The 71,597-nt window shown below is 47.3% G+C and overlaps 1 protein-coding gene across 3 annotated transcripts; it reads right to left on the bottom strand.

The window, feature by feature from the left end:
* Positions 1 to 12,467: 12,467 nt before the first annotated feature.
* On the bottom strand, positions 12,468 to 59,770 carry PKP1 (plakophilin 1). 3 transcript variants are annotated; one of them, XM_072844947.1, is made up of 14 exons: positions 59,405 to 59,770; positions 52,089 to 52,189; positions 42,044 to 42,468; positions 33,101 to 33,245; positions 31,160 to 31,367; positions 30,227 to 30,404; positions 27,974 to 28,088; positions 26,592 to 26,747; positions 26,312 to 26,488; positions 24,080 to 24,233; positions 23,380 to 23,566; positions 18,399 to 18,483; positions 17,016 to 17,116; positions 12,468 to 15,948 (listed from the first exon to the last, which is right to left on the bottom strand). In XM_072844947.1, exons 1-13 carry the CDS (start codon positions 59,604 to 59,606, stop codon positions 17,045 to 17,047), a joined length of 2,205 nt encoding a protein of 734 aa, XP_072701048.1. In that variant the 5' UTR covers positions 59,607 to 59,770; the 3' UTR covers positions 12,468 to 15,948; positions 17,016 to 17,044. The 3 variants fall into 3 exon arrangements, with proteins under 3 accessions (XP_072701048.1, XP_072701049.1, XP_072701050.1); XM_072844948.1 differs by having other exon boundaries at positions 12,468 to 15,282; XM_072844949.1 differs by lacking the exons at positions 12,468 to 15,948; positions 17,016 to 17,116 and having other exon boundaries at positions 18,363 to 18,483; positions 23,380 to 23,558.
* Between the last annotated feature and the right edge of the window lie 11,827 nt (positions 59,771 to 71,597).

Raw genomic sequence — 71,597 nt, 5'->3', positions numbered from 1 at the left:
CTGCTCGGCTTGATATGAGTATGGCTTTGAGCTCTGGTTTTTAACCCCAGCTGAGCTGCAGCATTCAGTACTCTCTTTATATGACGCTGGTTTATAATTCCTGTAGAGCTACACACTACAACTGATGTGTTAGATTGTGGCACGGTGCAATATTGAAATTACTTTATTGACGGTGCTCCAGCCAGGGCTCAACTTGCTGCTCCTCCAGCTGCACGGAGTAAATCAGGCACTGTAGGTCCAGATTCATCCCAGCTCACAGCAATGCTTAGCAGACATACACATGGCCTGATTTCAATTCCAGGTCTCTCCCGGCAGTGGTCAGAGATAAATATCTCCAGAGGGTGATTCAGTGTTGTGTGACCTGGCAGGGCAAAGCCAGGAGGATGGGGTCCTGGCTAGAAAGAGCACACTGTGGCAGGATGGGAACCAGCTCCTGGTTATTTCTCAATGGGGCAATTAGTCCTGTAAGTTCCTGAGCCCTGTGATTAACTGCAGACATCCAAACATTGTCATTGCGAAGGAAGAGTAGCTAAAGGATTCTGGAAATTGTTGGCATTTCTTGGCGGCTGCAGAAAAATCCCAATTGCAGCTTGCAGGCCCTTGGGCTAAGGGCAGGACAACCTACCAGCACGCAAACTGATAAACAACTCGGAAAGAAGCGCTTCTCTTTCAGGAAGAAGGAAAAATTATACAAAAATCCCCAAAGCTTCTGCCCTCGCATCAGGCGAGGAACCGAGGGGGAGCAATCGCTGCTGCTACAAGTCCCAGCCGCAGGTGGCTCCATGCGGATGGGGTACAGCATAAATAGCAATTGTGAACATTTCACAAAGATGTGGGCTCTCCTGGGGACAAAACCCCTCCACGGATTTTTTCCGGACGCCAGTGTGCTGAGACAGAGATTTTGGAAATCTGGCCCTGTGCTCTATGGAAAAGCATTGGGCCCATAACACCTTCCTCACGATGTGAGGGTTACAGCTACACAAAGAGGTTGCTTCAAGGCACCTGAATCCTTTGGTGGAAGTTGCAGTTTTGAATCGGGCTTTCTATTGTCTTAGACAAAACAGAGGGGCAGCAAGTGCCTCATCCCAGGGTCCTCAGCAGCCTGCACGCAGGGGGATGGATGCCTACGCTACAGCAGGGAGGTTGTACATTGATATTCCAGCATCCCTGGGACTGAGGTGTTGTGAGGTGGGGGCTGGCATCCCTGAAGTGTATCCTGGGATTCGGTGTCTCCCTTGGAAAGGCACCTACTGTTTAGCAAGCCCCACAGTTGCATTTCCTCCCCAGCAGCCCCCTACAATCTTTGGGCTGAAATTTGCTGAGGATCTGGGGAAACTGGGTTTAATTTGGTCCATCATTTAGAGATGCTGCTTCAGAGGCAGACCAGGGATGTTTCCTGGTGGAAATATACGCAGCTAGGGAGGAGTTTCCAAGACAAAATTCTTGGCCTGAAATGTCTAAATTCTTTCATAGGGCTGGGTCTTGGAGTTCATTTACCCATAGAAAAAAATGACGTTCTCATCTCTATTTAGCTCAAGTAAATGTGACCCACATTCCCCAAAAACCAAGGACCTGCAAGAGAAGTCACATTCTTGCGGCAGCTTAATAATTTGCCCAAAGCAAGGAGTAAGAGAGCTGAGACTTCAACACAGCTCCTCAAGCTGGAGACACAGCTCCAAGGCCAGGTTGACAGCACCCAATGTTACGTTAAGGAAAGCTAATTCTCCACTAACAGACCCTGGTACGATGTGTTCTTTCTGAATTAATGGTCTTGCAAAAAGGCTGTTTGCAAATAAAGTCTTCCCAAGCAGAGTGGGAAACCTTGTTTTGCGGAAGTTTGCAGAGGAACTGTTAGCTCAGCAGTTTCAACTCGCGCCGAATGCGCGTGCAAATTAAAAGGAGGAAGCCACACAGTTGGTTTTGGGGCATTCCTGTCAAGGTGTTGCTCTTTTGAAGTCGGTGGGGCTTCTCCCGGGCTGGGTCCATCCGCGCCGCTCACACCCCTGGAATGTGGCTGAGGATTGGTGTGACCAGTCAGGCCAGTAAACAGACCTTCCTCCAAAATGAGTTTTTACTGAAATCTGCAAAGAGCTGTTGCAAGCGGGTTGACTCACATGGTTTCTCAGCTCTTAGTCATGAGCTTTTTCTCTGGACAGTTAATTAGTTTGTTCTTGTGGAGTGCTTTGAAGATGCAAAGCAGTCTGGGAAAGTGAAGTGTTATTAGCTCATTATCTGCAATCTTTTTTTTGTGACAGAGCGATGAAGTCCAGGCTCAGCCTAACAAGCTTAACAGCACTAAAAAATGAATTGTCCACACGCCCAGTTCTGTCCTTATTTCAGTACACCTCTTTGCCAAAGCTCAGTGCCTCTTTAGACTAAAGCTCCTTAGCACCAGCCAGGCAGAATAGGATGGCTTAGCATCACTACACAGGTAATTGGCAGACTCTAAGATTTAGCCTTACCCTGACAGAATACCTGAAAATTTGGAATTTGGACCATTAATTTCAATCTGCTTCCTACTAGTTTCCACTTGGATGTGAAAGGGGAGAATGAGGCCAGTGGATTTTTTATAATTTATTCCCTGATATGGGTGTATTAGGGGTCAAGTTCAGCATCTGCAAACCTGAAATCTTCATAGAGAGGGTAAAATTAAATAGCCTGGAAGGTTATGAATGAGATGAATTAACATCCGTCTGCGGAAAGCAGCTCATGTGTGCCTGGTTACTTTCAAAGAGAAGAAGTAATATTAAAAGTATTATTTTTATGTCTGCGAAGGACATGCTGGTCAGACAGCTGCCATGCCTTGTGGACTACAGTGCATATAACAGCTCTGTCTACATAGCTGGTCACTAGTTGTGCATCTGGCAATTTGGGGATCTTGCCGGAGGCATTTCAAAAGCTGGTGTGTGTGCAGTGATGTGGCCTGCTGCAAGGAAATGTGCCTTCATAATTGGGTGCTTGAACTCTTTTGGCCCCGTGGCCCATTGCAATGGCCTCACATGCAAAGCTGAGCCTCTTATTGAATTCAAGACCATCCCTGAGCATAAATATCCATCTGTTTCTTAGGGAAAGATTGCATGTGGGCTGCCCTGATCGCCCCGCAGACCTCCAGCCTAAGTCTCCACCTTGACCTGAACATGCTCCAGCGACACCGCAAGCTCCAAGTCTGTGGGAAAAAGCCAGGCTGAGCAATGAGCCTCATCCCTCTGACACGTGCGTGTGCCTGCACACACACACATGCACATGTGAGAGAAGATCTTCCATGACACAAATGTAAATTAAATACCTAACTGCTTTCACCAGGCACTCACTTCCTAACTTCAGGTTTCACCTGATAGCATCTCCCCTTGCTGAGCAACCAGACTCCAAGCACTCACCTTTGCAAAAGTCCATGATACAACTCTTGTTTCCTTGTGTTGCTGGACACAAATGATGAATTCATTATATCCCTGTTTGGGGAGTAAGATGTCTTATTTTCATTGCTTTTGCAGGCTACTGGTACCAGTTACACAATTTCCAACCCTCATTTCACTGTTGGGTCAGAGCACCACCAGAAAAGGCAAGGCTGGACAATCAGAGGAAGCTTTCTGTGCCACCCAGCCTTTCTTTGCATTGCTTTATGTCCAACCAGACACAGTGAAAGCAGCCACAAATTGCAAAGGAAATCCAGTTAGAAGGGTTTCCATCCAAGGGAGCAAAATGAACCAAGCTATGGACATGAGTCATAGAGCCAACTATTTACGGTGAAGTCCTCTTAATCCGAACCATAAAGATGCATTACCCTCCAGCACATGGGCAGTGCTGAGCATGTCAAGCTCTTCTCTGCAGACTTTTGCTTGGAAATAAAGGCAAATGAACATCGTAGATAGCTCAATGACTCCAGGAGGTGGGTTTTTCAGAGGAACAGAAATGGTGTGAGTGGTGATGGCAAGACACAAATTGGGAACACCCCCATGGTGGGTACCCCACGGGCGCAGCACAAAATTTCAGGAGCATTGCAAAGCTTCTGCCTGGTTTCACCCTCTTCGTTGGTCTGACACTGGTTTCATGCTCATGTCAGAAAGACACAAGAAACGTGTTGTTTACCATCCCACCCTGCCAGGGTAGAGCTAGTCAGACATCTAGAAAGAAGATTGTCACTTTGCAACATAGTATTAGAGTGGATGTTTTTGTGTATGTGCACTGACAAAAGATAAAGGGTGAGGTTCAGGCCACCTAGCTATGTCTGAGAGTCACCTTAATCTGGACTTCCTTAATCAGCAGTGGAAATAGAAAATTATTAATTTGCCCCTCCTTCCACCTCTGTCTGACGATGGGGTGAACCACATGCTGGGCAGAATATTTCTCTCCACTAGCTATGAAGGGAACCCAGAGCAACTATCTCACACTTCAGTGTCTAATTTTAAGCTGCCCAAGGTGAGGGTGGATTGATCCTAAGAGATTTCTCCTAACAGGGAAGGAGCAATAAAGGCCAGAGTGGTAGGCAGAGTTTTTTAGATGTGGTTATTTAGCTCAGTTTATGGAGAGCTGGTGTTTGGCAGCTTAAAAAAAAGATGCAAGCAAGCTGTGCTGCAAGCCCTGCAAAGCCCTGTGACTGAGAAGGCAGGCAGTTGTGGGCAAATGACAGCTGCCCATGGCTAGAGAAGAGGGGAGGCGATGGTAGATCCTCTCCTTCCACACTGCCGGCAGTCTGGCTCAGGGTACCCGCCGCAGTACCACCACTGCTGTCACTGCTGGCAAATTAGTGCTGAACAAATTATGCTTGGAGACCCCCATGATGACTTTAAAAACATGTCAGCATCTGAATCCTCTGAATTCACTCATCCCTTTTGAAAATCCCAGGGTCCCGTTAAAGCATTTCAGGTTTGCTCCTTGAGGACAGAGGACGATGCAAGATCTCCACTGACTTTGGACAGCCCTTCCCTGGCGAGTGAAATTTAAGGCCCTGAACGTATAGTCTGGTTTTAGTTGGTGCCAAGGTCGGTCTGAAGCCAATAGCCTGGTTGCTCTGCAGTATGCTAAAAGCAAGAGTCTGGGTTCAGACACGAAGAGTCAGATTTTGGGCTCTCTCCCAGGGACACAGCACGAGCTCTGGGCTGGAGGCAGATTCCTGTCAGTGATGTGCATCCTGGGTGCTGAGCCTTTCTAGCAGCCAGCAGGTATCTGGGGGTATCTCAGAGCACCTGAGGTTATGTGAGGAGTTTTGTGCAGGATTTCTGGGAAGGAAGAGGCACGGCAAGCTCCCCAGGACTCCTGCTCTACCACGCCTGCAGGGTGTTGTGAAGCCAGCTCAGCACCGAAGCAGGCACCACATGTTAGTGGCCTGGGACCCTCTCAAAAACTGTCAGAACAGACACCCAAGGGCCAAAATATGCATCTGTAAACAAGATAAACTCACTCCTAGCTGGGCCTAAGATGTTAAAAGAGAAAGTGAGGAGCTACACATCCCACCCAGGACAGAGCCTTAGAGAGAGACTGTCACGGTGCCAGCATTGGTGTCTCTGCTTCTACCGAGCTCCTCTGCTTTCTGTGATCCCAAAGGAGGATGACAGGGTGGTGACAACAGTCTGGGCAGGGAATCCTCATGTTCCTGGTCATTCTGGGAAGGACAAGCAGCCCAGTGGCACATCCATAAGCATGGATAGAAAAAGCCACAGCGCTCTCACATGGGGATTGCCCCTGCAGCATCTTGCCAAATGAAACCTGAAGACACCAGCTGTTTTGGCCTGGCTCCTCCTCAGGCTTTGGCCTCAGGTTGTGCCATGCTGGTGCTCCTGTGGTGAGCAGTCTGGCTTTGCACTGGAGGGCATGGAGGTGCTGTCCTTGAACCACTCCCAGGAGGCTGCATTCCCCTTCGGATAGTTTATGGAAAGTGCCTGCAGCTCCACTGCTGCCGGATCATGCTCACAACCCTGTCCTTAGCACAGCCATGGGGCTGCATGACATTGCACATGTTGGCCCCCACCGTGGCTCACTCCTGTCCCCCTACTCAGGATGGAGGTGAAGATGGTCCATTCCTCTGCCAAACACCAGGAGATGTGTGGAGCAAAGCCCCTGCCATGGTTTCTGGGGATTGCAGAGCCCATTTGTGCTGGCACTTCCTCCTGCGGGGATGTGGTCCATGGCAGGAGGGTGGTGGCAAGGACACAGCTTAGAAGAGAGTCATTGAGAAGATATTCGCACATACCATGGTCTCAGCTCTTTCAGCACTGGGCTCTGTTTGACCCTTCCCAGGGCAAAGCTGAGCAGTTAGCTACCTGCCCATGAGTAATGGTGACTTCTCATCCCATTCCCTTCCTGCCTGCTGGAGACCTGCCAGTCACTGTCAGTCTTTCCCTGGTATGCTCCGATTGCTGGAGGAAAAACTCCTCCATTTGTTCTCATTATCCCACCAGCTGCCATGCTGGCTAATTCGGCACATGGCTTCATCCCTGTTTTAACTGGAGCTTTGCAGGCTGCAGCACCCATGAGTGGAGATAGGTTCCTGAGGGGCCCCCATGGGTATGAACCACCCTCTCGTGCTCTGCCTTTTCTCGGGTGTCTCTCCGTGGGCTCTGCTTCCTCCTGTTCAAAGCAAGGTGGGGCTCTGACTCACCTGCATCTGGGTCTCGCCGCGCGGCAGGACTTGCCGTGGCTCCACTGACTTTCCCACGGTGGCTGAGCCCTGCAGTGATGTTGCTGCTTCACCCAGGAGCTTGCGGCGGGCAGGCTCCAGGGGCAGAAAGGCAATGGGTGTGGATTTTGCTCCGTGTACCAAGGAGTCATCACTTTGAATAGCATAAACACTGGCCTGAACCATCTCCTCCCTCTCCCCTTCCCCCTGGCTCTTTAACCCTCTGCTTCTCCACATCCTGCAGGAAATAATTTCTACGTTGCTTGTGGGTTACCCTTGAAAAAAAAATATTTGGGATAGGCACAGCCAGTTTCTCATTGCACAGCCAAAAATGACAGGAGCCATTTAGGAGATGTGCTGCTGCCTGGGAAATCCAGAGTCTTGCTGTGATCCTGACAATGTCCCTGCTGTGATACTAAAGCAGCGCCTTCCCCCTCCTGGCTATTTCTCCTTCCCTGAAAGGAAACAACAATCAGTTTTCATGGGTAAAATGTGCTAAAGAAAAGCTCAGGGTGGAACTCAAAGGCATTCAGATAATCTCCAATTTTTTTCCTTTACATTTTTGAGCGTTTCTTTCAGCCCTGCTGATGAGAGACCAATTTTCCTGTTCTTCCAGGAGAGATCCTTGTTGATTGAAGCAGGAGTTCCCTGTACTGTGAGATAAAGAGGCTTCCTGGGAAAAGAATAGAAAACATAAGGAAGAAAGCAGTAAGATGCACAAAATAAATCTCTGCTTCATTGTACAGCACCCAGTCTGGGTCATCTCTCAGACTGAAACTTGGCCTTGGGACCCAAAAGCAGTTACAGTTATTGCCTGAGCTCAAATCTGTTAGGTAAGATCCTTCAGTGCACTTGTAAGGCTTTTTACAGAGACAAGCACCAGAGAAAGGAGGGAGGAACTCTGGTTCTCTGGGAAAGTATTTGGCTTTTGCAGTGCCAGGAACTTCCAACAGCGTTATAACTTTTGAAAATTTCTACTTGCTTTTTTTCCCATTGCGTTACCTGGGGAAGCCAGGCACGCCTGGGCAATGAGGGGTTATTCACTGCCGCACCGGCTGGGGGTATTTCAGCTGTGCAGCATAGGGGCGATTTGCTGCTGCACCAGATGGGGGTATTGTAACTGCTTCACTCCTCATTTGCAGAAATGCAGGCAACTCCACAGGCAGAAGGTCAAGAGAGAAACCAGGCTCAGGAAGGTCTCCTGCAAGCTCTGTGCATGGGTATGACAGTGTCAAGCTCTGGAGCCACTGCAGAAACAGTGCTCAAACCTGGCCATCTCTCAGCTTTGGGACATCTGAGATGTCATCCGAGACCCGGAATATTGACCAAAGTGTTAATCAGGACCAGATCTGCTACCTAAAAATTCCTGCCAGCAATTCCACCTACCCAATGCAATCCCCTTGTACCCTGCAAAGATTCCTGCAGTGCTCTTCCTTGTGCTGAAATGCTCTCTGGCTCGTCATCAGCTGCTGGGTTGGGGAGGCTGAGAGCACCAATGGTCTCATTTCTGCCACCAAGCACAGCACATTCAGCACAGAATGAGTGTGCAGGGGGGGTGGTAGCAGGAAGATAATTACCCTCTCATCAAAGCCTTTCCTGCATGAGATTATCAGGTTGCAGAGCGCTGTAATGGGAGCCAGAACTTTAAAAGCATTGTTGGGGCTCAGCCGGATGGAGGATGCTCGGTGTGAGCATCCAGGAGTGGATGCCAGATCCTGACAAACTGCACAGAGTTTCCTAAATCTGGGAAACATTGCTCCGGATGTCACTATTCCACCCACCCTGATGGAGAAGAAGATGCTATAAAGGCTCAAGTAAAGCTGCAATGTTTTCCTGCATCCCAGCAGTTTCCTGCACTTCCAGCAGTGCAAAGGAGAGATCTCCTGGTGTTAGATGAGGACATGGGACATGTCCATGGGGATGGACATGGCCATGTGTTTGGGATGTCTCATGGGAATCCCTCAAAAGACAAGCTTAGAAACTCAAAAGGGTCAAATGCAACCTTAGAAAATGCCAAGAAAGGGGCCAAGTACAATCTCGGGTAGGTAACAACTTCCATGCTCGGCAAGATTAAATCTACAAGGACACATAACTGTGGGAAAGATACAAATGAGGGATATACGATAGAGGAGCACAAAGTCATGCACGTTATGGGGATGGTAACTAGGGAATGAGTCACTGTGCTTCACACAGGACTCGTGCTTTCTCCTGACCCAGGCCCCTGGCTCCTGCGGTGGAGATGCCCTGGGCTGTGGGTACGTGAGCGCTGTGGGGGCTATGGGCTGTGGGTGCCATGCATATGCTGAAGCTCTTCTGCATATCCCTTGCTTTTATGGGGCAGGGCTTTCTGGTACGGGCTGCCACATGTCCTCCAGCAGTGTTCTGTGTGGGACCGTGGCACTCCTAAGGCATCTGGCCGTGGGGCCAGGATGCCACGACAGTGCCTCTGCTTGGGGTGATCTTACCCAGCATGTGGGAAACCGAGACAGAGGAACTTTGTTGAGCAAGTGTGTCCCAGCAGGAGATGTTGGTACTGTGGGGTCATCGGTGCTGTTGCGGTGTGTGGCTTGGGCTTGGTGTTTCCTAGGGATGCCCTGTGCAGTGCGATGTGGTCTCTGTGCCGTGAACTTGGGAACTGCTCCTGACTGGGAAGTCATGATCCTCTGGGTCGTGGCCTGGGGAAGTCGGGTATTTCTGGGCATGCCTGGGATCTGTGGAGAAAGTATCTCATGGGCCTGAAAATGGAGGGTGGGGTCTACTCTGAAAGCATCATGGACAGTGATAAGGGACTCAAAGTTGCACTGTGGGATGGGAGAGGGGGCTATATTGGGGGCTGCTTTGCTGGTGGGATAAGGCTTTTCTGGCAGAGTCCCATGCATTATTTGAGATTCCATGAGCTGTAAGGTCTCCAAGGACTTAGGACTTGCTCTGTTTTGGAGAAGGAGTGCTCTGTGGGTACTCTGCACCCTGCAGCACCCATTTTCTTTCCCTTGAATCCTGCTGCAATACCAATGCGTTGGAGTTGAATCAGTGCATCCATCACTGTCTGCCCCCACAGAAGTCTCTGGCTTCTGACCCAGCCTCTAGAGGGGATGCATGTTTCATTGCATTTAAATCATACAAGGAGCACCTCGGTTGTCTTTTTCTTGCAAACTGCCCTGTGGTCTTTGTGTGTCTACAGACTGCCCTGTCCAAAAATGGGCTTTTCTTATGGGTTCATACAAAGGATACAGGTCCCAAAATAAAAAGACATACTAGTTTCTTGGTATTAGTTTTACATGCTGCAAATGGATAGAGAGAGATCCAAGCACGTAGTCGTGCTTCAGATCCATTGCTGAGCAACTCTTAATTTCCAAACTGGAGACATGTGCTGAGAGCTACGATGACATGTCGTGCCCTTCTTCAGTGTCCAGAGAGCCTGCTCAAGAATATAGAGGTAGGACTCATCTGCATTAATTTTAGACACTGTATCTGTGCTAGACTTGGTAGAAGACAATTTGCTCTCCTAGCCTATAATTTATATGACCTTTCTGAGATGTGCCTTCAGATGTGATTTACGCCTGAAGAAGCTGCAGAATGGACATCACCAGTACGTACACAATATCAATATTTAATCCTCCCAAGGAGTTCTGGATACACTGCTCCTTAATGGACTTTTATAAGACAATTACTTAGGTACTACATTCAAAACCAATTGCAAAAATGCCTGCTGCACTGTGGCCTAGAAGCAGCTTAAGTAAGGAATGATGACAGTTGCCAATGCAATTTAGGTTTTGAAGTGCTGCTGTATAAGGTCCACCCAAAACTGGTTAAGAAGTTTGGGTACTTTGCCTTTGTCCTTAATCCTTTAGTGCTTGCCCACCCTTCAAAAATCTCAGCAGAGCAGCAGAGGATGCTCCTGGAAAGGAGCTCTGAGCAACATGGCATGGAGTGATGCCTGTCCCTTTTCCCATGCAGAGATTCACAGGCTGTGCCAAGCCTGTCTGATTGATAGGCTGTGAATCCTCTTTTCATAAGATACTTGTCAGTAGTAAGGTTTATTCCTCAGCCTTGCCTAGAGTAAATGAACTAAACACACCTCGTAGCTGAGATCACATTCCCCTTTGCCAGGTTTCTTCTTTGAAGAGCCGTCTTCTTAAGGAGATCAAGAGGATGCTGCTTCCTTATTTCTTTTGTAAGGCTGCCTGCCAGTGTTTATACACTACAGTGTTCCCCAGTACTGGAAGTACAAAGTCTTTTGAGCATCCTGCACTTCAGCTATCCTTGTGTAGACTGGGCTTAAGTTACTGCAGGATGTGATGCAGAGACCAAATTCTTAGATGCTGTTGACAGCAATTTCATGGAGCAGGCTGGGAAGTCCCCAGAGCAGATGCAGCCTTAATTAGGTCCTGATTAGCATGAAAAGTCTGGCCTCAAATCTTACATTTATGGAGCTGCCCCATAACATCAACATCTGTATCAATAAAAGCCTAAATATCCACCACTGTGTACTCATCTTCCAAAAGGGGAACTTAAAAGGATGATGCTTGTTAAGGGGAAACGAAAAGGGAGAATTAAACTTTACAGGCAGTGTGGCCTGTGCTTATCACATTGAAGCACAGTCCCAGTACATCCCAGCAGTTATGAAATCCTTGAGGAAGGGCAGAAGGGAGCTGGCCTGGTTAAGCAGCAGGAGAAGGAGGTTATCAGAAGGTGCCTTTCAAATAGCTGAAGACAAAAATAGGAAAGACTTCATAACCTCTGCCAGGTTAAACATAAACTGTACTAAATATGCCAAAAAGGAGTTGAAGGAACAACTAGCTGACGTCAGAAGAATAAGCCATAAATAGTAAGAGCATCTTCAAATATATGAGAGCCTGCCATGGAGACTGGAGGGCAAATAAATACCAGGGGTGAAAAGAGTACTCAGAAAGGCAAAGCAGGAAAGATCATGTATTTACTTTTTCTAATTTGTGATGCCTGTGAGAAATGGGGATGATTTCTACAACAGCCTATACCTGATACAGGGAAACCCACACCACTGCATACCTGAGGACTGACGGTCATATCTGTATATAAAATTTTGTTCAACTATAAACCAGTAAGGAAAGGGTGGAAATTACCGTGACCGCTTAGAGGGAACTCTATGATGGACAGCCCATCCCAGTGACAGCTCAACACACAACAGAGCTGCAGAAACTAAGGTGAATGTTAGGAATTGTCGGGGAAGGAGAAGAGAACAGAAAGGTGGCTGTGATGTCCCTATATAAACCCATGGCTTACTCACCCTTTGCATACTATATGCCATTCTGGTCTTCTCAACTCAGAAAGAAAATAGTTCAATTGGGAAAGGTTCAGAGAAGGTCACCGCACATGACAAGCCGATGGGTCTGTCTGAGGAACAGGTCTGTGAGCTGGGACTTTCCAGCCTGGACCAAAGAGAAACTGTGGGAGGATCAACTCATCACACTTTTAAAATATAAGACCCAGGAAGCTTCAAACACAGCTCATATAAGCCAGGTTCAGAAGAAACTAAGGTGTGGTTTTTTTTCTCCACAACAAGCTGTGGGCTCATAGAGCAGTGGCACAAGTGATGCTATTGATAATTAAATTTTTCATGGCTTGAAGTGGTGACTGGAAAAGCTCATGGGAGAGAAGCCCACTGAGGCTTGCCAAGGATGTAATGGTGGAGGAAATGTGATTTACAGCTTCATTCCTCATATTGGCACAAGGCAGAGCAGTCCAGACTGATCACTGCTGCAGGGTAACGGGCTTTTACAAACCTTTCAAACAGATGCTTTATTCTTTCCTAACACTGTGGCACGACAACCAAAATAAAACCATCCAAAACGGGAAGCTTGAAGAAATTCCAGCAATTTTTATTGATTTCAGCTTTTCCAATGAAGCAAATACATACAGTATAGCCAAAACAAAACTCTGATACATTATTCTCACATACCTATATCTTACAGAATACACTGTATAGCTATGGACTGGTAGGCTAAGTTGGTCTCAAACTGGTGTGTGGTCAGAGAGGAATAAACAGCCTACTGCCTTCTACGTGTCCATGAGGCTTCTGAAATGCTGGGGTGGGTTGGATTGTACATACACAAAACAAACGAAGCATTTATGAGAAAACAGACCAAAAAGCTCTGCTAAGCCCAGGACAAACAAGTATGGTATTTATTTACATGGTTGTGTGTCCTGCGCACAAATCAGGCCCCAACAGCTCTTATTTCTGCTGCCAGCAGAGCTAACAGTGCTGCTAGCTATGGTCCTTCCCTCCTCAGTAATTCTCCATCACTACAACCCACGGCATGTGCTACGTGCTGTAGACTTGCCCTCATCTGTATCATTGGGGGTACGCCCTACCTTGGCTCTTAAAGAAGCAAGAAACAGGAAAACAGCTCATCGAAGAGGATGTCACAGTTAAAAACATGCTTTTAAGAAACAATGCCTCCCTAGAATGAAAAAAAATTTGTATTGGAGATGAAAACAGCATCCATTTATATGGGGGGAAGCTCACCGAGCTCCTGAAACTGCTGGTTATGAGCAACACCAGTTACTCCGATAAGGCTGATTTTCCTTTCTCTTCTCACAATTGGGCATCAGTGTCACTTCACCAACTTGGGTAGAGTCTGTAGTCCAGATTTTAAAAAGAGAGACTGAGAGGAAAATAGAGTTGAGTATCAGAGAATTTCCTGGGGAAGAAATAGCTGCAAAACAGCCCTGGGAAGGCAGAGCGGTTACAATTCCCAGTGCTCTCTCGAGTTAGCTATATTTTGAGGTATGAAAGCAGTAACATACAGCATCATAAAAAAAAATTAGACTTTGAAGGAACCTCTCTGGTCTGCCCAGCTCAAAGCAGGGATAATGTCAAAGCCAGAGGAGATTGCTCAGGGCTGTCCCCAGTCATGTTTTGAAGGTCTCTCAGGATGAAGACAGATTTTATTTTTATCATTTTATTAGCTTTGGAAAAACAGCTTTGCTGTACCATAAAATTTATGTGAATGATGTATCTGTCTCTTTGAGTCTAATACTTACTAATGAAATCTCCAGTACTTGTAAATTTAATTGTGAGATGATGATCATATAGCTACAGCTCTTTGTGCCTTACGTAGTGATTCAGTAAATCATGTTACTGGTGAAAGCAGCAGCAGTGTTTTAAAATAAAGCTTAACTAACAGCCAATTAGAATGAATTTCCTCAATATTCCATCATTACATTTTGTAGTTAGGTTTCTCCAATTAATTTGACAGAGAAAAACATTAGCTCCCAGGACTTCTGTTGAACATGTAATTACAGGAACAAATCTGAATGCAAAATTGCACGCAACATACTTTTACACTAAAACTGTAACAATCCTGCCTGTGGATACTGCAGCCATTTTGGATATCCATAGTCTTGGGTCCTGCCGAAAACATTTTGAACCGTGCACCTGAGAATATACATCCAGCTAGGTAACAGCTGGCAGGCATGGCAAGGGCATGCCCACGGGCTGGGGCTCCTTTGCTGCTGTTCAAATGCTCCTGAAACTGTCCTACCGGATTCTCCTGTAGGAGAATCCGGTACTTCTCCTGTAGGAGAATCAGGAGCTTCTCCTGAAGCTCTCCACTTCAAAGGTGCTTTTTTTCTCTCTCATTTGGCTGGGAGCTCTGCACAGAAAGCTCTCGACCGAATGTGGGTGAAGGCAGGCAAGTAGTTGCTGCTCATTAAAGTGCACAAGATTAAGCCACCCTTTGTAGTCCAAGAGAAAAACCAGCCTGAAAATGATCTCCCTCTGTGGACACGTGCTCCCTATGGTCTAAATAGGGGACGAACGAGTACCACCATGTCTCTTATATCTAGAGCTGTGTCAGAGCAAATGTGAACTTCATGGACGGTTCTTTAGCGAGCACGAATCACCCCATTTCTGTGAAGTGAATGGGGACATGCTGATTTCCATCAACTGAGGAGTCAGACACTCACAAAAAATGAGACTATTTTTCCCTTTCTAGACTCAGTTCTGTAATTCGTCCTTCCCAAGCACTTCCTGCACCCCTAACATTTGCAAAATGGGGTCCTGTGCCCCTGCACTGTTTGAAGAAGCAATAACCATGTGTGTGGGACAGCCAGCAAATGCATCGTCAGCTGGTCCTTTTCCTGTGGATCTGAGTTGCATCCCCTGCGGGGACAGATAGAAGATATTTTTCTTCTGGAGAGAGGAAGATCAGCCTCTTTCATCACGCAGTTACTGTCATAAGGAGTGGGTTGCCCTAAAATGAGCTCAGCAGTCCCCTATCACAGCCTTAGCATCACAGGGTGTTCACGTAATTAAAGATACCAAGAAATAAAATATTTCCAACCCTGACTTCACACAAGTGTTTACATTCCTTTGCATATTAATATTATTTCTTTACATTGATCAATAAAAACAAAATGCAATTAAAAAGGCCACATCCCTCACTTTTTTCAGTCCTGTGTGGCAGTCAGTGATCCCAGGGGAAAAAACACTTTGCCTGTCTCCAGCTCAGCTTCTCAAATGCCACATTTGTCCAGGTACAGTCAGGAGATTGAGTTGTTCTGGCTCTCAAAATGGTTCGGGACCCAGTAATATTCATGCTCTGCAGATGTGTTGCAATTGTCCCCTCACATACAGCTTCAGAGAAGGGTTACTGAGACCCCGGAGAGAATTTGCAGGCGTCAATTTGCTTCTTGAGATAAAGAGTTCACATGACAGGAAAGAAAATACTAATAACTATAAGAGCTCACTGGAGAAAAAATCATAAGCAGAAAAGCAGCCCGTGTTCATAAACATTAGGAATAACCAGCCTTTATAAAGAAGAGTATCGTTGTGTGTATCTGTTTATAACGGCCATATGCAATGGGGGACTCAACCTAAAATTGCCATTTTTTATACTTGTGGGTAAAAATAGGTTGTGACAAGTTTTTAGTGTGGCAGTATTTGGTGCATGGATTGGGTAGAATTGGACAAAACTCTGCAAGGGGGTTAAACTGCACAGCTCACACTGACTTTCAGTGGAAGACAGGGGACTAAGCCTGTAGGAAGATCCTACTCACCATGTGTGTGCATGTATGTTGCCTGCATGCACACATACACAGCGACACGTACGTAGTTACACAGACACACTTTTTGCAAAAAAAATAATTATTGACATCAAGAAAGTATAACCTCAATAAAAGTCCCTTCTCCCCCTAAAAAGAAGAAAATGCTTAAAAACATCAGTATCATCCACATGAAATCTGTATGTTTAGTTTGCTTTACAGTTGAGTTAAACTCAGAAACACTCTAAATCTTTAACATCCTAAGTAATTGTGAAAGGGTTGTCTTCCTGGACATGAACCAATTCCAAATTCTGAAATGGAGAAAAACAAAGAAAACCCCAAAACCCAGGTAATTAAAGCATTCAATAAATCTTTTCATTACATTCAAACCCAACTTTTAATCTTTTTTCTTGGCCTGTACCCAGTTTCTGTACTGCCCATAGCTTTTTCCCCTAGATTTCCATGCTCCTCTGAGTCTCAGTGGATACACCCCAACAAAGCAAGAAGTGAAATCCGTACCTGGGCAGAGGAAAGAAATGGGCTTTTGCACCATTTTCTCCTACATCAGGGCGGTGCTTAGTCTGATTGCTAAGAGCACGTTGGGAAAGGGAGCAAATAATTAATTCTGAATAATCTCAATCCCCATCATAGAGAGATATGATATTTGAAAAGTGCAGAACTGCTTAACGCTTTTCCCTTCAATGGGAATTATGAATCAAAAGCACCTTACAGATTCAAGCCTCTTTTCACACTGAATAAAAAATAATAACAATGCCCTGGAAACTCTGCCCATGATTTCTCTAACCTGGTTTCTCTATTGGGATTATTCAGATGTCAGCATGTAGTTCCTAATTTTGACATGAGGCTTACAGGTAGATTACTAAGTGTTCAAAAAATCCCTAAGGGTGATTGTTAATCCCATAGCTGGGCTTAATTGCATGTTACTGACACTATCTGGATAACATTATTCAAAATTCAGGAATGAAAGTACTGTCAGAGAGATTCCTGTGAAATCCCCACCTGAGAGGATTTGGCAAAATGCAATTAATCAGTTATTGCTTGGCAAACTAAGACAGACAGACACATGAGGCGTAGTCAAGGCCAGCAGCTTTGTCTGTCCTATGGCATCTGCACTGAGCATGTCTAAAGCACACAGCTGCCACTGCGGGCAACATCTGCACTGAACCCAGCAGCAGCACGACTTCTGACTTTTCATCGGAACAAATACTTTGCAGTTTGGGCCGACAGGATTCGTGATGAAAATCTCACAAACCCATGTTAGGGGAGATTAAAAACAGTGAAAAGCTCATGGGGTTCACACACCACTCCTTTGCCCCCAAAACCACCCCTTCCCCACGCACGAGGGCCCTGTTCTCACCTGCAGCCTGAACGTGCATGGAGAGGCTCCTAAAATCTGGAGGAGAAGGTCCTGAAGGTTGTTCCAGCTAAAGATCCCATCATATTCTTATCAAATCCTTGCTGAAAGATGTATATGAAGAGCAGTGAGTGCATATCGATTTTAAAACTGACAGCTGTCTACTGCTGTGAGAGAGAGCCTCCTGCCCCCCTTCAACAGCTGTCCTCCACTTAAAAAGTGTGCTTCATTCTCAGCCAACCTCCTCTGCCCTCCCTCTGTGTGCCTTTGACACGTGAACCATCACCCTTATTGATGGACTTCATCTTCCTTGCATTGCTTTCCAAGGAGCTGGACTTCTCCAGCTTTACTGGAGGAAACCTTTACTTAATCCTTCACTGAATATTATTTCATCTTATTCCTCATCCTGGAAAAATGGCAAAGATATATGCATGATGCATATATCCTTGCAGACTCCCATCCTTCTCGTCTGATGTATACCTATGCAATGAACATCTGTGTGAACACAGGAGTGACTCAGTCACATCAAAATGTGTTGGCACAGGCTCCTGAGCAGAGCCTGGCGCAAAGCTCCACAAGCTCCTATGGAGAAAGTCCCTAACTGTTAATATGAGAATGATATTTAGGTACTCTCTACCTTCCTGCCCCCAGGGTACTCCCCTTTGTGGATGTTACTCCTTCTCTTTAATTTGGCCCTTTACTCTCTGCAGGTGCTGCTGCTGTTGAGTTGGAAAAACCCAGCCTGTTCAAAGCAAGCCACTGGGAGCTGGAAGCTGGCTCAGCGCCCTGTCTGGCTCTGCGCTTTTGCAGTTTCTTTTGCAGGGAGCAAAACAAATCCCAAATACTCTTCTTCTTGGTTTAAAAGATTACCTTGACTGTAGGGGTGATGTAACCACAGGGTAGGGTTATGGACACAGAAGAAAATGGGGGAAAAGAGAGGAGGAACATTGCCAGGGATCTGTTGGGACATGCTGATCCTACATGATGGACTGCAATGAAGGGAGTCTCCCAAAATGCAAAATGTGCAGGCCTGTTCCCAGCACAGAGCAATGCTGTGCACACAGGACAGCATTGACTCCAGGAGCATCACGGAAGAGCCCACCTAAGCTAGCATCATCCCCAGGGTGCAAGCTGCCCAACACAGACACGCTGCTGTCCACTCAGTCCCTAATGTCAGTCTCGGCAGCTGCAGTTGCGACTCACTGCCTCTTGTGCAGATCTCAGGCGAGTACCCGTGTGCTGAGAGCATCGTGGTCCTCCCAGCGCCCCGGGCTCCTCCCAGCCGCTGCCCTGCTGAATCGTGGCCTTTGCAAACTCACCAACTTCAGCGAGTCAGTCAAGACCAGGGTTGTTCTGTCAGCCGAAAAGCAGAAGCATTTTCCTTACCTGCTTGAGCACACTCTGGAGCTCCCTGTTTGACCAAAGATCTGTCAGGAGGAGGCGAGCAGCTTCGGCTGCTTTTGGACAGGAGCTGGGAAGATGAAAGCAACCCCAGTGAATTATAGCAGGCCACAGAGCAGCAACCCACATACATTACCGACAGTTTTTAAATAAGCCCATCTCCAGCTGGGAGGCTGGCTAGACTTGACGGAGGACTGTCAATAAAACCGGCCTTGCTCTCTCAGCAATGTTACATGACAACAACCTCTGGGACCAGAACAGGACAAATGAAAAAGAGGGGACGATTTGAGTGGAAAAACGGTCATTAAACTGAGCCGAAGGAGTGTTTCTGGAGTGTGAAATCTGGGAGAGGGAAAGAGAAGGGAAATGGTGCCAACCCTTCCCTGTAGTCTGTAGGAACAGTGTGGGCGAATCTCTCGGGAGGGCAGCAGAGGAACGGGCTCCGTGCTGCCTGGTGAGGACAGAGGAGATGGGAGCATTCGTAATAACAACATCTGCAACCATAAGTCCTTACTCAGCACAAGTTAATAGATACTTGCTCACGTAACAGCTCCGAAACTGTGAGTCATAGCAGTACCTTTTATAATTTTGGAACATTTCATACAACAACCTAGATATAAACCTCCTTGCTGGTTCTTATCACTGCTACTGATCTGCTGGACCTTGTCCTGCCTGTGGGAGACTCCTGATCTGGGTTCAGTGCGACAACCCCAGCCTGTCTCAGCCAGGATGATGGACAGGTATGAGACCAGACTCAGGACCCTCCCTGTATGATACAGCTTCACAAAACATTGTGTCCTCAAAATAGTCCTCATCAGACTATGAGAAATGAGACTGACGGAGTGGTCATCAGGAACAACCTGGGACCTGCAAGCACCGTACTCTGAGTGTGAAAGGACAGGAATGTAACCGTAGTCAGTAAATTTTGAGGCATTTCTCTAATATACACAGCAATTGTTACCAAAGACGGTGTAGCCTAAAAGAAATTAGCAAATTTAACCTGGTCATAAGCTCCAAGGGAGCTCACACATGTTGGTATTGCATGGAGGACTGGGGGAGCTGTGGCTAATCAGAAATTCTTGAGCAATGTTTTGGGATAGGAGAACTAGGTTTTATTGCAAAATCACTCCTCTGGTTATAACCGTCCTATACCCTGTCACCAGAATGACTATGTTTAAAAAAAATTTTGTGGCTGAAAAATTGTTTGTGGTTGAAAAGCCATTAAAAACCAATAAAGCCAGTGGTATCTATGATTAGATGGTCAGTGCATGTCTTTGACACTCTTTTTCAAGAATATGTTGGTTTATGTTGTTTCTCTCTTTCTAAGCTCTTTTTTTTTATAATTTGCTTCTAATGATACCAAGTATGTACTTTTTGCCATTGTGACTTCAGAGCACACCTCAAATGAATTTTTCTTTTCAAACCAAAAGTACCAGCATCTGGTATCTGAGCCATTTCCAAAGATAAAGAATTTGTCCACTCTTAATTTGAAGGATTGATCCTGTCTCTGTTTCATACAGCATCTACTGTTACTCTTTAGGTATAAAAAGATTAAACATGAACTGATGGAGTGGTGATCATGACTTCAGTATGTAAAGTAGCATATCCGAAACAAAAGTGCTGGGAATAGCGTGTGACTACAGCAGTGTAGAACATGGAGCAGAATATCAAGGACAGCTGATTTGGGGGAAAACTTTCTTAAAAACAAGTTACCTGAAAATCAAAATTGATTTTAAGGACAGTCTGTTTTTTACAAATAGAATTATTTGTAAAAATCTGTGGAAAGACAAGGATGATGTCCGCTGGTGGCAGTGGCAGCAGTCATCCAAAAAACTATTGACTCAGCAAAACACAAACAAGAACCTAATCAGAAGGAGATGGTGAGGCTGGGGGGAAGCGTGAGGGCAGCACAAAAGACAAGGGTTTTGTACATGCATCTCAAATAATGGGGGGGAAATAATGCTTCCTCAAAGGACAAAAATATCAAGAACCTTATGTATGTCCCAGGACATGCCAAGGAATTGCTGGAAGAAGGACTTCTTCAGGATGTTGTAAGTTTATAAAATTGATATCAAAGGGCAATCTTTGGAAGGAATGGGCAATTGGAAATCTGTGGATGCGAACAACTCTCTTCTGCAGAAAAGAATCAAGGAAAGACCTAAGTTTCCTGAAAGATTAATTTTGGTAAAATGTTATGGTCGAATTAAACTGCAAAATTAAATTGTATAATATAAAAGGTGTGGAAAGTGAATGAACAAAGAGAAACTGAAAGAAATCAGTGATAAACGGATTGTGAGACAAACTGCAAATCTGATGCTCCAAAGCTACCGAAAGAGATTTTGGAGAAAAGTTCTTAGTGCAGTCATTAGAATTATTGAGAAAAATGATAATTTTATCAGTGAAATAATGTTGCTTGAAAATGAGAAGAGGAATATTTTTCAGACAGTTGGAGAAGAAAGATGAAAAGGACATCAGACATCACAATAAATCAGTAACAGTAGCTTGATTTTCAGAAACACCAACAAAAAAAGAAGGTAATATTCAATATTTTGCCAACTTGGAGTAAAAATAACAAAGACTGAAAGAACACCAGCATCACTACGAAGCCCATGTTATAGATGAGGATATATGCAGGAGATGGAGACAATTATTTAATTGGGATGCTCCAGGAAGGAGGAGAAACCACAGCTATCAGATAAACTGCTGAACCGTTGATGCCTTTCTCTCAGAATACAGCTACAAGAAACATCCAGAAAAAGAAACCTCAGCTTTGAGGAGTGCTGGTTGACATTTGAGAAGAACGTGGGAAAGGAAAAGATCCATAACTTACTTGTCTGTAACCTGGAAGCTATTTCTAAAATATGAATACAAAATTCTTTGAGTGTGTTAAACTACTGATTTACAGCTTCAAATGCAATGAGAGACCAGTTCAAAAATATAGGTAAAGAAACATTTGTTTGGTGGCAGAAGCAGCATGTGCCAGGGAGGCACTACAGAGACACACCAACCAAACCAACACCAATGCTGGAGGTGAGGGAAGTGTGTCCACAGGGAAACTGAGGCAGATTAACAGAGAAAACTCTGCAAAATACCAGCAAGGTGCAACATGGCATGGTGCTCTCCATGGCGATTTGGTCACCATTGAGACCTCATCTGTTCTCTATTTCTGATGGCTGTGGTGCTGGAAAGGCAGAGGTTGGTAGTGTGGGACTCACCACACTCAGCATCAGTGTGGGGAGCATGGAGTCTGCACCCAACCTAGGCAACAGCCCCCAGTAGAGGTGGTGGATCTAGTTATTACCATCAGGGAGCAGGTGACGCTCTTTCTGATGCAGGACTGGACAAATCCCACCCTAAATTCTCCTGTTTATCTTCACAGGCTATGCAGGAAAGTGGGAAAAGTTGGCTAATTTGTGAACTAACAGGTCCAATTCACTAGAGCGGAGATCTCTTTCACATCTGCTCTATGAGAACGTTCTGAAATGATATGGCTTGAGTAAGATTACTTCTGGATGTAAATTGCTATTTTTTCATAAGAACTGAACAGCACAAAAATTTTTGGGTGCAGAAGGAATAATGGAGTAAAAGGAACAATTCAAGTTTTGGACATTGTAAGAACTGGGGAGTTTCTCAGAAGGCATTTGCGATACAGACAGGAGGAACACACATCTCTAGAATTTAGTAACTCCTCGCAGTTTAGTGAGTCATTGCAAACAAAGCTCATCACACAAAACAGTCAAGACAATTAAGGTACACACAACCCCAGTTGTGCAACACTTTGCTGAAGTACTAAATTAGCTGACGGCCAGTCTGAGGGATCCAAAGCGGGACTGTAGGCAGAAGTTAATACCATTCAAAACAACGAAGACTTAGAAGAGGGCTGGGTTCTCTGTTAATTGGGCTTGTTGAAGAGTGGAAGCATATAAAAGCAGCAAACTGACCAATGTTCGTTGGCTGATGTCCAGACTAAACAAGGAGGCCACTTCTAGTGAATGAGAATCTCTCTGCTGCCATGAAACAAGTGGTAGATTGTAAATGGTTTATCAAAGGATGATGGAGAAGGTATGTGAATGTCTTTTCACAACAGAAAACAATAGGTTACTTGTATCAGGTATTTTAAAATGAAGACAGATGGTAGGAGAGATGAAAATCTAGGAAGGAGAATACATGGTCAAAGATCATGTAAGTTTAACACCAGTTTGGCCAGAAATGAACATATAGTTTGGCATGGGTTGCCAAACTTTTGCACAGGGCTGCATGTAGTATGGATAACAAGCAGGACAGAATTACTACCATCAAAACTCAAACCAAGTCCTAAAAGAAAAAGTGCTAAAATATGTTGGGATTGCACAGTTGTTGTAAAATATATGTAAGTAGACCAGGGGAGGTACTTATAAATACATATATATATTTTTATATATATGCTTCATCACAGCTGCATCTCTGCCACTTGAGGTGGATGTTCCAACAGTAAGATGAACAAATCTGAACATTAAAGCTAAGAACAATCCCATTATATTGGCAGTGCTTGAATCTCAGACCTGACCTTCATGATAAGGTTTGCAGGAAGCTGTGAGTGGGAAGCCCAGGTGCTAGGGAGTCAGGCTGCCTACTGACATCCCCTGTCCTGAGGGCTGGAATTTTTAACAGTGTTTAAGATGTTGGTCCTTCAGTTCTGTTTAGGATTTCTTAAAATTCAGCCAGCAAATTTCCTGAGGCCCCTTTACAAATCCCACCATGGATGGCTCATGCCTGTTTCCAAGAAACCAGTGCTGAGGATTTGTGTCTACTGACATGCTTGAGGTTTTTTGGCTCCCTCAATTTACAAGCACAGGGAAAGAATAATGCTTTACTATGGCTCAGAAGGGTACTGGGAAGATTCTGGGGTTAATCTGGCTTTGACAGAGTGCATGGGCTCAAAAATGCCTGTGCATGACCCTTTCCATGCCTTCTGCCCCAAACTCACCCATTTCGGCACAGGCTTACTACATTATTTAGCATGTTGCTTGTCAAGTAAGACTTTCCCAGGTGTGGGTTGGACATGATGAGGTTCCTCAGAGTGTAACAAGCTGATGTCATGATCTCGCCATAGCTGTTGGTATTTCCAGACTGGAATGACAGGAGACGTGATACATCTGGGAGCACCTGGTGAGCTAAAGAGGTGGAATGTTCCAATCAACATTTACATAAAACCTAGCACAAGTGAATGATACTATTTGTGTTAGCACTATTCAATGTAAGAATGCAGTGTTATGTCTGGAAGGAGGCACTAATAATGTTGGACAGTAATGGCATAATAGTCATCACTTGATTTTCAGAGACAAAATGAGTGCTGCAGGCCTCTGGAAGGGCAATGATACTGGTCATGGGTAGTCAAGTCCAACTCACTTCCCAAAACTCTATCATCCTCATGATCCTGCAGATTTGTCACTGTCTATAAAGCATACCACATGCTTGTAGAGACTTCGAGATACCACACATTTTGTTAATTAAGCCTGCAGATATCACCTGTAATTGTCCTTTTGGCCAGAAGAAATGACACTGCTTTGCCCAGTTTTGGAGCTTGGCTAAGTCCTATTATGGGGTATACAAAGCGAGGTGGGCAGATATTAGAGGGTTAGAAACTAGACATTGTTCTGGAATCCACTGTGGTGGAAATTACTTACCCATGGTTTTGTGGAGAACAGGATGCCGGGACATGTTGCTCAGCAAAGAAGCCCCAGACCGGACAACTTCAGAGCTGTTGGACTGGAGGAGCCGTGCTATGCGAGGCAAACCTTTTTCCTTCAAACCAATCAATTGGCTCATTGCGTTGGACATCTAGGAGACAGAACAGAGATGTCTCATGACTTCTAATGCCAGGGAGACACAACTGGAATGATGTATGGGGCCAGACAAACACGACTATGCTATAAAATAAGCATCTGTATAATACTTTCTTCTGCTACCATAATCCCACTTACTTTGTCATTTACCCCTCTTCTCCACAGACATTTGCAAAGTCAGTCTCTCATCCTCTGTGATACGACTGACACTTCTGTCCTCTTTCTGGAGCCTGACTGGGGACAGTTGCTCACTCAACTGATATTCCCAAAAGCTGGAGAAGTTTTACCTTCATATCCACGTTGACCTTGCCCTTCACAATGCCCTTGCAGCTCCCTGCCATGCCACAAGTAATAGGCTGCTTTGGAATAGGAACAGCTAATGATACCTTTAAAAAGCAAGCTGAAGACCAAAAATACTCATCTTGGATACTGATCTCGTGTTTGCTTATGTAAATCTAGAAGATCGCAGGACGATGCCAATGCAGATGAGTGTTCATAGACGTTGAAGAACATACCCTTAATAAATTGCCCTCTTATTGACTGTTTAAACTGAACTTCTCAGCTACTGCCCCACCAGAAAGGCTGCTGGAGATTGTCGCACCACCAGAGACATATGTCCATCACCAGTGACATGGAGATGCAGGGAATGGGCTGGAAGGCAACCCTCTTCCAGTGGGCTGATACCCAATTTCCCTCCCATGCTCCAGGAGGCACATGTGCCACATTACAGATTCACACCAGCAGGACTGGGATGCGTAAAGCTGAGTCTGAGAAGAGATTCAGAGTTCTCCTCTATAAGCTAAAGGGTTCTAGTAAGCTTTGTAAGCTTGTCCCCAGTTTCCCTTTCCTTCAAGTGACAGCAAACCCAGCAACCCACCCCAACTCCAGCTCTGAGCTGGAATAAGACCCTTGAAAGGAGAAGCCACTTCTGCATATCCAGGCAAATTTCAACCATTCCCTTCCGGAAGGCTGAAATAAGTTGCTTCAACACTGTCAGAGCTGGTGTTTGTTTGTTTGTTTTCTTCCCCCCTGCCCAAAAGACATTCTTGGGTAATGATCTTGATTGCTGAAAGCCTTTTCATTTCCATGGAGCACATAGCTCCAGCCCCATTTCTCTGATCAGCTCTACCCATACTGCAACAGTTTCTCTCCACCTTGTTAGTGCCACTGTTTAGTGAAACTGCAAAAAATAAAAAAAGGTTCCCAAAGTATTTCACATTGAAAGACTTGTAACAAAAGCTCCCAGGAGATCAGAGCTGGCAGGTTAACGCTGTCCTAGCAGCGAAGGCTCCTTTCGTGAGTCACTCCATGTTTCTGGGTGGAACGCTTCACACACGTGACACGCCTTTCCTATGTATGAAATAATTATCTCTTTATCTCCCTAGCCATCTTATTTAAATTGGAATTGATGAAGTTTGACACAAACAGACAAGTCGAGGTTTGTCCACGTGAACGCAGCCTGTGAGGACATGCTCACAGTAGCGATATTTGGCACAGCAGAGCTGCTGTCGTGACGTGGCCCTTGCCATGCCCTAGCTCCTGCAATACCCATGGTGTCATGCAGCCCGTGTCACCTCCACGCTGCCATACCTATAGGTTAGGACATCTATCAGAGCTATTTTACAAGCAGCTGTAATGTGAGGACAAGCCACAATCCACAGCACAAACCACCCTGTTATTAGAGCCACCTCCCACTTAAAATCACACATAGGTGGTGGTGCACGCACATCCTTTCTCTCTCCTTTAATGACATCTGTCCACATGTGCACGTCTGTGCACATCCTCACTGGTGTCCTGGGGGGAGGGTGCCAACAGCAGTAGGTGCTGGTAGTATGACCAACCTAGAGGAGCCCCTGGAAAGTGTATGGGTCTGGGATAGACCCTTGGGATGCTGATTATAGCTCTCCATGAGACCCTATTTTTGGCATTGATAAATACCTCAGCTGCAGCACCCACTGTGGAATGAATTGCAATAGTGCCCTGACGTTTAAGGAGGACATCTTCCTTTCTGATTACTGTAAGGTGCTGACACATTTGGCTGAGCACATGTGCAGAGGAGAGAGGAGCACTTACCAGCCCTCGGCTTGCAGTGAGGTTCTGCAGGGCTCCAGCACAAGCTTCCAGGGTGGCATCCTTCTTGCTCTGATCCATCAGGGACAGGTAGGTGCGGATGGCATCAGAGTGGTAGAGCCAGCTGGGTCCTTTGGGTTTAAAATCCTCCTCAGGAAGGGGGACACCGTACTCGTCATTCTACAAAGAGATGAGAAACTGGAAGCTCAGATCCTGCTCCTCACTTGGAGCCCCTGCCTGGGGCTGAATATCACATTTCCAAGCCCTCTGCGGCACATCTTACCTCCATTTTACCACTCCTGCTGTTGAAGCAACCTGTGAGAGTTTTGTCCATATAAACACTCCGGGCCATGTGGTTGAGCTGGGTGTATTTGTTGGGAACTTCGGCATCCAGGCGGTAAGAGAGGTTGTGCAGGATGCAGATGCAATTCTCCACAGACTGAAATCACCCCCAGAATAAAAATGCAAGCATCACATTAGGCAGAAAAATATGGAGCAGCACCTGCTATAGCTACTGAGAGGACATATACTATGCCATAATTAGCTTTTTTTAGCAGTTATACTGTATAAGTTCCTGACCCTGCCTAAGGTAGCAATGGATGGGAAGGAAGAAGGAGATAGAGTAGACATGAATGAAGGCCACATAGCCCAAATGCTATACCGTGCATCTCAGTGAGCTGACTGATTCAGTGAACCTTGTTAGGTCCCACTGCCACAGGCAAGCTGCTAAACATGAAAAGAGAGCATGAGTGCAGGGGGTGTTTATATCAAACTGCCCGCCATGAAAGGCCAAATCTTGAAAGTCTTCCCCTTGCCTTAGTCAACTTCCAATGACTTTGTCCAAGTCACAGCTACAGATTAGGGGACAATTTTTACCAAGAACAGGCTTTTAAGCCTCCTTTACTTGGATGTCAGAGTCCCCAATGTAAAGAGCAAGGGAGAATTTTCACTAGACAGCTGTAACCAACACCAAAACATGTGGTTACATTTCCAAAGAGCTGTGTTCAGTATGTGCTGCTGAAACTGGTCTTCTTGCAAAAGCCATCCCCAAAAGAGGATTTGCTCAATCCTGAGCTCATTTGAAATAATTTTGGTACTTTGCTGGGCATTGAGGACTTTAGGGTGTCTGGCTAGTATGACAGGTGTTGAACTCCTGAAAATGTGGCTATAAACACTATTTTGTCCAAGGTAAGTGCCGTTTACGCATAGCAATCAGAGTCACAGTTAGGGGACTGTCAGAAAGATGCCAGCTCCTGACTTCTCACTGAATGTGATGCCAATCTGAGGCTTATATACCTGAGTCCTGCTGGATGAAGAGATGTGGTGGTGGGAAGAGCAAGAGATGGAGGTTGGGGGCTGGAAGGATCCCAAGGTGGGAGGGGAAGGGAGGAAAGCATATTGGGGGCCCAGGAGCCAAAATATTTTGCTGTGTCTCTGTGTTTGGTAAAGGGAAGTTATAAAACCCACCTCTACTTCAGGCCCAGAGCACAGAGGACTTGCAATCCTACAACAGATCACACTGGGATTTGGAAGGACAAGAGCAGCCACCAAGAGTCCAGTTCTCTCTTGTGTTTGTTTGAAAGGGATTTTGAGATATTCCCAAAGTTGCAATTATTACCTACGGGGCTGAACTCTAGTAAACAGCTCAGAGTGAGCATCTGGTACCTTATCATCAGGTCGGCTAGAAGCCACGCAGTTCTGGGTGTAAGTCATGACTGAATCGATCAAGCCGGGGTAATTCCTCATGGTCTGGCGCCCCATGTCTGCAGAACTCAAGTTTCTGAAGAAAACCATCGCAGAGCATGTCAGGAGAGAAGAAGGAGAGAGGATTAGTTAGATCCACTTACTAGTCTCTATGGGCTCTGTTCTGGCCATGGCTGTAATTGAATTTACAGATATTTCTGTAGATTCAGCAAGGCTGGTGTACTGCTCTCTTTTTGGAGGCCTTCTGTAGGACTGCACTGGTGCATAGCTCTCTTGTTGCTCTTTAGGACTGATTTCATCTAGGAAAATGTCCTGTTAAGGAGCTCTACATAAAAGACATCCTCCCAGTGAGAGTAACCATCAGCAGTATTCTGCCTTAGAGGCTATGCATGTGACATTACACAGACTTATCACCTCCTTGGAGGTGTTTCCAAAGAGAAGACTGACTAAAGACCATCTGGGATTATTGTGAAAATCAGGAACGTGCAAATGGTTATAAGCGTGGAGCTACAGAGGGTCAACAGCAATATTTGCATGGGAAACGAGGGCAGAGATGCTGAAGAGCAGCAATCGCTCTGACCAGAGGGATTGACCAGTTTGTAATGTTGTAATGTATTCCTGAGCACTGGTTGCTACCAGGACAGGGGAGTTTTTCCAGAAACAGGAAATGTTTTTTGTTGTTTTGTTGGGGTTTTTTTCTTCCCTGTTTTATTGCATTGTAGCTTACAAATGAAAAACAAAGAGAGGTTGGCAGTCCTTGTGAGATATTCACTCCAGGCGTTCCAGAACTGGATTTGGTGTTCACTGTGATTTGCAGCCTCCTCATTAACATGAATTCATCTGCAATCCAGAAATGCTTGAGCAGCAATGGCTTGAGCCCAGGGCAAACCCAAGGCTGTTCTCATCTCTGCGTTATGATGTGGCAGGGCAGTGAGTCAGAGCAATCCGGGCTCACCCCTCGGAGCAGGGGCTCCGGACCCAACCACCCTGCTTTCCTTACTCCGCTTGCTCCCCAGTCCTGCTCCCCCCAGCCTTTTGAGCTCCCTCACTGACCTGCATCTGGCAGTCTTCACTGGGGGCATTGGATATTACTGCCACAGACTGCGATAAGTCTCAGGGGACAGAGGCTGCCTTGAGTTAAACTCCACAGAAAGCTCCTTTTAAAAGCTATCATCATACTCTTTCTCTCATTTTAATGGGTAATTTTGTGGCATTGGTGGGTTGAGATGGTCTTAAAAGTGGAGCACCTCGTATGCAACATACATCACACATCCCGACGTGCAACTGCATGGGGAAGGTGCCTTCCAAGACAGGGAAGGGAGCAGCGCTTGCTATCTTTCAGACACAGTTCCCAGCCATGGAAGATGATAGTATCATGTCTCAAAAGGCCCCTACCGTATTCACTCATTTCGTTTCATAAGCAGATACAGCTCCTACTAGCTGCATGTCTGGTAAGGGCGCGGTCGGCACTGCGCTCCCTCAGGGAGAGCTTCAGTTGATGAAAGTACCTAATTATACAGGGTATTTTTTTTTTCCCCCACTTGTTCCCAGTGAGACAAGGAGCTCGCATCCAAGTGGAGGAGGGTGGTAGGAGAAACAGCAAGTCAGGGCGAAGATCCTCTATAAAAGGGCTCTCGCTTTTCCATGAAAAAAATAAACTACTCTGGGCTCAGTCTGCACCTCCTGTTTTGTAGCTGACCTGCCTGATGAAAAATGAGCCAGAAAAAGTCCAGGGCAATGGGACTGCTCTGTACTAAAATAGTTATTAAAATCAGTGGGAAAATGCTTGTTTTCCCCACGTAGAGAATTCTGTCTTTTTGTCACCTAAAACCCAAACCAGTTTGTTTTCTAGCAACCAAAATTTTCTCTGGAAGGCTCAAAAAGCTAAGGGCAAAAAGTGTCAAGTTTCCTGGTCTGAGCTGAACACTGTCAGGTTTCAGTATTGCAGCTCTCCCGTGACAAAGCAACTTATAGAACAAACTTATTTAAAAAAAAATAAAAAGTTACTGGGAAAAACATTTTACATGTAATTTTTCCTGCACCTTCTTTTAGTCAGGAAATCTTTCTCAAGGAGAATTTTTTATTAATACAATTGCAGTGAGCACGTCTTTAGCTTATTGTGAGCATGTCTTTAGCTTATTGTAAGAGGATTTAGACAGCTTCAGCTTTTGTCAACAGACACAAGCTGCAGTAAATTCCTGCTTGATGACTCACCTCAAACACCCTGTAGCATTGAAGAATACTTCTGGGTCAATAATTTCTCTTGTCCTATTGCAACTGCCATCTGACCAGCCAGAGAAAGGGATGATAACACAGTCTGTCAAGACGGGGAGGGCCTCCTGTATCAACTCTTCTTTTAATTCATCGGTGGAGGAGAGGTTCCAGAGCAGTCCTAGGAAGGAGGTGGGAGACAAGCTCAAGCAGAGGGTCACCATGCATTAGAAACTTTCTTTAGGTCAGAGTGAATTCCAGCAACAAAGTCCTTCTTCACTCCATCCCTCTTTGAACTAAGGGTGCAGAAGCTGCCCTAAACCCTAGGCTCTGTCCATCCCTATGGGAGACAGGCAGGATGGGCACCAGGAGCATGGTATCATGTGGAGATGGATGTCTAAGCATCCTCCCTCCTCCCAAAATTGGTGTTTATTGCCATTAGGTTGCAGGGGGAAGGCATCTCTCCAGGGATCTCATAAAGGCTAGCACACAAGACCTCAGTCACAGCTGAGGGTGATCTGCACCAACAAACTCATGTCAATCTTTCAATAAAAGGTGAGATACCAATGAGATAACCAGCCCAACCATACTGGGATTGCCAGCACCCTTGGCCTTCCCTGGGAACAGCACGGGGGCCAGGGGTACAGGAAGGCATGGGAATGGCAGGGTGGCCACAGCTGTGGGGGGAAACCTGGGGGCAGGTGCTTCCCCAATGCGCACTTATGATGTGAGAAACCCTCACGGGACATCAAAGGGCCAGGTCCTCCTCTGCCTTCTGTTTTAGGTTCCCATTTCATGTGACAGGAGAGGAGCATAAACCTCCTCTTTGTGGTATGGCAGCACCATGGCTACTGGACCTTTGTGTGCTGGAGCAACACAGACCACAGGCAGGGAGGAGCATGGTCCTTGCTGAGGGCTGAGCAGTCTGCTGTGTACCTGTCAGTTGTTTCTGAATTTCAGTGTTCCCTGTTCTCCGTAGGAGGCTCACGCACTCCCTTATTCCATTCTGCCGCCGGGTTTCTATCTTATTGGTTGGATTCTTGAAGACCAAATTTCGGAGGGCTCCAGCTGCCGCCCGCTGTACGTTCTGGTTTGTGCTGCGGAGCAGCTCAACAAGCTTGGCGATTCCCCCCAGCCGATAGACCTGTACCAGGAAAGACATGCAGCCATCAGCATGGTGTGCAGAGCATCGCTGGGACAGGGACAACTAGAACTGTCATGGCAACACAAGGAGTCAACATGGCACATACTCAGGGAGTAGGAAAAGCAGACCTGGCAGTAAAGGATGGGTAGAGCTTGCAGATGGCATGTCTGGTTCAGGCTGTAGGTCATGAGCACAAAGGTGCTGGCCTTGAGGTTGGAGCTTAAACTCTAGAACTGGATGTCTACGAGTAATGGCCATGGAGCGAATCCTTTGCTGATGTAAATGTGCTTGCTCCCACAAACTTTCACCTACCTCCATCAGTTTGCATCAGGTGAAAATGTTGCTCTGCCTATCTATAGAGGCCATTTATAGCAATATAATGACACGATGAGGTAATTTATCTGCATCCTGAAATCACAGGCTGAGCTTAGAGGGATGGTCATGGTATAGTGTAAACACCCTTGAGGTCAGCCAGAAGCAGTACTGGGCCATACTCCACCACTCAACAGGGGCAGCATCGGAAAGGGGTGTGAACCCCGACCTGCCGGACACCACACACATGCCAGGGAGGTTTAAAGGCAAATTCCTCCAGCTGAACTCTCCAAAATGATGAAGGTTCCCACTGTAGGATGTCCTCTGTACCAAGTCTCCCAGGGACACGATCCTGCATAGAGCCCCTCCTGGCACAAACCAACCCATCGGCTGGAGATTTGCTGACAATAGAAAATGAATGAGCACCTTTCAGAAAGGAAAGGAAACAAGTGTGCACTCGGATGATTCACATACCTGCTCTGACACATCTTTCTGGGAAGCGATGGGACAGGGCAGTGCTCAGAGTGTTTTCAACGGTAACGAAGGGTGTGGCCACCCCACAATTAGCGACTGTAACGTTGGGCTGGGGTACCGGCACTCGGTTCAGCTGCAGCAAGGGCACAGAGGTACATCCCCACACTGTGCCAGAATGTCCAGCTGCACTATTACGCCAGGAAATGGAAAGCCACCTCTATAGGGATGGCATTTTGATAAAGCCATGCTTGTATGACTGCAAACACACCAGGGTGGGGATAAACTTCTGTGACAGTCTTGCTACAGCAGATCTGTCCTTGAGACTGCCTCCTTTGCTGCATGTTGGCATAAATTTAGTAATTGGAAAGTAAAAGCATAAGAAAAATAAGCTGCGCTATAAGAAGGGCTTCTGTTTGATCAAATATCTTTGTACATGATCACTAATTAACCCATTGGCTTAGATGGCTGAAAATGGCTGAAAATGGCTGAAATGTCACTGACCAATGCACAATGAAGATCACAGTGGGATTTAGGGCAATTTTGTGTGGCTCTGACACTGCAGCTCTGAGATAGCAAAAGATTTATGTGGAACTGGGTGCAATTGCATCCAGAAGAGGACACTGCATCTGGATGGCTGCTCCCATATCGCCAAAACCCGTCAATCTGTGTCACAGAAGCTTGTGGTGATAATGTGGACACAGTTTCCTCTGCTGCCTGATAACTATTCCCCTGTGTTAAAATCCTGACTGACTGCTATTAAGAGAAAGTGGCCACTAATAGTTGAAAAATCTACTTAATCAATTCCTGAGTGTGACTAATGAGGTACAAGCTCCATCATGAAAATCAAGGGGACCTACGGATCCTTGGTACTGAGGAAAACCAGTTTCATCCATCTCATGTGCCATCACATCCAGTGTGACAGCAGAGCTCTGAAGGAGTTTGCTCACCTCTTGCTTGGCAGACTCATCCTGGAAGCAGGTGTGCTGGAGGTAGTAAGCACCCGTGGTCTGGTATTTGTCATCAGAGGAGCACAGAAGTTGTATGGCTTTCTGGATGGTCATTGTACCGCCATCTATCTCATCACCACATATTCTGTGTTAAAGAGAAATACACCCCTGGTTGAGTGCTCAGCCAAAAGGGCTATGTCAGTACTGCGAATTATTAGGAAGGAATTTATTACAAAATGTAAAATATGATCACATTGTTGCATAAACCACATGGTGCACCGCTAGTGCATTTCACCCCTAGTGCATTTCTCTGTCTCAAAAAAAGACATGATAAAAGTGGAAAATATACAGTGGAGGACACTCAGGCTAATAAATTATGGATCCAGTCTATCCAGAAACAAAGGAGACAGAAAATAAAAGCTCGGTTGAGGTGCTAGATGTCTAATCATGACTAAAGTGGAAGGCTTAATGAACAGAGAACCAGTATTCCTCAAATAAAAGAATTAGTGGACAAGAGGGAAACCATCCATCAGGTTATTAGGACAATCTAAAGTAGACAGATGCTTTTCCCACAGCATGTGATCCTTTGATGTGAGATGCGGTGGAAGCAAAAATGTGAGAGCAGTTGATGGTCTTGGGAGGCTAGAGCAGATCCCTTAGGAAAAGGTGACAGGCATGTCTGGAGTGATGGGATGGACAAATATTGAGTTTATGAAACACTAATAATAGCACTGAGACATCCTGCTCCCAGGGTATGTTTACACTGGTAGTCTCCAAGCTCTTCATAAAAGTTGGCCACTGTCATCATCCCCTCTTACAAGTAAAGAATGTGCCTACAGACTCCAGAGGAAGGATATGAATACCTCTGGCTTGGAGCAGGACTGAAACCTTGGGAAAAACACAGACACCTGAAGATTTGTCCACTTGTTTAGAAATATGAAGGTCCTGCTCTCTTTGGCTTATACTTATTTAGCATCATCTGTGATGTTTTAACCACATAGAATTAGAAAAGGGTACAAACTTTCAGACTGATGAAGGGGCTCTGAACTGCAAAGCTTGTCTGTGTTTCCAATTATACCAGTTAGTCTGATAAAAGTTACTATCTCTTCTTAGTATCCTGCAACTTAGGCCTGCAGCTGGCTGCAGCAGGATCTCCGCTCACGGCAGCAGTGTCTGTGTTAATTTGCATGAGAGTAAATGACCATGCAAAGTTCAGGACTGAGAAGAGTCAAAACCCAAACTCCTGTTTGGTTATTACTATTTCAGCAGTGATGGGTTACAAATGGGAAATGCTTTGTTAACAGTGGATGAAATCAAAAAGTGTGGGAGCTAGGACATTGCTAGGACAACTAGGTCATCGTTGTGCCTGACTGATGTTATTCCCTGTTCAGGATCCAGTTGCGACTGATGGAAAGTTTTACCTGGAGATCGGGGAGGTTAGTTCCTGTTTGAACCACATTAATGTGTACACAAGCTCTTGCTCCATGTCATACTAGTGAGTGACTATGTAGAGGGGCTGATCATCTTCAGACAATCCGATAGACTAACAAAACAGAGTGTTTTTTAATAACTTCTTTAAATGAACCTATTACATTTGAAGTATTAAATATTACTATGAGGGAGTGGCTTCTTCTAGGCACGGGATATGCAAATTGATTTTGACTGTGCCAAAGAAACGTTAAGAATAAAGGTGTAGAAAGGACACCCAAGTGTGGCCACCACTGCCAGCAGCTTACAATAAGATAAAATATTTTGTCCTTAAGCATCCAAAGGTTCACCTCCACACAGCATGGGCCAGTAAATAATATCCACAATTCTATAGAAAATTTCATACAAAATATCGAAAGACAACAATTATGCTGTGACACTGGAAGACAGCACGAAAGACTGTTTTGTCTCCCCTACCCTCACTGGTATAAAGTTGCACCCAGTTTAAATTACTCATTTAAGCACCTGTGTAGTGAAAGGAAAGAAAGGTGCTTCCTAGGTGCTTCCAAAGAACGACTTGCCTTTGTGTCTTAGACATTTTTCCTAAGACAGGAAGACCTGCGCTCTGGAGATACCTCTGCCTCTGTTGGTGTACAGGAATGATAGACAACAGTCTTGGATTGGACCTTAAGCATTCAATGTCTAATGTTAGATGAACCTCACTCCACTTGGATTTCTACGCTAACAATAAAACATCACTTCCTCATATGATTTTTCAACAGTTTGAACCTCTATCAAAACTTGGCTCCAAGAAACTTCCATTACATTTGCAACAAGGAAGCACAAAACTGGAAAGACAAAGTTTAAACTAGAAACTATGGAACCTCAGAAATCTTTGGTTTGGATCCAGGATGCTATGATTTTCTCTTAGTCTTTTTCATGCTCCTGAGACACACAATAGAGCTGAGACACTGATGGATCCGGCATGAGTAGCACCAGAGGGACTTCTCCTTTGAGAATTCAGACCTGGGCTGGCAGTGTGAGGAGGGAGGCATATTAATAAAATACCAGGTCAGTGGCCATGCAGCGTATGTAATCATGGTGATTTTTTTTTCTTTTTAATTTACCGAACTGAGAAAACCCCTAAATCAGGTGCACTTTTTATAAGAAGGAAGGATGTCGACTTGACCCAGCTACTCAAGGAAGGCAATTTTCTACACATCCACTCCATAAGAAGGCCAAACCCTCGTTCAGCAGGGAAAAACTAGGCATCCAGGTCCAGTTCTGTGTGGGAAAAGATGGGGAAGGTTCCGTTTCCCCTGTTGGCTCACCAACAGGAGAAGTTCACAGAGGGTAAGCAGCCGGGCTCAGTCATGCCACCCAAGAAGAAGCAGTGATTTCTCCTAGCTGAGAATATAATCACCCTGGCAAAGCCTATGCTAATGGAAGATTGTTCATCAGGCAGTCAGGGATATTCCTAACCAGATCTACACTACGAGAACAACAGCCTGCTCCAAGACAAATTCTTGGACTGTGGCCATCTTCAACCTGGGCCAATGTGCCTGGTAGGAAGAGCTCCAAAGGTTGTTCTTCTTCCACAAGAAAGAAGCAATCAGAATAGGGAGAGACCTCAATTAGAAATGATTCAACAGGAGACAAATTAGATGATCAGATTCAGGTGTGGAAGGGAAACAAATACTTAAGAGGTTCAGTATCACAGAAAGGCAAATTTGCTCATTTGATACTAGTGCCTTTCATTCACTTTGCATTAGCAGATAGGTTTGCGTTAATCAGATCTAAGTCTCCATCCTGGTTGTTAGGCCTACAAGTCCCAGAAGAGGAGGAAGCCAGAAAACTCTGACAAATTCTATTGTTCATTAATAAAATCAGAGTGAAGACACTCAAAACAGAGTGGCTAGCACATCCAAGCCTTCCAGTGTCAGGCCACACTGGAGCAAACCCAATAGCCATGCTCCATGCCAAGCAGCCTCTGGGACATGACACCAACGTTTTGATGCCACTGAAAGCTCAGCTGGAGCTTCCCCTCAGGCTTTGCTCAGTGGGTAGATACCAGGGAAGATGGGCACAGATTGACACTGAGTGGGGAGTGGGGAGAGGGGATCCTCACCATGTGCGATGATAGGAACCCTGCCAGGACAGCATCGTGCACAGCTCCACAGGAATTGCTTTGGATGCAAATGCACAGTTGCAGACAAGTTCACATCACAGGGAGCCAGCACTGTGAAATAGTCATTTTTAGAGGCAGTTTATCCCAAATAAGAAGAAACCAAAATGAAGGTGCCTATCATCGTACTTGGTTCTGCTTTCATTGTGTGGCATAGCCGTGGAGAATTTATGTTTTGATACTGATGGCCTTTATTTATCTCAAAAGAGAGGAGATCTATCAGAAAACACCCTCAGTACCTTTTCTGACTCTTTCAATAACTTTTGTATGTTTTCACTGTTTATAGTATTTCCAGAGAGACTGAGCTCCTGCCTAGGAATGAATGGTTGCAGGACACACATTTACTGTCCCTGAACTTTAGCCATAGCTCACAGAGGCTGCTGCAGCTCAGCTGAGGCCAAATCAATGTCACCATAGACAAATATGACCACATGGAAAATCCAAAGGGTTGCCCCAGCCTTTGCTGTGTCGTCTGTAGCTGCCATCCAGGGTATTCAAGGCCTTTAACAGAGTAGCACCAAGATATTACATATTTCCAGGTGCCTTGAGAGACACTTGCTTTACATGATCTCTCATGAGGTGTTTTAGTCTCTTTCTCCCATATACAAAGAACACCAAAGGGAAATGCATCCACATCTTAAAATGAGGCCAAAGGTGCATGTGGTATTATGGAAGACAACGCATACTGTAGGTGTCCATTAATGGCTCCTGATCTATATCAGCAACCTTTAAGCTGGGGAATGTCTGCAGACACCCCCGCTCACCACTTCATCTTCACAAATGAGAATACCCTGAATCCTTCACAAGGGTGGAGATTAGTCTGGCCTCTCAGTAATGTCTCCAGCTCAGACACCTGGGTTTCCCCTGAAGTCAACCAAGAGGCACTGACTTTGTTAGGGGGTAACTCACTGACCTACCTCAGATTTCAGCTCCATTGGCCACTGACTGGATCTCTGCAAGGGCAACAGGGGCAACCCAGCTCAGATGCAGACATCTCCTAAAGAAGTGATATGCATGTAACGAGTTGACTACTGCACAGACTATTGCAGAGCCATAACCACCACGTATCATGATCTAGCCTGGCCCTGGGCTGTCAGTCCCATGTGCATGTGGTATCTGAAGCACTACCTGCAACACGTCTACAAGCAGAACTAATACAATGTCAGCTGATGGTAGCCACAGTTTTCTTGTACCTCAAGTTCCAGCTGGAAGGGGACAAAGACTCAAAGTTTTCTAGGATGCATTAAATGTCACATCCTTTATTACTGCTTCTCGTTATCACCACCTGATGACCAAGGGGGATGTAGAAACTTTTTTCCTGACTGGGCTGAATTGCAACAGTGATTTAGCTAAAAGCTGGCTAGGTCAACATGACACACTGTCACTTGGAGCATGTTGCAAGTACCACCCATCAGAGGAAATGGTTAAAAGCAGGCAAATATGCGTAGTCTTCACCAGCTGCTGAAACCACTCTTGCTGCCAGTTTCCAGGATGAAAGGCTGCAGATCTGTGGGACGTCACGAGAGCCCAAAAAGGAGAAGGGTTCCAGGGAGAAGAGGGAGCCCTAGACACCAAGAAGACTCCCTCCAGCTCTATCAGGTAGAAGGACTCACTCCAGAGAGCTGTATTGTGGCAAAATGTGAGTGCTGCTCATTGAGAACTGCCTTTGGGCAGGAGCCACCAGAATAACCCATGAACTTCTGAGCCCAGGACAGATGTACTGAGCTTGGAAATGTTGTTCCAGATATGACATAATGCTTACAAAGGCTTAAGCCCCTGGGTGGTTATAGAGAAGTATGTCTGGAAGGGACATCAGAAGGTCCCTCTCTGCTCACTGAGGCAGGATCATAACGACAGGGGTGGTGGAAGGGAATATACTTCAGGAGGAGGTTTCTCAAAGCAAGTCAGTACTGTTTAACCTCCTGATCTGAACAAACAGTGCAAAACTCAGATTTCATCACCAGAACCAATACTATGGGGTGAGTAAAACCCTACATCATGGTTTAATTTGTTATAGAATCATAGAATGGTTTTTCCCAAAAAACATTTAGGTGTTAAAACTACTCATCAGCTAGCTGGAGGAAAGGTGCTTTCATCAACTAGAGTTGCTTCTTTAAGAGGAAGGACTCTTCTGAGAGATAGTTATCAGGCAGCTCTTCCACGTCTTACACAGCCAAAGCCAGTTCAATAAATGGAAGCAATCATAGAATCAAGAATAGTTCCAGAAATAGTTCCAAAAAAACTTTGTGACCAAATGCAAAGGGACTGTTCAGTACAGATAGTTTGACAGTTCTTGCATACTCAGTATTTTGATATCTACACGCCAGTCTCACTACCTGAGAACGTCCAATGACCCCTTTTTCATGTCACACCATCCAAGGAGATCAGATCCATAGCACAGGACACCTGAGGAGCACCACTCTTGAACCAGTACTGACACTGTCCACCGTCACTGCATTGCAGAGCAGTTTTGTATCACAGACAGACCCAGTGGATCACAGGTCCCACTGTAATCACTCTCACAGCAATGGAAATCGCCCACCAGATCACCTCTGAAAGCATGGACACTAACTAGCCCTTCCCTTGTTCATAGAGACGGTTTGCTAACCCGCAGACAAGATATCCACCTACACAGGAGATTTGCAGCATGAAAACTGAACACAAAATTATCCTTGTTGTAAAGGCAAAAACTCTACCTGAACTACTAGAATAGGAAGAACAGAGCTCCAAACAGGGAACTACCAGCAGCTATTACCCAGCTAAGCCCTCTTCCTGCATGCAGAGATTAATAATGGGATGCCTACAAGCAAACCTCTCCCTACTCAAAGATCAGGCTACCCAAATGAAGATTGAGCTCTCCAAGTGCAGAATCCTCCAACCAGAAATGGTCCTACACAGCAAAGAGAGCTCAGATATGGTCCTAACCCATCTCTGAAGGCCCTTCCCAACAAAAGCACACTACAGACCAAGGCTAACAGTGACCTGCCAGATACTTTAAAAGGGCTAATGGCCTTCCAAATAAGTAATTTTTTCAAAGAGAACAACTCCTTAGTATGTTTCCAAAACTTTAAGGACAACTGCTGCCAACCTCATCTCCTTTCAGTCAAGAGCAGAAGCACTTGTACAAACTCCGAACTAATCCAGCTCTGCAGTGAGTTTCATGCGAAGCAGGGGGGTGTGCCGCAGCCAAATCAGATTTACTCAGGGGACACAGCCCCATTTGAGCCTACAACTTGAAGCCCAACGTTTCCACATCAGAACCAGTTCTGCCAGATAAGCCATGCCCCAAGCCAGGAGAAGTGTATAAATGGAGCCACTCCCTAACCAAAGGGCATCCAGCTCTGGAGAGTATGCCTCTCACAACAGCAGTTCTCCTTCTCTTCAGAAAATGCCATTATTCTTCAAGTGACCTTTCCAAAGCAATGACCAAGTCTACAACCATGAGCACTGCACAGTGCAGAGCAGGGCTTGCTTTGGAGAGAGCCTGCCTGCCTGGGACTAACTTCTCAAAAGAAATATTTTCCCTAGGCAGAAGCCAGCTGCAGCCCATGTTCAATCATTCTGCCATCCCTCCCACTACACTTTTACGGTCTTTAGTCAGAAATTCCCTAGAACAAGTTACTTCCAGTATATGTAACGTATCTGTTTCCTATTCTAGAGGAATAACAAAGCTTGTGAAAGTAGCAAGCCAATGCCACCGGTGCTCTGGGCTGGCCAGGGCTAATTTTGCATGTGTTAAACATGAAGTAACTGGGCACATGGGAAGCTAAGGTTGCATGACAACATGCTAACAGATGAGCGACATTTCTTGACATACACACTCTGGGACATACTTCTCCTACTCAATACAAAATGAGGGAGGCTGAGCAGAGAATTAGGCAGAGAAATCTGGAAATCAACATTCAGATGTGAGAAAGGGCATGATTTGGTTCACACTGCTGACTGTGGGGGGGGATTTTCTCAATATCTACATCACTCCTTGGGTCAACGGCTCAACAATCTCAGGCCTTTGGTGTGAGTTACGACAAAGGCTATGAGCCCTGTTAATTAGTCTCACACTTATGCTGCAGTGTGCAAATTCTCTTTTGGACCAGGGACCACCAGGAATGAGCTCGGGAGCTTCTAGGGTTTGTGTGACAAGCTGCCACGTCTGTCTGGGAGTTGTGATAACTTCTGGGTTGGTGCAGAGCAGGCCCTGTATGACAGTGATGTAGCAATGGTAGTGCAGTAGTCCCTGGGAATGCTTGTGGAAGATGCAGACCCTCCTTCTCCAGCCCAATAAAACGTTGCAACCTTGAACTGCAATGTTTTGCAGTTCAAAACTATGTCTTCCAAGACTATGGTTTGTGCAGACCAAATCTCTTCCAAGACTATGGCAGAACTTGGTTGGTGCTCCAGAGCCGGAGGCAGCATAGCCATCAGCATCAGGGCAGCTTTGAATCAACATCACTGTAATGCCATCAAAACCCCACTAGTTTTCTTTTTAGTGAGAGCTCTGCTGCATTGCACAGATTTATGAGCTTGGGAGTGTCTGAGCTCACTGGTGTGTTTTACATGCCCTATTGTTGCAGGCGACATTTACAAAAAGGGGCCTAATGCTAAGTGAGACATGAAGGATCATCCTCCACCTTGCATAATTCCTAACCCCAATGGGACTGGATGCTCTGGACAGAAAGGAATTGAACAGCTTCCATTCCCTCCTCTTTTCTGTCTAGGTAAATTATTCCAATTAGGCTATTTATTTCAATTTCTGAGTCAATTTTTTCTGGAACTCAAATCAGACCTTTTGGGTGAATGAAGCAAGGGCTGGGTGGAAAGAGAGAGGGGTAAATACGACCTCTCAGCAGGTTCTCAGCTCTGCTCTGAGTCAGACCCTCAGGAACCAACTCCTTCAAAGTTAGTTGATTTTTTAGGTTTGTTTTCTGCCAAATCAATGCAGTGTGACAGCCAGGAGAGGCACCCAAACCTCATACCAGGCTTTCCGCTCTTCAACTCCCCACCCTCATCTTGCAAAGGAGCTGTCGGCTAATGCCACCACCACAGAGACTGGGGGATCATCTTGCCCAACATCACGCAGCTACAGCAGAGATATATACACAGAGACAGCTGTATTGGTTCCCTCCATAGCCCATGAAAAGAAATAAGCCCTTTAAGAGTGTGACTCATCTGACACCCTTTAGACTCTACTGCAGGATGCGACTAAGCGCGGTATGCACTGGTGAGTAGATTGCCAGTGGCTATAAAGCAGCTCAGGTGACTAGCTCTGATGGACAGACCTCCACAACAGATGTCTACATTTACTCAGATTCAGCTCACTGCAGCAGACTTACTTGGAGCTGGACTGAGCTTGTCCATAAACCACGTCCTGCTTGCAGCTCATCATGGGCTGGGCATAGACCACATCGGGCTTGTTGCCTGAGGGGCAGGAGAGGGCCCGTGCCGGCATTTTTTTACTTGTCCTGGTAGTTCCTTGCTGGGTGCTACAGCTGCTGTAGATACTCTGGCGGTTCAAGGTTGCCTTGTGCTCTGCCCGGACCCCCGCCTGACTCTTCCTCAGCGTGCCCCGGGGCGGCTCGCAGTAGAGGTCAGGCTCGCTCCGGCTGCTCTTGATGTTCTGCACAAAGCAGTAGTCGCTGCCAGCCCTGGTGGGGCTGCAGACAGCCTTGCTGTAGTGCTTGCTGCCCCAGCCCTCCATCTGGCTGTACGAGCTGTAGCGCCTGTTCTCCACGTCCCGCTTCAGGGTCCCATTGTACAGCTGGTCAACGAGAAAACAGGAGACAAAAAAATTAGGAAAGGGTTGAGCTGCAGATCAAGATTGCCAAGCCCACTCCTGAGTGGGTGTCACAGCTACCAATTCCTATGCCTCTTAGACATTTTTGTGGCCTAAAATTTGCAGGAGGTTAGCCTACCTGCAGCCCTTACAAAGGTGCCAAACCCTCCCTTGAAATCTGGGGACACTTAGTGAACAGGATAAGGCATCCAAGAGCTTGAAAGCAGAATTGAAAGCTCAAACATGACCCTGGCATTAGAGAAAATGCTTTATTTCCAACACATGGGGTCTAACCCAACCTGTAATTAGAGGAGCTCACATCACATCTCTTGCCATCACAGAGAATGATGCCCCATTCTGACCTTCCAGCACTGCCTGCATTTATTTTTAATTTCCTTAAGCTATTTTGTTCCCCTTCCATCTATAAGTTCCTTAGGAAGGGAGTAAAGGGAGGGAAAAATCAGTAAGAAGGGATTCTTGAATGTCATTGTGCCAAGAAATAAGTGGAGATGATGAATATCTGCTTATGAGTTACAAGGTGTGTAGTATCAGCTCATATAATGGGATGTTCTGAGAACAATGGGGGATATGCAATAAGAATTGAGATTACTAAATTAGGAGGAAAAAAAAAGAATAAAAGACAGTAAAAAAAACAACTGCAATTAATCAAATGAAAAAATGGCTTTAGCTGGCCTGCTGTCAGTTGAAATATCTTCACCATTTCACCAAAAGTCCTCCAGATTTGCCCCAAGTACACCAGGATTGAATCCCATATTCTTTTGCAATATTAAACTTCTGGATGTCAATGCTGGCACCTGGAAGCCTGTAGGATTTTATGCAAGTGAGAGACAAGTCACTAAGGTGTGTAGTCCAGAAAGGAAAATAAATAAAGCTATTTTAGTGCTGTTTGCCCTGTGATATTGAGTTTTTCCACTGCATCCCCCTCAGCATGCTGGCAAGCAGACCTCCAAGACATACAGCAAACAGGCATAAAAAGAACTAAAGAATAAAACTGCCTGCCCCATCCCCCTTTGGATTATCTCAGGAAAGCTCATCCATGGTCTCTTATTGGGCCAAGGTTTTTTTCTCACGTAACTTTAAGCAGTGGTACTTTGGATGCCTCTTTCTGCAAGAGCCACCCAAGGATCCCTTGGGCTGGGAGAGAAAAGTCAACGCTGGTGCCTTATTATTTCCATGGAGGTTCAAGGCACAAGATGTGAAAAGCCTGTCCCTGGTGCAATAGTTCATGTCACTGAAAAAAAATCCATATTTCCTAAACTAGAAACACCACATGACAGAGAAATTGGTATCCTCTGCAGGCTCAGCCTGAGTCCCGCTGCTCTGCCCCAACTTCATCCCAGCCCTGAGCACACTCAGCATCATTCCTGTCTCCAACACTCTCCAGAATTGTCATTATGTTAATTAATTAAGCCAAATATTTCCATTAACAAACTGATCTTCAGGAATGCAGTGAATCCTCTCTGTTGTGTCCCAGAGAGTTGCACAGGTAACGGCTGAAAACTTTTAAAAGAGCAGGCATGCCGTCTGGATAAGAAGAAACCCTTTAGTCCAGCTACCCCGATACCCAGATTTCTCTGTCATTTGAGCACCAGTCTGAAGCAGTTTTCATACTTTCGTTCTGCAGGTTTGCATCTAAACAAGTGAATTGCTGGAAGGGGAGAAAAGGGGAGCAAATGCTCTTTGCATTTACTCCAGAGGACACAGAAAAAACCTGTTAGTACTGTAGCACAGCAGGTAACAGGTTTGGTGCATACTGCAGAGCTCCCAGGGGTTTGGAAGAAGAATTTGCATGCGATAAGAAGAGCAAGGATGAAGCACATGGATAAGTGTGGAGTTTCAGGGGTTCCCCCGGCAGTGGGGCAAGCCCACTGAAATTTCCAGGATGGCCATGCACAGAGGTTCTCTCTGTCCTGGTTTTGCTTTGGATGCAGCACGCATGCAGCAACAGTAAAGTGACCTTTTGTGAAGTCATGATGTACCCCACTCCGGATGAGTATGTCCTTCTAAGGATGATATCATCCTCATTTTTTCTTCATTTTCCTGGGTTCAGAAACCCTCGGGACAGTGAAGGATGGGACAAGGCTGCTGCAGGGTGGACTTTGCTGCGTGGTGGAGCGGGAACCCACTCCCAGGGCTTGCCGCTGGCAGTGGCTGGCTGGAGGACAGAGCAGTAACTTGTTAGATGTGAGCACTGTCGTTTTTCTTTATGAGTCAGTAAAAGCTGGGATTATTTTGTAGGGCTGTCAGAAGCTTGGCAGAGCCATGGAGCCCCTGGGCATTTGCTGAAACGAATTCAGCTAACTATGCTAACTTGTTATTTATCTAAAGCTATTGTTTGCTCTCCAGTGTACTCACATGGGCTCTCTGCCAGCAGAACGGGCGGGGGAAGGTGTGAGTGTGTCTGTGTTTAGAGATATAGAATTATCAATTCTGTATTTCCTGCTTTGTTTTATAGCGGCATATAGCATTGTCCTCTTTCTTGCCAGCCCTGAGATGGGTGAAGCAGAGCGACCGCCTGTTTGGAAAGACAGGGAGCCCTGAGCGGCAAGTCAGTGCAGGTCCTGGCAGGGTGGGGAAGCCTTTTGCAAACTCATGGGAAAATAGTTCCCGTGTGATGTGAAGCTCATTACCAAAGTCAGTGCATGACTTTTATTGCTGATTCTACCAGATGCTTGGCTGAGCCCATTTTAATCTCTTTCAAGTGGCACGGACCTAATTGGTATCTTAGAATTCCTCTTTGCAGTAGGAGCCTGATCCAAAGCCTCCAAATCGATGAGGAATCTCCTGCCAGCTTCAGCGGATTTCAGACCTGCTTGCCAAACAGTCTCTGTGAATCCTTGCACAGACATAGCTGACCTGATCACTTCTTGATCTCAGCAGTGCCGTATCTGTGCTTTAAGAGCAGTTTTCTCAGACTAAAACCTATGTCCCCATTTCAGATGTTCACCAAGCTAAGTCAAAGACCTTCACTTCTAACACTGGAGCAAATGTAGCCAGGGGAATGGAGTTCCCCGTGTTGTTATCTCTTCACTGGATGCAGCGATCAGTGAGATAGGATGCACAGCAAGGTAGAAGTGTGGCATTCTGCTGTCTGGAGGAGATGACATCTCTGAAGGTGAAGGTGATGCTATTACATAGTCTGTGGTTTAAAGAGCCACCTGACAACAACCTCGTAACTTTTGCTGATGCCATTACATGTGTAGAGTGAGCTCTCCCTATGCAGAATAGCATTAGTGAAAGGAAATAATCAGTCTCTCACCTTCAAACCTCATAAACTGCCCAGATTTCCTAACACCCTGAATTGCATCTGCCCACTGCTTGTGGGTATTTGCATGGGGGAGGTGGGCCAGGTCCACACCTCCTCCTTTAGGAGTGCAGAGAAATGCTGGAAAAGACAAGGAAGTCCCTCAAAGCAGGGTGGAGACAGAAAGCAGTGATTCCCTCTGCACTGCAAGATCTGGAAACCATTTTAGAAGAGTACAGGCTGTCACCAAGACTTCTCCCCATGGGACCTGAGAGGTCAGGGCAGCTTGGTAGGTCTCTCCTTTCAGCCAGACACCATCACACACTGGCAGTTGCCTGCACTCATAGGATGCAGGAGGATGCTCATGTGCAGCTGGGCAACGCCAACATCCTGAATTTTAGCCTGAACTTCTCCTCCCTGCTGTGAAATGAGCCTGTATGTTTGAGGCCAAGCCTTGGGAGCCGTTCATTCATATTAAAACAAGGAGGGAAGGCACGGGGAGGAAAGGCAGCGAAGATGAGCACTGATAGCGCACGGGTGCTCTTATCAGGCCCAAGGAGTAAGTGCTTTCCTTCACTGGCAGCAGCAAAGACCTGCCTTTATGGATCACCAGTGATTCACAAATGCAACCTGCATTTGTGGATCACCAGTTCTCAGCCTGCAATATGGGACCATTTTAGGAACATCAACTGGAACATCCCACAGTCACACAAGACATAAATAAATACTCTTATTTCAACTGGAATAAAACTGGTGCTAGAGAGAAAGTCAAAACAGCATTATCCCAATAATTGATCATGAGTCCTTTTCTGTCTTTTTCTTCCATAAACCCTTTTGTTTAACAGGAAAAGTTCCTCTCCTCCTCCCGCTTTCCAGAGAAGTAGAAACACAGAGCGAGGTGCACCAGCCCAGGGAATCGCGCTCCGATCTCAGCGCTGCCTTTCCATGTCGGAGGCCCTCCCAGATAACTGGGTGTTTCTGACTTCTGCATCTAAGGACGCGATCAGTTCATTACCTAGCTCTAATTTTTTCCCTTGCAATTTGTTTGTTTCTAGAGCAGCAGACAGAGAGAAGTAAAGGACTCCGTATAAACACGTCAGGAGCAGGTTTCTCCCAGGCTGGAGGGCAAAGCACAGGCAATGCAACATGACAGCGTCCCACCCTGTGTGATGGGTGGGGAAAACTCTTGATGCTACTTGCGAAATGCTTTAGCTGCTGCCTGCTACACACTCCACTGCAGGGAGAAAAATTGCAAAACCAGCAAATATATTGTTTATCTATTTCTGAAACGCTCTTTCCCACCTCTCCTGGGTGCTGCCTTTCCATACGCTTTTTCATCTGGTTCTTTACGCAGCTCAGATATAGGTCTTGATGGTTCAGTTTGTTCTGGCCAGGGAAGGTAATGTCCAACTTGCTACTCCAAAGCATAAAGCCTCTTGCAAAACCTCACGGGGAGACGAGGATCTGACTGAGCAATGATGTGCAACAGCCATAAATCTTTGTTTTGTTTGATAAGACTGCCCTAACCACTCTGTTTTTGGGGTTCTTTTAAACTTGAATGTGTCATCACAGCAAATGACAAATTTTATCCTGAAATCCTTATGAAACAAAGCTTCCACTGATGATGAGAGATTTTTGTTCACAGAGGCAAAGCCAGCCAGGGATAGCAGGGAGTGTTCCCGTCTCGTGGCGAACACCTCTCATGCAGATAATGTGTTTGGGAGAGAAAGCCCTGCAACTTTCTCCCACAGAGAACATTTGTTTAAGAATCTACATACAGTCTCTAGTGCAGAGGGATCACCAAAATGCATGTTTTTCATTAGTGCCATAACGGACGTAATTGCTACAGAAACCAAGCCAGGTGGGCCAGTGCAGCACAGAGCCCGAGACCCCAGCAGTGGTGCCTGAGGAAAGCAGTGGTGAGCACTGGTGGCCCAGTAGCCACTGGTCCCCAACTGTTATGTGCCAGGATCCAACTCAGTTAACTCCTTTAATCAGAGCAGCATCAGACATGCCAAATATTACTTGGTCTGGGAGCAGGGCTGCTCTCAGAAATGTTACTCACTACAAGCCCCAGGCTGAGGTCAGCTCTGTGGGGATGATGATCTGCTCACTCTGTTGGAGGCAGAGCACCCTAACGTCTGAGAGGCACCTCCTTCCCTTCCCAGCACACCAGGGCCTTGTTTGTCCCTCGTTCGGGGCAGTGCCAGGAGCACGCTGCCGCTTACACCCACATCATGCCAGTGTATTTCCTTCTTGTGGAAGCAGCAGCACGGGGAGGTTGGGTGTGCTTCTGCACCTTGTCCTGATACTGCACCATCTTGACAGTGCCAAAACAGACATGGGACCTGGGAACCCCCCGACTCTCTAGCAGGGACGGACCTGCCAACCCAGCAGACCCAGGCAAGAGCAGTATTGCTGCAGGTGGGAATTAAGCCTCAGAGGGTCTTTGCTGACGGCATGCATCCTGGCTCCGCATGCTGCCTTCCCTTGGTGTTCAGGATTTGGCTGTGCATCTCCAAAGCTGTGCCTGCAGTTGGGGTGAACAGCACGCTCACTGCAACCCATGGGCCACCAGACTGTGACAGTGGCTTTGAGCCCAGTGCTGAACAGATCCCATTTTTGGGGTGGTATTGAGGTGTCAGAGTCAAGGGTGCAGCTCCCGCTGAGACTTCTCCTGCCATGACTGCACTGCTCCAGGTGCCCAGTTTTGCTTACTTAAACCTCCCTCAGGTTTGTCTGTGTAAATTGTGGTCACCACTGTACCTTCTGTGGGACCTCAGGCACTGTCAGGCCTTACATCAGGACACGGCATAGCCAACTCCTGCGGTCGTACGGCTTTGGGAACTGGTGGCCACTCATAACTCACATTGTCAGTAGCGTGGCAAATGTCTCTAAGGGTCTTCTGGGCTCAACAGCACCTGGATTGAAAGATCACCTAACACAGAGAGGTTTGCAGTCACTAATGCACCCATTACTGCATCCCACCATGGTCACTGTGCAAATGGGTCTGGGGACTTCATCTCTGAAGGCTGAACCAGCCCCTGACGCATGAGCCAAGGAGACACTGCAGCCAAGTGCAAACCTCCTGCCCTCAGAGTGCCTGTTTCTGGAGTCGTCCCACTGATGGCAGTATTACCCACACTAATTGCAGTGCTAGTTACAGTGATGCTACAAACAAGGCACTCCACAAGAGGAATAAACAGAAAATAGTCTTTAATAATGGGTAAATCAAAGGTTTTAGTCAGAAATGTTGACTGATCCAGAGAGAGCTCTTCCTCCAGATCTGTAATTTCTTTTGCTCTAATATTTGAACATCAGTATCATAAGGTTGGGAAGAAAACTCAGAAGCAAAAAGCTTGAGGTTTCCAAGAAGACACAAAACAAGACAAAAGGAATAATAGGAATAATAGTTTTCAGGAGCTGTGGGTGAGACAGGATACCTCCTGTCATTTAGAGTCACCATCTAAGGCAATGCCTTCGATTAAGGCAATCTAAGAGCCGTCTAAGCTGCAGGTGCTGTGGAGCAGCAACATGGACATAGATTGCCTGTTACACCTTTTTAACTCCAGAAGTATTAAGAGTAAGTAATTTTTCTGAATACTATACTGGGTCATTTCCCTGAAATATCTGAATTTGCCTGTGCATCTCAAAGGACTTTGCGACTTCTCAGAAACACTCACAGCACCATCTCCAGCTGGAAAGAAGTCCAGCAATTTTGTCTTCAAAAATAGATTTGCTTTATCTTTGTTTTCATGTCTTACAACCCAGGAATTACAAATAGGAAATATTTTTTAGAATGCCTAGAACCTGCACAGGCTTCAAATAAGTCCGTAGACAAAAGTTAAAGTTAACCCAAGCTGGAGGCTGCTCATGGATGTGTGTAAACCTTTAATACTTTTCTGGAATCAGCACAATGGAGGAGGTTCCTTGGTGTGGTTGGGGAGTATGATGTCTGTTAAGCTTGTTAAGCAGATTTAGGCTTGAGGTTATATGTTCCAATGTGCCAATGGCACTTGGGACTCATCGCCCCTAACTGCAGTCATCTACCTGTTAGGTGACTGCTCTGATCCAGCTACCAGTGGAAGGAGATAGGCATCCAGAGGGGCTGATTCATCCTGACCTGACAGATCTCCAAGATAGAGGAGATGAGTCACCTCCTCATACCTCTCTCTTTGTTGGCTATGGGAGGAGTCTAGATGACTTGTTAAGACTAAATGGCTGATTTTCAGATAGACACAGTTAGGTAAGACAAATTTTACTGTGAATCCTTCACAAGTCCCAGTCCCTTTTTCTAAAGTAGCCCAGGTCCTGAAGACCTTTACCAAAAATTTCTAGAATGAAAGGCATGTAAGACACTTAGGTTTGGAGAAAGACCTTCCCTCATCAGTAAATGCAGAAGAGCCCTTCAGAGAAAAGCCATGAGCTGCGTAAGTCCATGGTGAACCAGAAGTGACTGAACTGCTGTGTCCACGGTACTCTATGGTGTCTAATGGAGGCCCTGATCTTCATAATCATCTTGCAAGCTGTTCACCAAAACGCCAACACTGCTGAACTAAAATCCCCAGCAGCCAGTGGCATTTCTAACTACCTAGCATTTGTCCAGCTGTCGTAGTGATTGGGAAGAAGATCAGGAATGAACAAAATTAAACAATAATCCTCACACCAGCAACACTAGCTGCAGTACCACCTTGCCAGCATGAACATGAGCTAGAGGGGCAACTGCAGAGCTGGGGCTTAGCTTCCTCTCTCTTTAACAAAAAAAAAAAATCTAGAAACTACTGAATGGCTGGAACAGAGCAGTTTTGCTTAGACAAAGCATAACAAACTCCGTTCAGGAATCACAATAGACAAACAGCAATATATCATTGAAACAAAACATCACAATCATTTGACTTCTGAAGCTCAGAGACTCCACCTCTGGCTCAGGAGGTCCCTCAGCTGCAAATTTCTGTTGGTCACAGAAACACTCTGGGATGCATCACTGCCTGCTTACCATGCTTTGACCCTTCTGCAGGGACCCATCACTGCCTTAGTGATGGAGTCAGGACACTTGGCTGGATGGACCTCTGCTCTGACCCATCATAGCCACCCTTTTGGTCTTAGACCAGGAAGAAACACCGCTGTCTAGGATTTAACCAGCTCAGCAAAGGACATTGAAACAAGTCAACAGACAGTCTGTAAATAAAAATTTCAAAGACATGCCAGTCCTCCCAGTCCTTCCTACTGAACATGCAGTAGGTAGCAAACCCAGTGATGCAAACCTAGCAAGTGACATCGCTGCCTTGAAGCAAGCATGCTACACCAAGGCCATTAAGAAAGACAACAGATAAATCTTTCTGAAGCTGAGGAATGCTGATGCTATGAACAGGCAGAGGATCTGGTAACTACCAGGAAAACCTTCAACCCTCTGTCTGCGTGCTTGAAGCCAACATAAGCACCTTTCCTGGTTCAACCCTTTGATGGTTGACAGGGAGCTGCTTTGCAGTCCCAGAGTTGTTGAAAGGAGCCCTTTCTTTTTCCCATATTCAAATCCCAGATATGTCAATTGCTCCTTTATAGCTGATGAAAACCAAGGAAGAACAGCATACAGGTCTGAGGTGGAGGGGCAACACGAGCACAAGTTGTCCCAGTAGATGACAGAGTGGTTTAGAGTGATTCCCAGTGTACCAAGAGTCTGTCACCAAGGACAAGACCAGGACCTCTGTGGGATGTATAAACTCACATTGCACAAAGACAAGTACTATCTCACCTGTGCTTTTTCTGGAAATCTGTAATATTTTCTTTGGAAATAGCTATGGGACAAGTGGACCACCAAGCTTTTCCAAGCTCAGGGAATATATGAAAAGGGTCTGCACTAGCACTGAGATTGGGAATAGCAACACAGCTATAATGCAAATCCCCTGATCATCACCACGCAACCATGTTAACGCTGTCACAGAGACGTTTTGGTACGTGGAAAAAAAAATAGAAAGTGTTCCAGGTGAGCAATGGATGTGCTCTAAACTTGAACTGAGTTGTAAGAGTCTGAACCCATGACTGATCCTTCAGACAGCTTCAAACTTCTTGTGCAGTGTGGATATTAATCCACAAAACCAAACTAAATCTTGTCCACACTAAAATCCTCAACCACAGACATCATCATAGATATAGGGTCCTTGATCATCCTCTTCCATTGCATTGAATTACTTTCTACGATAGCCATAGCCAGGCATAATCTCTCTTAGGCAAGTTCCTGAAGTGCTATGACCTTGCTACATGACTGCTTCTGCTAGAGGGTGCTTTCTGTACAGGTTACCTCAAGAGCATGCCACAGTTCCCAGATAAAAGAGTATCTTACCGGATATCCCCAGCTGCTGTTTCCTGTTTGGGTTTTGGCGTAATAGCTGCCTCGGGATGTTCCATAGCCATAACCATCAGCTAAACCATCGTACATGGAACCTGTAAATGGAAAAAGCATGGTCAGCAGGAGAAAGCGGTCCCAGCAGGCACCCCTTCAGAGCATAGCACTCTTTTTTCCAGTGAGTTTAGTTACTGAAGAACAACAGAGTTAAAAACCTTAACAGGAACATAGGAAAGATGGGCAGTAAGTTGAGCCTTTGCCATTGCAGGCAACTTATAGAAGATGTTCATTTCAGAAGAGCTCTTGGAAACTCCAGCCCTCAGACCACAAGCAACAGCCTAAGGTTTTCAACACAAAAGACCAAGTGCCATAAAATCTACAGTGGACAAGAGCAGACAGGGTCAGAGATGGGGCCAATGCGTTAGGTCTTTGCTATATGAGAGGAACTGGATGATATTTTGTGCTACACATCCTGGAAGGTCTGAACCTGGAACATACTTCCTCTATTCTGACTTGGAGGTAAATAAAATTTGCCTCTTCTCTGAAGGCAAAACCTACCCTGACCCTTTTGCCAGTCTCGCTTTCCTGGTCTGAATACTAACAATCACATCAACACAAGCAGGCTGAGTAAGGCTTGCTAAATTCAATAAATAGTAAATAACAAACATGATGGGTAAATGATGATTGAGTCTATTTAACACCTGGGGATCTGAAATAGTCAAACACTAAAAAGCATAATTGCCCTGCCTTAAATTTCAATCTCCAGTCTCTAAAAGATCACTCCGGGTATTTTTACTTTCTTTCCCTGAAAATGTATTAAGCTTCATCATTATTTTGGGGGCGCTGGGGAGATACGTGAGACTAGATCTCAGATACATTTTGTAAAGATGCAAATATCTTGGATTGGGAGGAACTGATCAGCCATTTCTACTATTTCTCAGTGCTTTATTCAGAGTATTTGGATTTACCTGTCCCAGCCCTACTAAAAGTTCTTCCAGCTGTCTCTCACCAATAGCCCTTGGCAGTGCAATTTTGGATCCCTCTAAAAGTATTTTACTCAATGCTACATTCATCACTACAAGAAAAAAAGAAGCAAGTCATTCTCTTTCCATGCTGGAATTCCCTTAACCCCCTTCAGATGGTCCAAAAGAGTTTAAAGTCATTTAAGTTTTGTTTTCAAAAGCGCTCAATAATTGTGGCATCCCAAGTCCCGTTATGAGGAAGTGCAAACCCTACACTCCAATTAACTTCCAGGGGAAGCTCTGAATGTCTGACAAAGTACAAAATCAGGACTTACCTGTCTTAAGTTATGCACCTAAACTGGTGGGTAATGTCAGAAATATCCTAATCTCTCTGATTGTTTGATAAGACTCATCTCTTAGATAAACTGGATAAGCTCGACCACAAAGGCCCTGAAGCCACTCAGGTCTTCTACAGCCACTGATCCTTAGAATAAATCTAGTTTATTGCCTTGCCTGAGGCATCCAGAACCTGTTATGGTGATTTGGTTTGTGGCTAAAATTTCTTGCATTTTTCTCAGGAAGATGATTCCCGTAGATGCGGTATAATAATGAGATTTGCTTTCTATTGTCAACAAGAGAGCAAGACTGCATGGATGGCAGCATCTGAAGAACATCACTGAATGCAGAATAAGCAACAGCAGAGTAGTTTCACAGACATACACTTGTGCAGAAAATCACACAATCTCGTTTTCCATAGTCTAGAGACTTGGTGGGCATCGTTCCCTATTAATATCTCTCCAGCCCTGATTGCTTCATATACATTAGGTTGCACTTATATATCCCTGCTGATGAGGCAAGGAAATGGCCATCGACATGCAATGGGAGATACAATTCAACTGTGCCCTTCACCTTGTGCTTCCCTCCCCACCCTGGAATTTCCCAGAAACTCAGATCAGGACACTAGTTTTGGGCTTCAGCAGAAGCAAGGCAGGGCTTGAAATGGTAAGTTTGGGCCAGGTAGGTTCACCAGGGAACAGAGTTAGTAATAATAGTTCTGAGCAGAAAGGTGAATCAATGCCATGATAACAGTTTCCTGGGAATTCCTTCTTACAATCAACCTCTTGTTCTGTGCAAACACCTTGTAACTGCAGGTGGGAGTACCTGGGAGCATTTTACTGACACTGTGAGTGAGCAGTTAGAAGAAAGGGTTTCTGGGCATGACTCACAGGTTAATCTGACCAGTCTTCCCTGGGCACCATGCTTTTCCCTTCAGGATGCATTCTTGCACTAAAGACTCTGGGATTGAACAAGGAGACACCAAAAATAAGGCAGTTTAGGCACATGTTTACTTTTCTTCTATAAATTCACCACTAGACGGCCAAATTCAAGAGACCAGGCAGTTCATGCAAGTTTATGTTCTTCAGTTGTTGAAGAGTTGCCTTCACCTCCAAGAACTTGTATATAAGAGCTTATAAATATATAATTATATATAACCTCAAATGTTCAAGGCATTTTGAAGTCGCCTTGCTGGTTGGAGAAGCCTGCCACCCATGCAACTGTGATTTACTGCTTGGAGAGCTGAGTCTGAAGGCCAGAAAGAACCTGGGGATTTTCTGACCAAGGTGGCTAAAGAAAACATCATCTTTGTTTAGTCCTGCAAGTTTAGACACTTCTCTGCCTCATTCATCTTGAGAGCCAGCTTGGAGGTGTATCACCAGCCCCTGGGGAGAGGAGGGATATTCCTCTTTTCAACCACCTCGAGGGTAAAGACCATACAAGCTGGTCACAGGTCCTGAGAATCTGGGATGAAAACAGACTGTCTCCTGAAAAAAACATTTTGGCAGGGGTGGAAATGCTCTTTGGGGGAGATGCCTCCCTGGTGCTTTTTTCTAGCTATGTCCCTATGTCTGTGTCCCATTTGTTGTCAACCAAGCAGCTGTTTAGGTCTCTGAAGTGCCCACTTGCACTTGAACAAACACAGAGCCAATTAAAACCCCTGCATTAGTAGTAGATAACAGATGAGACAGAGGCAGAAAAGACATAGATAAGAATCACTCAGATGAAGCACAGCTTCCCAGCGACCATGGTTGTGGGCAGAAAATACCCCTGAGGGCTGCTCAGGCACTGGCTGGGCCTTGTCTCCCACCCCCAAATTGCCATTCCCCCAAGGCATTTCCTTCAAAACTCGGTCAATCTAAAATCTCATTTAACTTCAGTGGGACAGTTCACGAGGGTATAATCTAACTACAACAGGTAACAATTGCAAGATCTTGCACTTAATCACTGTGAGCCCCACTACATGCTCACCTTGCCCTCATCCTCCTCTCTATAGCTGTTATTGATCATTGCAGAGCAAACTGAGACTTCCACCTAACCCAATACGTCTGTGCTTGATGAGTTATTTACTTTCTTCAAAGGCAACTTTACACCCCTTGAAGCTAAGAGACTGATGGCAAGGAGAATTGTGTTAAAAGTGCTATTTTTCAAGCACGACAGTTAAAGACTTCAGCTGGACACACAAAGATAACAGGGAGTATTGTGGAAATGGATGCATGTTAATAAATATTAATCTGTGGCAGGGAAAGGCAAGACAAGAACCAGTCACTGGTAGTGCAGGCTAGACGAGTCAAATAATAAACTATGCACAGCTTTAAAACAGTAAGGATGATTAAACATAGGAAAAATGTAGTAAGAGAAGAGGGCCTGTGGGAGGCATAAAGCAAAGCCTGGACGCCTCCTATGAGAGAAGTGTTAGTGAAATCCCAGAAGTTTAGATTCTTGCAGGAATGACCAAACTTAATTTCTGCCTTCTGGCCTATGAGCGAAAGGGTTTTGGGGTTTTTTTCTATGCCAGTAATATAAGGTTTGTGGGAGAGTGGATGGCTTTTACTAAATCATCTCATGCTGGGGAAAGGTTACAGAAGTCTTCAAAAGACTTACTATCCCCAAAAATCTCCTCTTTCCTTCACATCAGGGTAATGACCTCCATTAGAGCTAGGTGGGATCCCATTAGAGCTAGGTGGGATTTCTCCCCTCTCAGCCACAGCCAGCATAGCAAACCTCTAAGTGACAGCTCAGCCATGAGACAGTTGGATACGACACTCCTCAGTTGGGTTTCCTCAGATCTTTGCTCCCTGCTATACCCTGCCAGCCAGTGACAAGTCACTGGCAAAACTTTTCTTTAGCCAGAGGACTTTGCAGACTAGCACTGTTGGCTACGAGGAGCTGGTTCAGCTTGGCCTGGCCTTTTCTCCTGCCATGCCACTGAAATTCATTTTCCCTGGAAATTTGCATTACTCACAAATTCAGAGGGAGCCATCCAGTTAGCTATTCCCATGGTGAGAAGGGCAGATATGCCCTAGGGCAGGCCCTACAGACCCAAAACCCAAGGAGGGTAGACTCCACAGACCCAAAACTCTACAGCCATCCTTGGAAACACCCATAATTGCTGTGCTGAGAAAAGGCCACACTGTGGGTGCAGGATTATGCTTCTTGCAACTGGTTTCTGCTCACTGCCCTACCCCAGTGCACACCAGTTTGAGCCTAGATGGATCACATTGCCCTGCTGTGGCTTGTGCACATGTTGGGTGACACCAGATCTTCAGAAAGTGGCCACAATGCCTTGATCTGCTGGACTCCAAATAACCAACTAGTTTTATGTATCCATCAATTAGCAGGACATTGAGGGAACGTCTGATGACCATCTAAAGAAACTCCAGTTATGGAATACAACGCCCATCCCTGCTACATGCAAGATGGGTCCATGTCCATGCTTCCTGTCCTACATACACAGGCACATGCATTCCTGAAGCTGGAGGAAGCTCTGCACCGTGCTTCAGCTCCTGCTCAAACCACAGATCAAAATGCAGCAACAGATGGCTGGACATAGACCAACACCTAAGCAGACACACTCAGGAAAATGGGTGCAGAGGGAACAAAGCACTCCAACATTTATCAAGGGGCTTTGTGAATTCCCCAGCTTGTGCTGCCTTTGAGCAACATCTCTGAGAAATCATGGGGGAATGCAGGTAGCTGATGTTGGAGGAGCATTTCAACAGGCAGACATCCACGCCTGACAGACCCATGTAGCGTATTTGTAGGAAACATTAATGCTTCTCACTAGGTCTGCTCAGCTAACCTTTGGACCAACAGCAGTAAAAATCAATACTTGAAAGTTTAGCCTGACCCTCTCAGGCTTCAACCCAGGAGAAAACCCCAAGAATAAATGGCAACTTCTTGTCCTTCTGGGATTCCGTTCAGAAATGCACTGAGAGACCAGCTGCTGGGGTGAGTCAGCCATCAGGACCTTCATACTGGCCAGCCTCCCCGTGGTGGGAACAGAAGGGCTTTGGCCCCATGTTTTCAGGCAGCTCCTGGGAGCTGGATGTGACTCAGCTTCCCTGGGACACAGAAACCAGAGCTGCACATTTCCACACAATTCCCATTCCCAGACATTTCCACAAGTGTCTGGAGGAGGGGTTTAGCTTCAGCCTGTTGAGCAGAGACGGGCAGCTTGGGAATTTGCTTTTTTGTTTTTTTTCCTTTCTCAGAGTTTCACCTGGGCTCCTCTCCAAGCAGAATAATCCCCCTCTGCCTCCCTTCCTTCCTGCCTATGGGCAGCAGTGGGAGACATCCCTCTGCCCGCTTCCCCTTGAAATACTCCTCCACTGGAAAGAGAGGCTGGCAGTGCCCCGATCCCGATCCAGAGCCTCTTGTCTCATCCTGGTTTGTATTTTACTTTGTCAGGTCTGGCACCATAACACCTTAAGCAGTAAACCCTCCTGAGGTAGGAGGAGATTTACATCTCCCATTTTGGTAGCAGAAGAAAGCTCTCCTTGCCCCGTCCCCCACCCACCCCTTGGAGTCTATGTCCACAAACACACAAAAAAAGAGAAAGCAGAGATTTGTTCCTGGCAGTGCCCATCATGGGTCACTGCATACATGGCATCCACCATGAAGCTGCTCTATTCCCTCCATCGCAGCAATTGCAATGCATACAGCCAGGATGGTTCCTATGGGAGCACCACCTCGACTCTTCACCCAGCAGCCTAGTGCCACCCAGCTTCTCTCGGTAAACCAGCCCCAAACATGTTTCTGGACCATGACACCTCACCAGCGCTGGATTCAGCCTCATGATCCAGCTTGGAAAAGCTGCCGGGCAAGCCATAGTCCCCAAAAGACATGGCAGAGACTGGCCCAGCTCACCCAGATTTCCAGCAAACGCCCCTCTACATGCTGCTCACTCCAGACGCGGCTGAATGGTTCAGTCCCAGCCCTGGCACCCCTCTCTCCCCAAAGCCTCAGGCTTTCCTCTTCCCAGTGAACTCAGCCAGGCCAGCAAGCTCGCTGCAGCTGCTGGCGAAAGCATCTCCGAGAGCCAGGAGGTTTTGCACTGTGGCTGTTGCAACCCTCTAGGTTTGCAGCTCCTGGTTGGGGAAAGCTGGGGTTTACCTCCAAATCAGCTTTCTCCAGACGCAAGGACAATGAAGAACCATTTTGCCATTTGCCAAGCCTTGACCCAAAAAGGAAGGTATTCCGGTCAGAAACATGGCTCCAGGACTCAGCTGATTGCTTGCTTTCTATGGCACAGACTCAGTGCATGGAGGTGGACCAGCTGCCCAGACCCCTACACCCCTTTCCACCCATCTGCAAAATGGAGGGTGCTGCGAAGCATCTCCACTGAACCAACGCAAGCCACTGCGGTAAAGAAAGGACATCTCTCCTTCTAACTCATCTCCTTCCTACCACTCACACTGGGGTGTCCCGGAGGCTCCCACACTTCTCAGCCTGCAAATGGGAGACGTGCTGGGAGCTTCAGAGGTGAATCCCAAGCCCAGGTTTGTGTCCTGTGTGTAGGCAGAGCTGCCTGCTCTCCACCTGCCGCAAAGCTCAGGAGACAGCAAGCTCCCAGCCCCATGGCATGGTGCAAGAGCAACGCTGTTAGCTTTGGCCATCCACAGGAGGGGTCGGGTCTGGTGGAAGATTCCAACCATGGGGGCACTCGCAGAGGAAGGATTTGCAAAAGTTAGGCAGCTACTCCAGCTTTAGAGCCAGGGAAAAAATGGTTATTAGCACCACACTGAAATGTCCAAGTGCCTCAGGGATGTGGAGCAGTGCAGTACTCCCGGGAGATCAGCTCCACCCGGGAGGGAGTCGATGCATCCAGCTCTGCGTCTTGTCCTAACTCTTCCATCCAGTACAAGAGACCTCGGCATCCCCTGCCTGGGGTAACCCATGAGAGACACGAACTGGTCTGTTCCCCACAAACAAAACCCCACAAAAGCACCCCATAGCAGCTGCTCTGTCCCCAGAGGGGACCCCCTTGCTGTCCAGAACGCAGTGGGATTTTACCTCGGTTGGAGTGGCCCACGCTCGACGACACAGATGACTTTTGCTTCTGCCGCTTCACTGTCATCATCACTTGCTCTTGGACCCGCTGTTTTCCCGTGCCCTTAGTTTTCAGCTTGTGGTCCGAGGGCAGAGCCAGAGTGGAGCTGGCCTGGTCTTGGAAACATTCATACGCCAACGCTGTTTTCAGTGGAGAGTGAAGCATGGCTGCAAGCAGACCGTGGGGCTGGGGGGGTGAGGGGGCTGCACTTCGCCTGACCACACACGGCACAAGGAGACCACAAACGCGTCTCGTGCTGGGGTTAATCTCCTGAACCCCTCCTTGCCATACGTCCCCCAGCCAAGGGTGTCTCAGGGCTCCTGCTCCCGGCTCGGCTCCCCGGTGTGTGAGCAGGCACACCCTCTGCCAGACTGGATATACAGCCCTGCCTGCACACACCCACGCGTTCCCCGCCGCGGCTCACTCGCAGCCCCCGCGCCGCCGCTGCAGGGCACGCAGCTCCCTGTTGCCCTCGTCCCAAATCTGCCTCCCCCATCCTGTGTCAAAACAGACAGGTCGAGGGGGGCATGCGGGTACCAATGGGGAGCGGGCAAGGCTGGGAGGCGTGAGGGTTGGGGATGGACATCGCCATCCCCTTCACTGTGAAGGACTCACGGGTGAGGCTTTCTGGGTAGGAAACGGTGCTCTTCAGCAGCCGGAGGGCTGGAGGATCTCCCACACAGCCTGCTCATCTTGTATTTTATTATTTCCCTTAGTCTAAACTAGATCAAAATGGTGTCTCAGTGCCAAGAGCCTGGGGACACCCCTGCTAGTAGGAGGCAGCATTGCACACGCCATGGGTCAGAGAAGCAACGCTGCCCACAGTGCCCAGTCCTGCCTGGGGGTCCAGCCTCTGTCCTGCTGAGGTGCTCCCAGGTCAATGTGTCCAGCTGCCCATTTGCAAAAAGCTTCCTCTGCCTGCACGGGTTGTAAAACCACCCCACTGAGCCCAGGACTGCAGGGTCACCTGCAGAGCACCTGAAGGGGTCATGGAGGGTCCTGCTGACTGCAGGGTGCTGCTGTGTTCATGGGGGTGAGACCTCTTCCCAAAGCGGGTCCCACTTTTTGCAGGGACAGCCCTATGGAGAAGTCAGGGCAGCCACCGGGCAAAGAGTTGGGGCAATCTTTGCAAGTAACTTGGGGTAGCACAGAGAAAAATAGGACTTTTAGCAAGCAGAATAGAAGATAAAATGGCTGTACAAGAAATGACATGCCAGGTTATGAATTTGAGCAGAGAATTTTCTCTCTGCCAAGCCACACTGCAGCAACTTGTTTGCAGAGAACCGAACACCTCGGTGCTGGTGTGACCTGTTTCAGGTCACAGCAAGCACTGACAAAGCTCCTGCCAAGCCACAAGGGGCTGATACAGGAGACGAGGCACAAACCCCATCAGGAGGGAGGCTGAGGGGAGGGGGTCCAGGGCAGAGGCTTCCTGGGTCCCCCAGGACCGGGTCCTGGGTGCTTGTGTCAGCACCCAGTCCGGAAAAGGGCCAGGAGGAGCAGGCACCTCCACACTGCCGGATGGAGGGTGCTGTGGTGGAGAAGACTTGTGGGGTTTCTCTCCGGTGGGAATCATCAGCGCTCGGGGTCTGGCTGCCCGCAGGCCTGGTGCTTTCAGCTCACAGATGCTGGGTGCCTCCTTGAAAGCAGCGGGAAAGCACTTTATTTCATTCCCATTCATCAGGTTTCATGTTTCCCTGTGAGCACGCAGGTGCCATATTTCGTATTTTGTAGGAACAAGAGGAGTATCAGAAAGCACAGGGCATGCTCCTGGGGAAGATGAATGTTGTGCACCTTCCTCTTCTCATGCTCCAGGATGCTCCTCCAGTGAAATCCAACAGCAGAAACCCAAGCTTTGCCAATGAGACACAGGACTAGAGCAACTAGAGGGTAATTACCTTCAGTCCCCTCTCCCCACATTTCCTGACACCTCACCCAAGGAATGCAGTGGCTTCACTCTGCTCCATCACCCAACCAGCCTGGACATTTAGACCATGCCTAAGCAAGGCCAGCCAGGATGAGGGATGAGTGCTGCCCAAGGCTGGCTCACTGGAGGAGGATTTTCTGCTGCTCCTGTGCATTTCACAGAGTGGGGATAAGTCTGTGCGCTTCCAGTCCAGGTAGGGAACAGCGAAGCAATACCTGGGTGTTGTTTTCCTCTGTCCTACTTGTTTCTCCTGAAAGCTTGTTATCGATGCCAAACGATGTTTTCGCAAATCAATGACAGGCTGTCAGCGTCAGATGGCTTCTGCACAACAAAGTGCCCAGCTCTTGCAAACCTGTAATGTCATTTCCCCCTGGGCAAGGAACAGCCCTCACGCTGTCCCCGCACGGGAGAGCCAAGTGTTTATCACATCCCTTCATTTGCTGGCGGATAATACAAGTGCTACACTCCGGCATCTGCCCTGTTTCATAACTTGCCCAAAATGCTGAGCTGGGCTGTGGAGCTGGGGACAGGGAGCTTATAGAGGCTTTCAAGAAACAATAGTTTCTTCGGGCGAGTTTGCACGATCTAGCCCAAGGGAGGGAATCTCCCAGGTTTCTGCAACAGACTCCAAACCCGTATCTAAAAAAGCAAAAGTTACTTAAACAAAGGATTTTATTGCACCTCTATGCAAACTGCTGTTTCTGCTCTGAATCACGGGCTGAGGATGCTTACTTAGCAGGCCACGGTGAGTGTCGTCCCCAGCAAGCTCGGCGCAGCACCGGCGCAGCACCGGCGCAGCAGCAGAGCTTGCATCTACCAGCGCCTGAAGCGAATTCCCTGTCTGCCTTTCTGTCTGGAGCTCGCAGGCAGCAGCGAGGGAAGGCTGAAAGGGAAACAAAACCTGTGACGAATTTGGGGTGCAATTGGCAAAAGATTGGAGGGCTTAAAAAAATTAAAATAAATAGGCAACCGGTGATTTGAGGGAGATGGGGGCCTTCGCTGTGGTCCGATGGCTGCATGTGTGTGCACCAAGCATCGCATGGCGATGCTGTGAATCACCGCTCCGCACCCCACACAGGGACACGCCTTGTGCATCTGGCCTCTTCAAAGCATTTTTGTATGAGTTCCTGGGATTCCTGCCAACTCACTGATTGCAATCAAAGGGCTCGCTGGCCCAATACTGCTCCCAGAGCAGTGCAGGGTTTGCTGTTCAAACTTGTCAGGCGCTCCTGAGCTGAAAGTATCTACGGATCACTGCAAAACCTGCCAGGGGAAAATAGTTGGCCCCCAAAATTGGTGACAGGGAGTCCTGCTGTGGGTTTTTTTTTTTAGCACCTAGGGTTGCTTCTTCCTCAGGGCGGGTGGTCACCAGGAGGGACTGAGGTAAGGGTGCTGGGAATTTCTTGTATTTCCTAGGATAATGCCATTTTCTGAGCAGTGACTCAGCCTCGCCCCAGCACAGCTGAGACTTCCCAGAGCCTGTCAAGGTTCCTCCAGGAGGAAACCTGCTCTTCAGATTTGCAAAGCCTTAGTTTTGCTCTGCTTCTCATGAAAGCCTCTCTTCTGTGGAACCAGAAAGCGCCACAGGAACGGGGCAGATGGAGAGTTCAGATCCAACAGGGTAACCAGGATCCAGCTGAAAGTGAGTATGGAGCTGCCAAGTTGAGGAAAGCCACACAGAAGCCTGCTGAGACATGTGGACAGGTTGTTCTTGAGCAAAACCTTCCCTCCACTCCTCACACGTGTGGCACTGAGATGTTTTTGAGGTGGTGCTGTGGAAGAACAAGAAGGCAACAGTGCTGGGCAGATCATGGGGTGGCCCTTGGCAAAGCAGGTAGACTTCACCAAGCCGCAGAGATCTCCCATTGTGGATGGGAGCTTAGGTGAGGAAAGTAAGGAAATCCCTGATTTCTCCATGAAAAGGAAGGACGTCTCACGTAGAGCAGCTGCGAGGCTACATGCAGCAAGATGGAAGCCTTGCGTAATGGAGATAAAGTATCTGGGAACAAAGTTAATGCATCATTAAGGTGTGCCCTAACAGAAACATAGAATAATTTAGATAGGAAGGGACTGACCCTCTGCCCGAAGCAGGGCCAGCTTTGCTGAACCGGGTCGGGACCCAGTTGCTCCAGATCTTGTCCAGCTGTTTGATGGAGATCCCACAGCCTCTCTGGCCTCTCTCCCAGTATTTGACTACCCTCATGGTCAATTTTTTTTCCAGCTACCTAAGAGGAATTTCCCATGTCCCAGCTTGTTCCAGTTGCCTCTCTTCCTCTCCCTGTGCATCTCAGAAGATCTGGCTCCATCTTCTCTGCATCCGCCGGTTAATTAGCTGCAGAGAGCCATAAGATCCCTCCAAACTTTCCCTTCTTCAATCGGAACCAACCCAGCTCTCCCAGCCTTTCCTTGTGTTTTCTGTGCTCCACTCCTGACCATCTTGGGGCTGGAGAGCAGGTCAAGCCCTTGCCCTTGTCAGCTGGACCTCCACGGGCTCATGTTCCTGGTTCCCTGCTTCTGCTGCCCCTGTTTGTGGCAGATGGCACATGCAATGCACACAAGGGGACACAAAGCAGGGCAGGACATCTGTGGGCTGGAGAGCACCCTTAAAGCTCTGTGCAGGAACCTGCGGGTGCCTGACAGCAGGTCCAGACTCAGCGCTATCAATGCTGAGGTTACAGGTTGTCCCTTCTGCCCTTCCCTACACTCGGACATCCCCTGCCAAACAGTCACATCCCAGGTCCCACCTTTGATGAGCAACACATCGCAACTCTGAACTGCTTACAGTTCAGAGGGCTGTGCAGGCTTGTCAGCAGCTAAAAAGGGACATGTCTTGGTCAGCAGGTCACTCTGGAAACAAGCACCAGGAGTGGCCATGCAGCTGCCAGGGAAGGGCAGGCACCAGGGAGGTGCCCTGGGAGAGGAGGATGGTGACGGAGAAGGAAGGAGCTCTGCTTCCCCTCCAGGACAAGGCCATCAAGTTGACCAGTCCACCCAGTTTTCACCTCCTTGTGTCCCCATCTCACTTGAGGAGCCTCTACAAAATCTGTCAAGGAGCTGCTGATCTCCTCCCATCTCTACCCAGTACTGTCTGCAAGGGCAATGTCCAGTTCAGGGTGAGCTCAGACTGTAGTTGTCTCTTCACCCATCCCTGTGAAGGAGATGCACTGCAGGGCACATGCTTCACACCAAGACTTACCATGTGGGACCCTGCTGGCAAAGCCCCTCCTTGCTATAGTCCTTGCCATAGTCCTTGCCCAACAGCCCAAGGGCAAAGCTTGTGACAGTGTTTGAGTGAGTCTGGGATAACGAACTCCTTTGCAGATCAAGTCCCAGGAGACTGCATGAAGATCACAGCTCAGGATCTCTGGGGCTGGCCCTCTCCCAAGGACTTCCCTGGTGTTGGTGCACCTCAGTGGCAGGTTGTTACATCTGCAGGAGAGGACATGTAGGAGGGGATGGGTGCAATGAGGGACTCCTTGTGCTCATGGCACTTACCTTTGGTGGTTTTGCAGCCTGTTCTCGGGGACCTGGGGATGCTTCAAGAGGCCTCCCTTGAAAGTGGGCAATGCTGTTGAGATAAGGATGGGAGGTCTACATGTCGGTGTCATACTACTGCCCACCACATCCAGCCCTGTGCACTTGGGGCTGGGGTCTCATGGCTGCCTGTGAGGACGTGCCAGCCCCTCAGCAAGCTTGTGTCCACTAAAGGCTGCCAAGTGACAGTGAATCCTGCTTGACCACGCCCAGAAGACCTGACAGGCCTCTGTGGCAGATACCTTCTCCCTAGCTTCATCTACCTGCTCCGTTTCTCTAGGTCTTGAGGACCACCCAAGGACCCGACCAGTGCTACTCTTGCTTCTAGATGTTTAATGGGTTGAAGAGTCCTCCCCTCTATGCCATCCCATGTCTGGCAAGTCCAGAGGGAGCTGGCTGTCAATGGAGGCAGTGCTTGAAGATGGCTGGGGTTGGAATAACCACACTCAGCTGGGAGAGGAGAGCCCACACTGCAATGAAAAACCCCAGAGATAAACCTAAGTGTGTTTCAGAGGTCCCATGGGGTGCATGAGTGTTACCTGGGTGGTGCCCTGTAAATGCAGTCAAGTCAGGTCCTGCCAGCTGCATCCGCTGCTTCCAGGAGTGGTTGGAGGGAGGACTGGGGTGTGGGGCACCATCTCCAGTGGTGATGCTGCCAGGCCCAGGAGCATATGAACGCACTGCGCAGAAAGTCAAGGAGAGGACTTGAGCCCATGCCCCCCGTAAGTCAAGACATAGCTCAGGGAGGTGACTACAACCAAATAAGAGTGAACGGTCTCCTGCAGCTGGGGAGCCAGGTGGAGAAGGGTAGGTAGACAGACATCTCAACCAGGATGATACCTAGACTCCTCGCCTTCCCATGCCCATGGCAATCTGGACCAGCTCAGAAACGCTGCAGGGGAGGGAGAGCTTGTTCCCACTGTGGAAGGTGCAGAGATGACAGGGCCAAATTTAGAAAGGGAGCGAGTGTGTAAATGGGGTGAGGATGCTCTCGATTCCACGGCGTTGTGAAATCCCCTGCATGGCTGGTGGGGGAGGAAACCTCATGGACCAGCTTATGTAATGATTTAGCAACATATCCCAGTGTGACCTGACTCGTTAAAGCAGCCTCTGGCGAGGGGAGCAGGTAGAGGGAGGCGATCACGCCATAGTCCCCTGGGACAGATGGGGAACACGGGGTGCGACCGGGAGCGGAGGAGGGCTGCGAGCACCACGTGGCTCGCAACCCATGCTGCGGCAAACACTGGCTGCTCCACCGGGTTACGTGTGGCCGCGTGCCCACACCACATCTGGCAGTGCCATCGCTCCATCACCGTGTGCTCCAGGGAGGTGCAGATGCTCCTGGCACCAGCAGAGCCTTTTCCCTTCCCTCCAGAGCACCGTTTCAGTGCAGGGGTTTGGGACGGGGTTTTATTTCTCCCCACACCCTGTGATAGGGAGTGCCATCAGAGTTTCATCCTAGCTTAAGCACAAAGATACTGTTTGACGTTGGCATGGTTGCCCTCTCACAGGGAGGATCAGAGCAGCCCAAGCATTGGGATCACCAGTTAGCGGTGATGCGGTCTCACTACCTGTACTACAGGCCTGGCCTCTTGCCTACCTGAACTCCAGGAGGGTTTGTCTGCAACTGCCAACATAGGTGAGTCCTCTCCAGATCAAAACATTGGGCTGACCCCATGTGCACAGTGTCCTGCAGCAATTAATCCCATTGGTATCTGACACCAGCACCACTTGGCACTGCTGCCCACTGGGATCCGTGGTGGGTGACAGTGTGCTGCATCAGTCACATCGAAGCCACGCTCATCCCCTCCTTTGGAAAAGCAGCTGCTGGAGGAGTTTGCCTCCCCATCCTCCTTGAAGACTTCCCATCCTGCATTTGGGAAGGCTCTGATGCCTGCACCGCACCTAATTCCTCCCTGGTGTGAGATGCACCAGGCCATGATGATAGACACCCTCCTCCACCTACATGCGGGGCTGTGGCATCCCCTCTGCAGTCCTTGGAGGAGCTTCAGCTGCTACGAGAAGCCCTGGCCAAGGAGGAGAAGAGAAGATGATTGAGAAGAGGACACAGACTCCCAAGTTACTCCCAAGACCAAGTGAGCGGCACCAGGCTCCCATTGGAGAAGGCTCTGGGATGCCACGGACTGTGGTAGCACATCTCCGCTCCACACTGGAGACACTCACTGGGTGGGAGACACGTGGAGCAGGGATGACCCATGGGGACTCATCCTCCATCCCACCCATCTCCTCCATCCCAAGGGCGCTGAGGTCTTGTGGTGTCAGGGTCAAGCATAAGGAGACAAAGCAGGGTGAGGGGATGAAGAGGGCACACAGACACCATGCGTGGGGCAGAGGCGGTCCTTGCAGGCTGTTGTTTACTCACCTGGCATCCACTGCAGGGTGCAGGGAGGGACTTTGATGATAATAATAATTCCAGTCCTAAAGGATGAACCAGATAACCTAGAAGTTCATTCTCTTTTCTAAGTAATGAAACCCTGTTGAATAAAAACTACTATGAGCCAATCAATAGATTTACATGAGTCACACTATTAACATTATTTCTTAAGAATATTGTTTATTTTAATAGCAAAATCTAACACTAGCTTTTGGAGATAATATTTGAGGATAATCTGTACATGTTATCTCCTTCACTCATGTCTGCTTTCCAGGAAGAGTCCATGCTGAGATGGGTTTTCAAGGTGGACAGGTATTCACATGTTCACCTTCAGACTAAACAGGGAAAATCAGATTTTCAAAGCCAATTTATGGTCAGGACATGAACAGTCTTCAGGTAACAGTGCTAGAGATGAGGCAAGGAGCTTCCTTGACATCCAAAGGGGTGTTCAACCATTTGAGTCGTACCTGCACACTTGGTGCTGATCCTTGCACGGCCTCCAAGACCCTTTTGCCAGGTCTCTTCTTGCAAAATCCCCCCTCTATTGGAAATATGCTGAAGCGCCAGGCTAAATTTCTGCAGTCCTGTCTATACGTGCAGAGGGGAAGCCGGGCTGCTCCAGGAAGCACGGCACTGCCGGTTCAGCCCCTCTCCCCACGGCACTGCGTGCCAGGGAGCGAGCACGGCTGCCCCAACACCAGGACAGCCTGACCTGGCTCCGACACCCAGCTCAGAGAGCTCGGGGCAGAGGAGGTGCACACCTCCCCTCGGCCCTGGTTTAAGGATGCAATTTATTCTGCCTCCCGGCTGGTTGGCTGGGCTCCTGCTCCGCATCCCTGCGGCCCCAGGCACCACGGAGGGACTTGGCGACACCAGCTGGTAAGTCCAAAGTGGAGTCGGGGGCAGAAACGGTGCTTGGCCCTCAGTTGGGGTCTGATGTCTTGACCACGACACAAAATCAAGGAGGACAACAGGAGGCTCGTCCTCCAGAGTGCATCCCTCACCTCCTGCCATGCTGCTGGAGGACAGCACACACCCATCCCTGTTTTATAATGGAAACAACTATCCAAGTTATCCATGCAGGAATGTCCTACACATGACATGCCCTGGTGCAGAGAAAGCAGGCTGTGGTTTTTGCACCAGCTCCTCCTACTATTTTCGAGGCTGCCAAAGCCCAAGCGAGATATGTCATTGTCAAGGGCCATCTCCCTTTTTCAAGTCTTCTGTAGGATGCAGTGAGCTATCTATCGCGTGTGTGCACGTGTCGCTGCCCTTCACTGGGGGAAAATCATAGAAAGATTTAGGTTGGAAGGGACTTTGAGAGGTCCTGAGTCCAATGTCATGTTCAAAGTAGGGCTTGCTGAAAAGCCAGCTCAGGTCACTCCAGTCTTTGCCCAAGCTGAGTTTTGAATATCCTCAAAAAAAGCTCCCATCCCAGGGCTGCACAGGGCTGTCTCTCACAGAAAAAGGCAGCTTCTGCACAGTGTCACTGGTCCTTTCTTGGTGCACCTTGGAGAAGGACCTGGCCCTTCCTCCCATGGTGGAGGAAGGCTACTGGGTAAGCCCACTTCAGCTTCTGCTTCTCCAGGCTCAGGGCACCACCTCCTTCAGCCTCCTCATGGTGTGCTCTGGCCCCAGCCACCTTCCCTGAGAAGGGAAAAATGGGATTTTAAGCAAGTTGACCACCAACCTCATGGACTGACAAAGAGTTTCATTGCATAGACTAGGGATGATCACTGTGCAACCAAACTGGTCAAATATAGTATTTTTTAACTACAAAGTAAGTCATTCATAACATTTGGGGGACTGCAAACATCCCTGTGAAAGGGTAGGAATGAGTAGTCTGGCAGCTAAAACATGGCTAACACTGGGGTCTACTGTGTTTGTTTGCCATTTCTGCAAAACTCAAGGCTAATGATCTGCAGTGAGGAGATGCCAAGATTGCAGAGTAGGTTCACCACTTCTGTGACACCAGAAAGCAATTTCTCTTTTCTTTAAAGACATGGTAACTGCTGAGGTTGAAATACATGTATAATTTCATTAAAATTAAATCATTAAGGACTGCTCTACTGCTTAGGAATGACTGAAAAGAAAATCTTACCTTGCTTCTGTAGATCAAAGTGCCTCGTCTTCCCCTTGTAATAAAAACAGGCTGAAATTTTATACAAATGTTTGATCTAGAAAACCAGAAAGGATGTTCCAGTAGTTATTAAGTAGCAGCTGCCCTGAATAATTTTTAACCTCTGATTTAAGTTGATTTGGCAAAATAAAACAAAATTAAGAGCCTTCTGTGCAGAAATGGGTTTTAACACAAATTTTCTAAACAGCTCTACTCCATATTCTACTTGAGACTTCATGTCCTGGAAATTTCCTGCCCTCATGGGCAACTGAATGGGAGTGGAAAGGGCATCTTGCTTCAGCCCAGCAGGAGCTTTTGAAGGAGGGAAACCTCCTTGGGAAGGGAAACTATTTGTCCTTGGCACAGCACATGGCATTCAAAGCATTTACACCGGCTCTGGGAAGGAAAAGAGGACAAATTTGCAACTAGGACACTTTCTCAGCTTTGGGCAGTACAAAAAATCCTGTCCCAATAGCTAGGACACAGAAGTGTTGGCCAAGGGGACTCCCACCCAGCCCAGGGATGTCCCGAGGGTCTTCCCTGCTTGGCGACATTGGCAGTGTCATCACAACTAATTCAAGAGGGACAGAGACTAATCCCTGGTCCTGAGGCAGGTAGCATGGACGTGGTCCTGGTCACCCTGCTCTGGGACATCCCTCTTCAGAGCAGGCTGCATCTACGGATCATGCTCTTCAGACCCACGTGGTGGCCTACGACATAATTATTATTCTCGGGCAGGGGGGGTTGCCTGGCTCAAATGTTAGAAAAAATTTGAGGGCAGTGGTCAAGTGGGGCTTTTGTAGCATGAAAACCAGGCTTTGTCCTGGAGAGAGCTGGTGGAATAACTCAAAACAAAGCTGAAGAGTGAGCTAACAATGGAGGAGCCTGGGTCAGGACTGGAGCTTCTCCCTGGACCCCCTACTTCAGCAGCACACGTATACCTAGACAGGTAGGTCACTGTGTCTCCATGTCAGGACACAAACACACATGAGACACCAGCACATGATCCATGTGTGGTCCAAATTTCTCTAAGGTCCCTGACAGCTATCCCAGCAACACAGCTCACACAGCTGCTGGAATGGCCTCTGCGCCATCACAGCATCTTCCCACAGTGCCTGGTCTTTCCCACACAGGAAACGCAAGTGTCCTCAAGGCTCAGCGTTGTCCCAGGGTTTCACAGCTGATGTTGCTCCAGGGGACAGGAGCCTGCACCCAAACTCTGACCTGTCTTGGCTGCTGGGGATGGTTAATGGGGAGGATAGCTCCTGGACTCTTCGTACCAGCAGACTGAAAAAGGGATCTTGAGAGGAAACAAAGAAGCTGCTGGTGATTTGGGGCAAGTGCCTTGTACCCCAGTAACACATGGACCCTACAGCACTGGAAGCCTTTAAGAAGACAGACACCTCTTTTGAAAAAGGGTTGCTTGCACTGGGTCCTCCACTGGAGCAGGGGAAAGACCAGGCAACTTTTTGAGCTTCCTTCCCACCCTGCAATGTCACAATCCTGCCATTCCTTGAGCATCATGAGACTCCCTCCATCACAGCGGGCCAGCAGCCAGAACAATGGCATCTCACAGCAGAGACAGCAGGGACAAGCAGTGACAGGGACGCTCTGGGCATCTGCCATACGACCAGCTTGGAAGAGGCAAGCTGTGCTCCCAGGGTGTGCAGTCCACGCTGGCACACGCTCCTTGCATGCTGCCCAGGGCTCTGCCCTGGACCCACAGCAGCGCACAGCTTGCTCAGCAGAAGAGGGCTGCTGCGGCGGCTGGTTGTTGCTGTCTGCCCGATCAAGCAAAGGCTGCCATGCACCTGACTCACGGCCAGGCTTTTCCTGGTGGCTGGAGGTAACTGTGCAGTCAGCACGCATCCCTGTGTGCTGTGCCGGCACCAAATTCCTGCTGCCCAGAGATTTTGGGGTCATCGGCGTGAAGCTCACTCATGTATTTGATTGTACTAAAGGCAATGAGCTCCTTTCTGGACCAGTGTTCTAGGAGGGTGGAAAGGAGAGGTGGTGCAGCCCTGATTAGGCATGTGCACAGGCATTCTCCTGCTGCCTTGCTCCCCTTTGGACCAAGGCTCCTGAAGCTGTGATTTGCCTTGCCAGACGAGTTTTCAAAAGCCAGCTATCAGCTCCTTGCTCCCAAACACGTGTCCCTGTAATAGAGGCAGTTTATCCTCT

This window comes from Ciconia boyciana, chromosome 23, assembly GCF_034638445.1.
Source record: "Ciconia boyciana chromosome 23, ASM3463844v1, whole genome shotgun sequence".
NCBI lineage: Eukaryota > Metazoa > Chordata > Aves > Ciconiiformes > Ciconiidae > Ciconia > Ciconia boyciana.
Note: the sequence above shows the minus strand (reverse complement) of the source record. Positions and strands in the feature narration are given on the sequence as shown.

Bases quoted from the DNA above. Each gene is read 5' to 3' on its own strand.
- PKP1 (XM_072844947.1), bottom strand. From the start codon at position 59,606: ATGCTTCACTCTCCACTGAAAACAGCGTTGGCGTATGAATGTTTCCAA. The intron at 52,190-59,404 runs GTAAAATCCCAC...TTCCATTTACAG, and splicing joins CGTGGGCCACTCCAACCGAG to GTTCCATGTACGATGGTTTA. The intron at 23,567-24,079 runs GTAAGTAATTTC...CCACCTCTTTAG, and splicing joins TGTTCTCCACAAAACCATGG to CTCACCAGGTGCTCCCAGAT.